The sequence below is a fragment of the Hibiscus syriacus genome, unplaced genomic scaffold (assembly GCF_006381635.1).
Source record: "Hibiscus syriacus cultivar Baekdansim isolate YM2019G1 unplaced genomic scaffold, ASM638163v2 tig00110925_pilon, whole genome shotgun sequence".
Lineage (NCBI taxonomy): Eukaryota > Viridiplantae > Streptophyta > Magnoliopsida > Malvales > Malvaceae > Hibiscus > Hibiscus syriacus.
In genome coordinates, this window is record NW_024062912.1 from 145,445 (window position 1) to 206,392 (window position 60,948).

The 60,948-nt window shown below is 34.1% G+C and overlaps 4 protein-coding genes and 1 pseudogene across 5 annotated transcripts; 2 read left to right on the plus strand and 3 right to left on the minus strand.

The window, feature by feature from the left end:
* Positions 1-6,831: 6,831 nt before the first annotated feature.
* On the minus strand, positions 6,832-7,593 carry LOC120146406. Its single transcript, XM_039159976.1, has one exon. It carries the CDS (start codon positions 7,591-7,593, stop codon positions 6,931-6,933), a length of 663 nt encoding a protein of 220 aa, XP_039015907.1. The 3' UTR covers positions 6,832-6,930.
* A 14,208-nt stretch (positions 7,594-21,801) lies between these two features.
* Positions 21,802-22,227, plus strand: LOC120146408 (SNF1-related protein kinase regulatory subunit beta-2-like). The gene is made up of 2 exons (XM_039159977.1): positions 21,802-21,840; positions 21,904-22,227. Exons 1-2 carry the CDS (start codon positions 21,802-21,804, stop codon positions 22,225-22,227), a joined length of 363 nt encoding a protein of 120 aa, XP_039015908.1.
* Positions 22,228-22,299: 72 nt separating this feature from the next.
* LOC120146397 lies at positions 22,300-34,680 on the minus strand. 2 transcript variants are annotated; one of them, XM_039159971.1, is made up of 5 exons: positions 34,676-34,680; positions 32,599-32,603; positions 22,934-23,098; positions 22,748-22,817; positions 22,300-22,645 (listed from the first exon to the last, which is right to left on the minus strand). In XM_039159971.1, the coding sequence occupies exons 3-5, from the start codon at positions 23,076-23,078 to the stop codon at positions 22,501-22,503; spliced, it is 360 nt and encodes a 119-aa protein (XP_039015902.1). In that variant the 5' UTR covers positions 23,079-23,098; positions 32,599-32,603; positions 34,676-34,680; the 3' UTR covers positions 22,300-22,500. The 2 variants fall into 2 exon arrangements, with proteins under 2 accessions (XP_039015902.1, XP_039015901.1); XM_039159970.1 differs by lacking the exons at positions 32,599-32,603; positions 34,676-34,680 and having other exon boundaries at positions 22,934-23,132.
* On the plus strand, positions 25,962-38,281 carry LOC120146409 (annotated as a pseudogene).
* Positions 38,282-47,256: 8,975 nt separating this feature from the next.
* Positions 47,257-47,820, minus strand: LOC120146410. The gene is made up of 2 exons (XM_039159978.1): positions 47,532-47,820; positions 47,257-47,450 (listed from the first exon to the last, which is right to left on the minus strand). Exons 1-2 carry the CDS (start codon positions 47,818-47,820, stop codon positions 47,257-47,259), a joined length of 483 nt encoding a protein of 160 aa, XP_039015909.1.
* Between the last annotated feature and the right edge of the window lie 13,128 nt (positions 47,821-60,948).

A 60,948-nucleotide genomic window follows, 5' to 3' on the forward strand; every position in this document is an offset into this window, starting at 1 on the left:
AAAGAATTGATTGATCTTTTTCAACAATTGAATGGACCATGATTATTTCAGTTAAAGAAATGGTTGTGTGAGTTTGTGCAAGATCAAATGTCAGTGAGTACCTATTATACTCAATTAAAAATCATTTGGGATGAATTGTTTTCGCTCAAACAGTTTGCATTGTCTTCATTGATCTTGTGGAAGTCTACAACGCATGATTAATGAACAACAACAAAAGCATGTCATTTAGTTTTTAATGGGTTTAAATGAGTATTTTTTCTCATGTAAAAGGGCAGATATTTTGATTAATCCTCTAACACATGTTTCCAAGGTGTTTTCTTTGATTTTTCAAGAAGAAAATCAAAGAAATGTGCAGACTCTCATCCCATTTCTGAACCTACTTTTGCTATCAAGATTCAATCTGGTAATCGCAAGAACATGCCTTTGTGCAGTTATGTAACATTCTTGGTCATACAAATGATAAATGTTACAAATTGCATGGTTATCCACCGGGTTATAATTCTAAAAATTCATCTTTGAGCTCTTCAACTGCTCGTAGTAAAGGTTCTCAAGTGGCTCACACAAATTCGATGGTTTATCTACAAGATTCTTCTTCAATTAGTGATGTTTTCACTCATCAGCAATGCCAACAGTTAATTGTTTTGATTATATCTCAGCCTCAAAATGCTTCATCTTTGGACGTTCCTTCCACGTCTATAAATATTGTCATGCAAGGTAAGCTTTTATCGCATATGAACAATTTATCTCTTGGAAAGTCAGATTATTGGATTATGGATTTTGGAGCTTCACATCATGTCTGTTATTACGGATCTCTTTTCGAATATTTATTTCCTATCACAAGTTATTTAGTTACCTTGCCTGATAAGTCTACAATTCCTATCATATTTGCGAGAACAGTTAGATTTTCTCCATATTTTGTTTTGCATGGTGTATTGTTTGTACCATATTTTCGATTCAATCTACTATTAGTCAGTGTCTTGATCAGTTATTCTGATTTCAGTGTGTTGTTTTGTAAAACAAATTGTTTGATCCAAGGCCTTCATCGAGTGATTGGGAAGGGTGGGTTGTTTCAAGGCCTCTACTTGATGCAAATGTCTTCTTGTGCATCTAGTTTTCCTTGTAATACTATTTTTAATGATTCGTTCATTTCTTGGCATAATAAACTAGGCCATCCTAGTTCTCATGTTTTGCATCTTCTTAAAGATGTTTTATCTCTAAAAACTGTAAATACAAGAGATCCTTGTCAAATTTGCCCATTGACTAAGCAACAAAGATTATATTTTCCTATTTCATGTTCTCATGCTAAGCAACCTTTTGAACTAATTCATTGTGACATATAGGGACCTTATAAGCATAAAAAACATTCGAATTAGACTTCGTTTCTTACTTTGGTCAATGATTTTTCGATATCTACTTGGGTTTATTTGTTACAACACAAATATGATGTTTGTTCAATAATACATGGGTTTATTTCTATGGAAAAATGACAGTTTGGTTTTGATGTTAAGCGTTTCAGATCTGATAATGCACTCGAGCTGAAATTTACTAAGTTGTTTGCTAGTTTGGGAATGTTGCATCAATTCTCTTGTGTACAAACACCTCAACAGAATTATGTGGTTGAAAGGAAACGCCAACATTTGTTGTCTGTTGCTAGAGCTTTATATGTTTAGTCAAAAGTGCCAATTAAGTTATGAGTGATTGTTTTTTAACTGCTGCATACTTAATTAATCGACTGCCTTCGCATGTTCTCGAAAATAAGTCTCCTTACGAGCTTTTATACGATTATTTACAGGATTATGGCCATTTGAAAACTTTTGGATGCCTCTGTTTCATCTCCACTTTGAAATTATAGGTAGATAAATTCTCTCCTCGTGATTTACCTGTTGTGTTTCTTGGATATCCTCCTGGTGTAAAGGGTATTGGGTTTATGTGGTACAAACTCAGAAGTTTATAGTTTCTCGCAACGTGGTATTTCATGAGAACATTTTTCTATTTCAAAGTATTCAATTGCCTAATCATTCTATTAATGTTTTCCAGGATTTTTGTTAACCACATGTTGTGCGAGATTCGGTTGATTACTCATAGGTTTTCGAAACTCAGCCTACATAGACTAATACTGACATTCTTGTGGAGGAACACAATGGTTCGTCTAATGTTGATGATGTTTCTGGCGAAGCAAGTATTGCAGCGAAAATAATTCCTGATGAGGTTCTACATCCCATTCGACGATCTTCTCGTATTTCTTACAAACCATCATATCTTCAATGTTATTATTGTAATAATGATTCATCTCAATGTCATTATCCTATTGAAGATTATTTGTCTTCTTCGAGGTTGTCTTCTGAGTACAGTGGTTTCATTGCTAACATTTTTTCTTAATGTGAGCCATCATTTTATCACTAGGCTATCAAGTCTTCTGTTTGGAGAGATGTTATGGATGATGAACTTCGAGCTATGGAGTCTCTTGACACTTGGTCTATCGCTCCTTTACCTGAAGGAAATAACCTTATCGATTGTAAGTGGGTGTATCGAATTAAGCGTAAGGCTGATGGGTTGGTTGATCGTTATAAGGCTCGGGTAGTCGCTAAGGGTTTTATACAGGTTAAATGGATTAATTACATGGATACGTTTTTGCCTGTTTCTAAAATGACTTCTTTAAGGCTATTGCTTGCTCTTACGGCAATACGAGGGTGGCATTTGCTTAAATTAAATGTCAACAATGCTTTTTTAAATGGGGTTCTCGATGAGGAAGTTTACATGAAATTGCCTCTTGGGTATATGCCTGATCTCAAGGGTGACAACATGGTTTGTAAGCTTTGAAAGTCTATCTACGGGCTCAAACAGGCTTCCCGACAGTGGTTCAATGTTTTTCGAGTCTCGTTCTCAAGCTTGGTTTTCAACAATCACCTGTTGAACATTCGTTGTTTACTAAAGGATCTGATGATGTTTTTGTTGCTCTCTTGGTTTATGTGGATGACATTGTAATTGTTGTTGCAGATTTGCAGTTGCTCCATAGAATTCAAAGTCTTCTACAACAACATTTTAAGCTAAAGGAGTTGGGTATTTTGCGTTATTTTCTTGGATTTGAGGTAGCTCGAAATGCATCTGGAATTTCTTTATCTTAACGAAAGTATGTTTTGCAGTTGCTCGAGGATACAAGATGTTTGGGTGTGAAATCGGTTGATTTTCCCATGGTTCATTCCTTGAAGTTGAGTGCTGATGAAGGAGAACCATTGTTTGATCCTTAAGAATATCGTCGATCTATAGGTCAACTTCTTTACCTAACTAACACTAGGCCCAACATTGTTCGTACGTGCATTTGCTAAGTCAATTCGTCTCTTCTCCTCGTCTACCTCACATGACAGCTTTAAAACATCTTCTTGTTTATATCAAACAATCGTCTGGGCTTGGATTGCTTTTTCCAGTTCACTCTAGTGTTCAGTTGAGTGTTTTTGTTGATTCAGATTATGGTTCTTGCCCGAATACTCGACGTTCTACATCAGGGTTTTGGTTTTTTGGTGATAGCCTTGTCTCTTAGAAATCGAAAAAGCAAGTCATTGTTAGTCGATCTTCCTATGAAACAGAATATCGAGCTATGACAGTAGCCACCTATGAGTTGGTTTGGCTTACTTCCTTGCTATCCTCTTTTGAAATCTTCATCGATTATGTTCGTCTGTATTGTGATAACAGAACTGTGATTAATTTGGCAGCCAACCAAGTGTTTCACGAACGAACTAAACACATTGAAGTTGATTGTCACTTTCTACGCGACATGGTCAAGATTGGTTTTTTAAAGCTTTTCCATGTTCGTTCTTTAGATCAACTAGTTGACGTGTTTACAAAGACTCTTCGGGCTCCCATGCATCGTGATTTTATTGCCAAGCTGGGCCTTCTTAACATCCATGTAGTCTCATCTTGAAGGAGGGGTATTAGGATGTATTATTTGTTAATATGTTAAGTCAACCATTTGTTAGTTTAGGTTAACTGTTAGTTAGTTAGTTAGTTCATAGTTGTTATATATAAACAGCTTGGTGTATCATTCTTTCTCAATAAATGAAAGACAATCATTCTGTTCTTTCATTGCTTTCTTGATTCTTATAAAGAGTGAGGTTTGGATATTTTTGCAATATACGTTGTTGGCTTATCACTGCCAACTAATTAATGGCTGGGATTGGAGCCACATGTATAAGTGGGTCCCTTATACTCATTTCAACGGCTCTCATTCTATTCCGCTCTTTCTAATTTAGTTTATTTTTCCATACACGTAGATAAACTGTAGAATCCACTGACGTCGTTTTGTAATGCATGGGCCTCAGGTCACTTTGAACATTCTTTTCTCCTTTAATTTGATTAGTTTAATTGGAGATTAATACGAGTGGGTTATGGTGTGGGATCCACACGTGTCGGCAGGAATTTTGCCACGTTGGAACGCACACACAAACAGAGGTCCACCGACACTTTTCCCCGGTTTGGTTATTGCTTTCAGCTGCCTCTTTCAGCGCTTAACTATGTTAGATCCTTTTCCTGATTCCGAGGTTTACTTCTTTGGACAGACAGTAGTAATTCAATGAAGTTTTTTTTTTATTCTGACTAATTTAAATTTGAGGGTTTCGTTGTTATAAATTTTTTTTTAAAATTAAATTGTCTATTGATGCTTTTTTCATTCAGTAGTTTTTATAAATGGAAAAATTAACTGTGATTTAACATGAAATCTCATAGTCGATTCTATTTAGAAAACAAGTCGAACTCACATATGCATGCTAAGTTAGATTTTACATTAAACCTATGTAACCAATATTGCATAAATGATAAAAGTTTTTTTTATGAAATTAAAGATTGTCATATATATATATATATATATATATATATATATATATATATATAATATTAGTTTGATGAATCGAAATATTAAGAGAGATTTTTTGAGATTTAAAAAAAAAAAAAAACTATACATTTGTAAATATACACGTGTACTATTTTGAGCGTTGACAAGATTATTTAACTATTGTGATAAATTAGATACTTAAATTGATAACGTCAGAAAAATTAAGTACTTTTATTTAATATTTATTTTTTGGGTATAGTAACATTTAATACTTAAATTATCAGTTTTAGTCTATTTTAGTTCTTAAACTTTCAATTATTTTAAAATCATACCTAAAGTTTAGTTTTCATTTCATTTTACTATCTCTATGTTAAAAACTTAATGTGTTTAGTACTTTAACTATCAGTTTTGATCCGTTTTAGTACCTAAACTTTCAATATTTTTAAAACTTAACGTTAAATTTTGAATGGGTACTAAAATGAAACAAAAACTTAAGTTTTTAACAACAGAGTACTAAAATAAAATAAAAGTTAAATTTTTTAATGGCTGGTACTAAAATGAAGCAAAAAATAAATTTTAGGTGCAATTTTGAAAAATTAAAAATTTACGTACTAAATCATATTAAAACTGATAATTTAGATACTAAACACGTAATTTACCCTTCTATTTTAATTACCTTCTAAATATTCAGCATGCATCCACAGAAATGGATCCGATTATCCTACCCAATCCATAAACCATATCACCCAAATTTTATAAAAACCAAATCAAATAACCCAGATCAATTATTTTGGTTTCTTAAAACAAGTTTGGTCAGTTGGATTAATTGTATTTCAAAATTCAATCAATTTATTCAATTCAATTATTGTTTATTTTATTAATTATAATGTCATTATATAATAAATATTAAAATAAAATTGATAAAATTTTGAAATTGGAAAACTCAATTGAGTTTTTTTTATAGACAATATTAATTCTTTTGAACGAGCATGGAGACTAAAATATACTATAAATCTATATTAATAAATTATAATTTTCTACAGTACTCTTTTAAAATATATTATTTTCAAAACAAGTTTCAACCCAACAATGAATTTCTTATTCATCTTAACATATAAGATGCATGATGCAAAATGGCCTATATATCATTCCATCGTCTCCGTCATGATTAGGGATATAAATGAGACGAGACAGATCATGAGTAGATCGACTTGGTCAAAACTCAATAAATATTCGGCACGAATGGATTTGACTCGAGCTAGAGCTCGACTCGAGTTATTAATGATCAAAACTGAGCTCCTTGATACTCGACTCGAAAAGCTCACGAGTAACTTGAAAATATAATATATTAAGATTTTATTTTTTTAAATAAATTATTAATAATATCAACATTTATTTGTTTATTTTTTTAAAAAAAATATAGTATAAGGTTTTTATGTATTCAATGTTCATATTCGAGTTTCAGTTTGAGGCTTCAATATAGTTAAGTTTAAGAAAAAAAATTCAGTTCGAGCTTTTGCAAGCTTTTACGAGCTTTAATTCATGGTTTCGAGTTCGATTCGAGCTTGAAAATTTTAGACTCACGAGTTTTCAAATCGAATCAAGTTCAGCAATACTCAAACTCGACTCAACTTGTTTTGAGCCCTAATCATGATTGCTTTATTATTTTCCCCATTTTACTCTCGCTTTATTTTCTTTTTCAAACATGTAATAATAATTGTCAGCAAATGCTCAGATACCCACAGATTGATAGTTACATTAATATATTCAAAATTAATAATAGAAACATATATGTACAAAAAATATTAATAAGACCAACTTATGAAAAAATGAATTCTACTAGATAAATAATAGAATGATTTAGAATAATATATTACTTTGATTACTTTAGTGAGATTAACAGAAAATGAAAAGGATGATGCAGTAGGAAGGAGGGTATCCAAAGTTTAGGATGATATTACTGCACATGAAATGGTAGCGTAAAATATTGCAGCGATATTAGATTTCTAAACTCGTAAAACAAAGTTACACCAAATCCAGATGGATCAAAAAAGAAAAGAAGTAGGAACATTTGGAGATAGAAATGTAAAATATTATCATCTTAATTAAGCTTCAATCTCAAACCTTGAGCACTTGATGGATCCCATGGATATGTCGATCTCTATCAGGTTTTCCTCTTCATTCATGTCGTTCAACTCTGCTAGAAGCTCCATTAAGCTCCGTTGCTGGAAAATGGGTTCCGGAAATTTCTGATGCATAGTATTGTAATTATTTGGCTCATCTTCTTTGTGCTTAACGTAATGTCCTCCAGGAAGTGAGATTTCAATGAGACTATCCTCGTCGGATATCGATCCTTCGTCCGACCAATCCGGCGTTCGATCCATGTTGCTCCGAAATGGCCACTCCACTTCGGAATCTTCAGTGGTTGATAACTGATAATCAAAACATTCGTTTTCAGAAAAGACATCCGGTGATTTGACTATGTAGTCATGGATCTGATTATCATAGGAACCGCTTTCCTTATTAATTTCAGTTTCAGGCTGTTGTCTTGATGCCGAAGTATCTTCCATTTGAGGCGAGCTTTGCTCCACAGATTCATGAATATTATCCTCTTCGACTGATTCCACCGCCAACTTCGGCTTGTTCTTGGATAATAGGAGAAGACAGTTGAGAAGATCAAGACAGTAAATGTGAAGAAAATGGATAAGAACCCAAAGATCGAAAAACAAGCAAATGTTACCACTGGGCCAACAACAACAACAATCCATGACAGTGGGGTTTTGAGGAGAAACAAATAAGTACTCATTTGATCATTTTCCAACTCCATGGACTAGGAAAAAAAACAAAGGTTGATGAACTTGTAATTTGTAAACTTAGCTCCAGATTTTCAGAATAAAGGGCATGTGCAGATGAAAGAAGAGAGTTTGGTCGGCGTATGAATAAGAAGATAAAAACACATAACCAAAAGAAGAAAAAGGTTTCATAGATCAAAAACAATTATACCCAAAAAAAAGGAGTTTTTGTAGGACATAATGTATGTATGATTCACTGTTCATATAAACAGTAATACCCAACTAGTTTGCTTGTAATCTGCTCAAGGAAGGGAGGAGGAAGTGGTTTTCCAAAGAGAAAGCATGCAAGTTGAATATAAAGAAACAAAGTTTAATGTTTTTGGATTACGAAAATGGACTGTGCAAGATAAGACTAAATTTCTGGGTTGTTTCTCTCACACACTGTTCACTGTTCAGTCATCGACAATTGCTCATTGATTATCTTGGAAACCACAAAACCCTAAGTTTCCCCTGTATTGATAATTTGATTTTACAGTCTCAAAGCTTGGAAACGAGAGAAGCCATGTGCAGACATCTGAGCGCACTTCCCCTCCAATCTCAGGGGGTTAAGAAAACAAAGAAACCCTAAACAAAGAGATGATTATTATATTGCTTCTCAGCGGCCAACCCCAGGCAGCCCCCAAGAGACAAGAACCCTATTATTTCCAAAACCAGAAGCTTCACCAAAACCATACAAGTACACCACTCTTTGACCCACCATTAAATATACATTCTCACCTTTCTTCTTCTTTCCATTTCTAAACCACAATCCCATTTAGAAACGGAGCTTTTCTTCAGAATGCTTTATTCTTCCTTTGAAACTTCAACAGAATCAAGCTTTGACATCAGAACATTACAGTTCACATTGCAAATTACTAAAGAATACAAACTAATCCTATGAATCTATTTAGTAATTAATAGAGAATTAATTTTATCTGCAAGACTGCAGCTAAATGTTCCTCAAAAGGCTAGAGAGATGCGGGGAGAAAAGTTAAATATCCACTGTATATATGATGCTTCAACAGTTCAAAGTACTTCAAATATAATCTGATCAATTATAAACGAATGAGTTTGAGTCAAATCAAATGAATTCCCTATATTCCGTACTGAAAGTTTTGTTTTTGATTTTCTTTTATATTATCAGTACTATATATGGAAAATGTGTCTACGAGTTGAGAAGAGTTTGGTTTAAGCCTGTATTTGCCTATGGAAAATGTGTCTACGCACCCTACCAACAGGCAACAGCCTAGCAGGGTTAGCTTCATCCGAAACGGCACTGTATATTATAAAATTTGGGCAGATTATGCGTCTCAGTTGAATTCAAATCCATTTTTTCTCCTTTATTCATAGTGCGTCGTCTCATGTGATATGCCCTACTCTTCTTCAAATCATGATGATGCTGGTGTGAATTAGGAGCTTTACGCTTATTTTTTTCTCTGCCATCATGGCCGGTCGGTATCAGTAATCAATATAATTAACGCTTTTCACTTTCTAAAGCTAGCTACGAAATTTAAGTTTATCAAAGCATCACCTCGTCAATTTAAGCAATATTCGTCTAAATTCAACTTTTAGGTAATGCTTTAATTTGTTGTTATGTTTTTTTCTTCTTCAAAATTTATTTATAGTTTTTAAGTAATAATAAGGTTTTGTTTTATTGGACAACGAAAAAATATAACAAAATTATAAGAGTAGAAAATAGGAACCTTACAGTGCATGTTCCTGTTTGTTCGTTTAATTTTAACTAAGCAAACGGTCGAACACGAACGACTAAAATAACAAAATTTCTTATCCATTTTATTTGTTAAGGAATGTAACTTGTTCGTTTTCGTTTGTTAAAATGATAAACGAACATAAACGAATGAACTTAAAATGTAACTTTCTTTAAAATCAAACAAAATTTATTAAAAGAATATAAATAAAGGAACATAAATATAAATTTAATTAAACGAATGGATTACAGAACTTCCATAACCTAAAAGGACGAAGGAGTATTTTGTTCGTGTTCATTCATTTAATTACGTGAACATAAATCTTGTTCACAGTCGTATGTTTAATTAATAAACGAACATAAATGAATTTCTCACCGAACGATTCACGAACAGTTCTACAACCCTACCTGTAAGCTAACAACGCTACAGTTTGAACGATGCCTTCTCGAAGACGTCATGTAATTCTGACGTCTTCCAAAAGTCGTCAAATAATTCAGGCGTCTTCCATAGTGTATTGTAACAATGACTTCAGATGAAGAAATAATTTTTTTCAACCCATTATACGAGAAAATCATTTTTTAAACTATATTATGTAAAAGAATTTGCAAATTAATAATTTAAGTTTAAAGTTTTATTCAAAATTTAGGAGGACTTTGATAAAAAAAATATTCAAATTGAAATATGAATTGAAAAATATTAAGATTATTATCCTATATTATATTATCTCCAACATTGAAGTCTCTACATAAGTTTAGATTAATAAGATTTTTTATGTTTTTTATAAATTTTAAATCTAATCATAATCCTTAGAAAGGGGAAAGAAAGACTTTAGAGGAATGAAGATAAATACTTTTAATAGGTTTAGAATTCATGACCTAATAAAATATAAGTGAAAAAAGGAAAAAAAAATTGATCCACCGAATAAACGTACTTACTCAAAAAAAATTATGTTAATTTTATTGTATGGAATGCACAGCATATATGTGAATATTAAATAAGTAATTAATAAAGAAAGAAGAAATTGGAAGGTCAAACTAGACAGAGTAAAAGGACGAAAAATAGGTAGCAGATGCCACTTGTCGGCCAGCTGTGCTACTAAAGCAGTGCCGCATGAAACCCTAACCACACTACCTTTTGCTCAACATTTTGACTACAGTACATTGGTTTGGTAATTAAAATTTTTGGAGCAGCATTTGTCTTGAGAAATGGATCGAGACCAACAAATCCGATCTCCAACCTTAGGGAATGTTTTAGCCCTAACCACACTCGTGGCGGGGACCATATCTTCACCTTCTTCCTCGTTTCATTGTTCTTTGCAAATCTCTTGGACCCGCTTTATCTTTTTGTCTTGAATCCTGTGCTCAGAGCTTCATACTTAACCAAAAAAAAAACTCTCATTACCGTTGACTTTTTCTGGCTTTTTTTGCATAGTTGTTTAAATATTTCAAAAGGTTAAAATGTTTATGATGAGAGACCGATTTAGAAATTTAAGTTTGAGATGATAAATTTGAATTTATAAAATTTTAAGGAGTATAAACAAATTTTCAATAGAAAATACGTAAAAATATTTAAAATATATAATAATTTTAAATTTTTAGGGAGACGACCGCCTCTACTCACTCCATCTAAGTCCATCCCTATTTATAATCTCATATATGACTTTGATCACCATGAACAGACCATGAGTGAAGTTAGGTTTATGATCCAACTTCATTTCCGGTCTATGGTTTATGTCAGGGGCAGACCTCCATGGAGCCCGTGGTATCCTGGGCAACCCCTCATCCAGGGGTAGATCTCCATGGTGTCCGGGGTATCCCAAGCAACCCCTCTACAAGTGCCACCCTTAATCCAAGTGTCACTCCTCAAAAGTGCTACCCCTCAAAAGTGTCACCCCTGAGGCTCTTGCAACCCCTGACGAAGGCTCTTGAGTCTGCCTCTTTATGTAAGGTGTAAAATGTAAAATATAAGGAGTTGTCTCGTTCACATTATCATATCATGCATTAAGTTATACATACAAGGCAAAGTATTATGCTCGTTGCATATCTTGTCCAAGGCAAAGTTATAGAATAGATCATATTTATTATAAATAATATGAGTTTATATTTAATGTAAGATATCTACCATCGAATCACTTGATATCATTTTATTAACTAGTAAATATAAAATCTTAAGCATAGTTTTTTATTCAAAAATCTGAAACTTAAAAATAAAATATAAATGATTTTATTTATTGATCACTGACTTAATCACACAAGTTTACCACTACTCCACTCACGGGATTTTTTACTTGAAACCGGAGAATCGAAGGATCATTCTGATATTACTTGTCACGATATTATTATCTCCTTCCCAAAAGGCATGTCTAATATGATAGGTAACGCCATCGCTTGTAAAACTTAGAAACTCCAAAAAAATTAAATATAATCACCCTCAATACTTACATAAAAATACATATATAACACCGTCAAAAATCATATAACAATGACTATACATACATAAAAATGCATCTAACAGTGAGATACATTGACAAACTTTATAACAACTGAACATCATCTTATCTTTAGTGATTACGAGTGTCTATCAACAAAACAAAACCATCTTGAGAGTCTAGAATAAAAGTATGTTAACAAGATAATCAAATAAACGTCAATTGTAAAAATAAGATCAAATCTAACCTTAAAAAAAAGAAAATATATATTACAATAGCAGACAAAACTAAATCATTTTTGTATAGAAGGGAGAAAAATAAAATAAAAATAAAAATATAATATAATATAATTAAGATGTAGGAAATAAATAAAAACACGACAAAAAGAACCTAATCTAAAGAAAGAGAGGGAATAAAAAACCCAGCAATTATCGACGAGTCTAGTGTTAAAGTTACAATCGATGAGGGAAAAGATATTAAAAGATCAAGAAGGAACTAACAACCAGTTGATCTAGTGGGATGAAACACTAGATTATTTAAGTAATGTTAGGGATTCGAATCCTGACGTTTGCTAATAGAACAAACTGGGTTGGGAGAATCGCCTTCGCCTTTACAGTACTTAATCTAGATTACTCGGTTAATAGATCGAATACCAGTGATTAATTCAAAAAAATCAAGAAGGAAGCCGTGCGAGAGAAATAAAAAGGAGAGGAACAACTAATATGTTTTTTCTCAAGAGTTTATAAACTAATAAAAGTTTTATACATATTAAGCTTTGAATGAAAATAACTGAAATTATTAATGATCTCTCAAATATTTTGAAATATATTTTTAGTGAAAATTTGTTTTAGAATCTATGGTATTTATTATTTTACCGTGTTTTAAAACTCGTCACATAATAACTATAAATTTTAATAAAATATATTTTTTTATTAAAATTAATCATAATACTTTATTTCCACATGTTGGATTGACGTCTTATTTGCTTAATTAATTATTTCAAGTGCATCATTTTTCCGATTTTGCCGAAGTTGCATGTGGATGGACTGATCTTTTACGTGGCACAAAGTCCAAAATATATGAGGGTGGTGATAGAAAAAAATCATTAGTAGCGTTCTGTTTACGAAATGTAAGATTACCAATGAAAATATGATTATCAGAATGTAATATTATTTAACACATTATTGAGAATATTGCATTGTTGTGTTTAGTTCTTTTAGCAGAAATATAATATTACAGTATTTAGTTAAATAAATAAAAGATTATTGGAATGTATATTTTATCAAATTAACCTTATTATATATTTGTTTTTTAACAAGTTTAATTTTACAATAATTTTACTATAATTAAATTATATATATATTTTAAAAATTTTAAATTCATAAAATTTATATAATTTTTTTTTACAAAATTAAAAAGATAAATAGTTTTAATAAAAGGGTAAAATTTTATTTTAATCCCTGAACTTCATATAAAATTCTAATTATAGACTTTTTTTGTAAATCTAAAATAGTTTAAGGATAAATTTGTAATTTAACTTTCGTAAAATTTTTTTTATTCAACAACAGAAGAATGATATTTTTGAAAAAACAATTAAAGGCATTTTAGTCCAAAACGCCGAAAATGTAACAATACCTAAGAAAAAGAGGATTGTGAATCTTTGCAATCCAAACGGGGAATTACATTCCATTCTCCTAGTAATCTCACGTAACCTCCTGATCCAAACGTCCCCATAGTATTAAAAAGATGGTGAAATAACCAAGTCCACCAACTGGAAATCAAAGATGACGCTTTATGTTACAAAGAACCAGGCACAGAATTCCTTTTGAAAGCAGAAAGGTTTGTTTTCACCACTGATGGTAAACCCCCTCTTCTTCCTGACAATGATTTACGATAAGATGAATGAAATTCCTTTCTGCTCAATCTTCACCTTTGATTTCCATACCAATCTTTAGAGACAAATTCCTTCCATTCCGGAATTGAGGAAGTTCTGCATATCATAATGTTCAAAATTCAACAGGAAGGATTTATGTAGGAAAAAGAAAACATATTCAGTCCAACACCCTAACAAACTATACAGACCATTGACTACCTCCTCCTAATAAGCTTTATCTGAACAAAATCGTTAATACAATCAATAATCCTCTCCTCGTTCCTATGTAAGTTCCTAAAAGTCCTTCTATTTCTTTCCTCCCAAAGAAAATATATACAAACATTCCAAGAGATCTTAAATAAGAAAGTTGAAAGAGACCTACCCCTCCAACGGGATAAATCCATCGAATTTCCTCCTCCCAACCAACGCTAGCACGATGAACCCCATTCCAAGCTAGAACTGCCATCCAAACCTTAGCCGAAAAGGAGCAATCAAAAAATAAGTGGTACCTAGCTTCCCCTTCCTCCCCACATAGCACGCATTTATCCTCAAGAACCAACCCCATACGGTACAACATGCCTCGGCAAACCAGGAAACAATGGAACGCCGAGGCATATGCAATGGGAACCAAATCAACTTCTGCCAGGGAACTTTATCATTCTTCTCGCTTATCTCATTCCAAATTCACCTCGTCCGAATAGCCTCCGAACACCCATTTTGAAATAAAGGTCCCACCACCTCCCTAAGAGAGAGAATCTTCTTTAAACTCCAACTCACCTCAATATTCGGATCAAAACTCCAAAAATCTCTTCCGCTAAGAACGTAAGTTCTCACCCAAGGCAACCACTTTTTCCTATGCTTGTGTGTTGTTATCGCAGAGATTGGTTCATGAAAACCGACCAATGCTGCATGTGGTAGATTCTCAGCTCACTTATTCATGTCAAGTAGAAATTAAATATACAACTTAAATTAGAACAATTGATGGGGTTTCTTGTAGTTGATTAAAACCAAAGATAAATTAGTGGCAGAGGTGAATATTGGATAGTTTATCTATTCAGGTCGCAGAAGATGATTCCTTGAAGGTATCAACCGTATAGAAGGATACAGCGCGTCCAGGGAACAGTTGGGTTTCGGTGGACAAAGGTCAAAACAACATTCTTTTGAATCTCCATCATTACTTGCCACTTGGCTGGTCCATGACCATGACTTCACCATGGGATCTTTCTTCCAAACTCATTGGAGAATATACATATAATTCACCTCTCATTTTCACTTGTGTCTACTTTCTTTCCCTTTTCCATTTTTTCAACTCACACCAGCATATATGGAGAGAGATGACGTGGACAAGTAGCACTTTCCCATTAAAATTTTCATTACATAAATATAAAGTTGCAGAAATTATGGTGCTTTCCCTTGACTTGTTACATAAATATAAAACTTTCCCTATGTTGAAAATTGGCACATCAAATTGCATCTATTGTCAACATTATGGGTGGCAATTTGGTGGCATTAATGGGGTGGTAAAATTGGTCAAATTTGACCACCAAATTGTTGAAAATTTTAGATGGTAAAACTATGCAATTAGTCATTGTAATTTAGGGTATTTACAAATTAGTCCTTAAAGCTTCAACTATAAATACCCTAGCTCATTTAGCTTCAAAACCATCCCAAAGCATTCTAGCTTTCTTCTAATACTAGAGAGAATTTAGAGAGTTTCTTGAGAGTTGTTTTCTCCTTTTTATCAAGAGAGAATTATCATTGTTTTCTCCTTGGTAGATCGAGAGAGGTTGTAATTCCTATTTTCTCATAGTGAAATGCTTCTACCGTTGCCCGTGGTTTTTACCCTATATTATTTAGGGGTTTTCCACGTAAATTTTGTGTCTCTTTTTATCTTCATTTTTATTTTCTCAAATTATCAGTTGCGATTTTGCTCTATCCAATAGCCGTCTTCCGCAACAATTGGTATCAGAGCTAGACTAGAGTGTGTAATATCTGTTTATTGTCTTTGTGGTTGCCACCAAAAGGTGGATCCTCCAACATAAGAAAATAAGAAGTTATTACCCATTCTTTGAAGGTTCCAGAGAACTATTCACGATAGTGAAATAGTGGGAGCTATCTGTAAAAGAAGCTATGGCAACGAAATTTGATATTGAAAAATTCAATGGGAGAAATTTCTCATTGTGGAAATTGAAGATGAAGGCCATCCTAAGGAAAGACGGGTGTCTAGCGGCTATCAATGAAAGGCCGGTGGATTTCGCAGATGACATCAAATGGAACGAGATGAACGGGAATGCTATGGCAAACTTTCATCTAGCATTAGCAGATGAAGTATTGTCAAGCATCGAGGAGAAGAAGATAGCTAAGTAGATATGGGATCATCTTACCAAATTGTACGAGGCCACATCGATGCACAATAAAATTTTCCTTAAGAGGAAATTGTACACTCTCCGTATGTCAGAATCTACTTCAGTGACGGAGCACTTAAATACACTGAACACCTTATTTTCTCAGCTTACATCTTTAAGCTGTAAAATATGAGAACAAGAACATGATGAACTTCTACTTCAAAGTCTACCGGATTCATATGATCAACTCATCATCAACTTGACAAACAGTAATGTCACCAGTCTAGTCTTCGATGATGTTGCAACTGCTGTTCTACAAGAAGAAAATCGGCGCAAGAACAAGGAAGACAGACAAGTAAATCTGCAACAAGCAGAAGCGTTGACAACGATGACAACGATGAGAGGGAGATCAACAGAACGTGGCCAAAGCAACAGTCACAAACATGGTAGATCGAAGTCGAGAAGCAAGAAGAATTTAAAGTGTTACAACTGTGGAAAGAAGGGTCACTTGAAGAAGGATTGTTGGAGTCTAAATAAAAACTCCAATCCACAAGGCAATACCGCAAACACTTCAGATGATGGAGATGCTCTATGCTGTGAAGCGTCAACCACCGTGGAAGGAAGAAAACGATTTGCAGATATATGGCTCATTGATTCGGGAGCAACATATCACATGACCTCAAGAAGAGAATGGTTCCATCATTATGAACCTGTCTTAGGAGGATCTGTGTATAGTTGCAATGATCATGCCTTAGAGATCGTTGGCGTGGGAACCATCAAATTGAAGATGTATGATGGAACAATTAAAGTTGTTCGAGATGTGCGGCACGTGAAAGGTCCGAAGAAAAATTTATTATCCTACGGATTGTTGGATAATAATGCTAGCAAGATTGAAACACGGAAAGGAATCATGAAGGTGTTTCGTGGAGCGCTTGTGGTGCTGAAAGGTGAAAAGATAGCTGCAAACTTGTACATGCTGAAGGGAGAGACATTGCTAGAAGCAGAAGCATCTGTTGCCTCATGTAGTTCATATTCTGCAATACTATGGCATAAGAAACTTGGACAAATGTCAGAACAAGGAATGAAAGTCCTTATGGAGCAAAAAGCTACTTCCAGGCTTAACAAAGGTATCACTTACTTTATGTGAGCATTGCATAACAAGTAAGCAGCACCGGTTGAAATTCAACACATCAAATTCTAGAGGCAAAAGTGTTCTAGAATTGGTTCACTCTGACGTATGGCAAGCACCAGTTACATCCCTAGGCGGAGCAAAATATTTTGTCTCATTTATTGATGACTACTCCAGGAGATGTTGGGTGTACCCTATTAAGAAGAAGTCCGATGTGTTTTCAACTTTCAAAAACTTCAAAGCACGGGTGGAACTTGATTCTGGAAATAAAATCAAGTGTTTCAGAACAGATAATGGAGGAGAATACACAAGTGAAGAATTTGATGACTTTTGTAGGAAAGAAGGCATCAAAAGACAGTTCACAGTGGCGAACACTCCTCAACAAAATGGAGTGGCAGAGCGGATGAACAGAACCTTGTTAGAAAGAACAAGAGCAATGTTGAGGGATGCATGCCTAGAAAAATCATTATGGGCAGAAGCAGTCAATACCGCCTGTTATTTGGTGAATCGAGCTCCATCAACTGCAATAGAGCTGAAGACACCAATGGAGATGTGGACTGCTAAACCAGTTGATTATTCAAACCTCCATGTATTTGGAAGTATTGTGTACGTGATGTACAACGCCCAAGAAATTTCAAAGCGGGATCCAAAATCCAGGAAATGCAAATTCTTGGGGGGTATGCTGATGGAGTAAAGGGGTATCGCTTGTGGGATCCTACTGCCCGCAAAGTGATCATTAGTAGGGATGTTATCTTTGTAGAAGATAAGTTACAAAGAAAAGAAGATTATGATAGCGCTGAAAAGTCAGAGACTACACAGATACATGTGGAAAATGAGGTTGAACAAGGAGATTCTTCTGAAGCAGAACCAGCACATGATGAACAAGAACCAGGGAGTTCTGAAGCTCCAATAACTCGTCAATCAGATCGTGTGAGAAGATGTCCCAATTGGCACTCAGATTATGTTATAGAAGGTAATATTGCATACTGCCTTTTAACAGAGGACGGTGAGCCATCAGCATACCAGGAGGCAATACACAGCTCAGATGTTTCACTGTGGATGATGGCGATGCAAGAAGAAATCGAAGCCCTTCATAAAAATAATACATGGGACCTTGTGCCACTACCACAAGGAAGGAAGCTAATTGGTAACAAATGGGTTTTCAAAATCAAGCGAAATGGTGACGATCAAGTGGAGAGATATCGTGCAAGACTGGTGGTCAAAGGATATGCTCAAAAAGAAGGTATTGATTTCAATGAAATATTTTATCCTGTGGTTCGACTAACAACAGTTCGAGTAGTTTTGGCAATGTGTGCTACATTAGACTTACATCTAGAGCAGCTAGATGTTAAAACAACTTTTCTTCATGGAAATCTTGAAGAAGAAATTTATATGCTCCAGCCTGAAGGTTTTGAAGAAAAAGAAAAGAAGAACTTGGTTTGCAGGTTGAACAAATCTCTGTACGGTCTAAAGCAGGCGCCGAGGTGTTGGTATAAGAGATTTGATTCCTTCATTATGTGCCTTGGATACAACATACTTAATGCAGACCCTTGTGCTTATTTCAAGAGGTCTGGTGATAACGATTTTGTTATATTGCTGTTGTATGTGGATGACATGTTAATTGCAGGACCCAACAAAAATCATATTGAAGAATTGAAGGCACAACTGGCTAGGGAATTTGAAATGAAGGACTTGGGATCAGCAAACAAGATTCTAGGGATGCAAATTCACCGAGACAGAAGTAATAGGAAGATTTGGCTTTCACAAAAGAATTACTTGAAGAAAATCTTGTCACGATTTAGCATGCAAGATTGTAAGCCAATTTCTACCCCTCTTCCTATTAACTTCAAATTATCCTCCAGTATGAGTCCTAGCAGTGAAGAAGAGAGGATGGAGATGTCTCGAGTACCGTATGCATCAGCAGTGGGAAGTTTAATGTTCGCTATGATATGCACAAGACCAGACATTGCACAAGCAGTGGGAGTGGTTAGTCGGTACATGGCGAATCCAGGCAAAGAGCATTGGAATATAGTAAAGAGGATCCTAAGATACATCAAAGGGACCTCAAATATTGCATTATGTTACGGAGGGTCAAACTTACTAATCAATGGGTATGTAGATTTTGACTATGCAGGGGATTTGGATAAAAGCAAATCTACTACAGGATATGTGTTCAAAGTTGCTGGTGGAGCTGTAAGCTGGGTTTCAAAATTGCAGTCAGTTGTGGCTACATCCACAACAGAGGCATAATATGTAGCAGCTACATAAGCCAGTAAATAAGCAATTTGGTTGAAGATGCTATTGGAGGAGCTTGGGCACAATCAAGAGTATGTCTATCTGTTTTGTGACAGTCAAACCGCCTTGCATCTAGCAAGGAATCCAACATTTCATTCAAGGACTAAGCACATACGAGTTCAGTACCATTTCATTTGTGAAAAGGTGGAAGAAGGAATGGTAGATATACAGAAGATCCATACCAAAGACAACATAGCAGATTTCATGACGAAGGCAATCAATGCTGATAAATTTACCTGGTGTCGATCCTCCTGTGGCCTGTCGGAAACGTAAGCAACATGAAAGGTACAAGGTAGAAAGAATGGTGTGAAGATATGATTGTTCCAATCAAATCTTCAAGTGGGAGTTTGTTGAAAATTGGCACACCAAATTGCATCAATTGTCAACATTATGGGTGGCAATTTGATGGCATTAATGGGGTGGCAAAATTGGTCAAATTTGGCCACCAAATTGTTGAACATTTTGGATGGTAAAACTATGCAATTAGTCATTGTAATTTAGGGTTTTTACAAATTAGTCCTTAAAGCTTCAACTATAAATACCCTAGCTCATTTAGCTTCAAAACCATCCCAAAGCATTCTAGCTTTCTTCCAATACTAGAGAGAATTTAGAGAGTTTCTTGAGAGTTGTTTTCTCCTTTTTATCAAGAGAGAATTATCATTGTTTTCTCCTTGGTAGATCGAGAGAGGTTGTAATTCCTATTTTCTCATAGTGAAATTCTTCTACCGTTGCCCGTGGTTTTTACCCTATATTATTTAGGGGTTTTCCACGTAAATTTTGTGTCTCTTTTTATCTTCATTTTTTTTTTCTCAAATTATCAGTTGCGATTTTGCTCTATCCGATAGCCGTCTTCCGCAACACCCTCCACAGGTTAGTCGTTGGTGAGGTTGAAGGGTGGAATAACCTGGCGAGATGGACTTGATTTTAATGGCTTTTACATATATGATATACTTTGTTCAAGTAGAGTTAATTTTGTGTTTATAGTCTGCTTATCATGTTGCAATTAGTCCCCCCCCCCCGGGTTTTTGTTGCGTAATTCTTAAAATATTCACCTTTGCTCATCATTTCCTCACATTGTGTTTCATTTCACAAATTATTTTACATGTTCTGTATCACAGTTTTTTGCTGAAGTACTTTGTTCATAGGGTGTAGAGTTTTGTTCATAATATGGAATGTATGCATAACTGAGAAATCAAATAACATCTGATTTGAATTTGTACATTTAGATCCCTATGTTTCCCTGGCTAAGATCCGCTGAAATGATCCAAGCTGGAAATGATGAACTACTGCAAAACACTATGCGCGATGAGGATCTCCATAGCGAAAATAACTTGCCATGGGAGTACAACGATTCAGGCAGACCTTTGAATTTACAGCCTACAGGTATTATAAAGTTTTTTTGTACAAAGAATCACAGCCTTTTCAACTTTGCTCCAAAAAGCTCCTTGAAAATTTGTGCTGCTTTTGTAAACAGACTCAAACCAAGTCATATGCAACACTTTACTCTTCATTTTCTGAACACGTAATCCAAATAAATGAATGTTAGTAATTTGATTTTCTTACCAGCCTACAATCCATTCAATATAGTACTAGGTAAAGTAATTCAGCATTGTTATTACTACTCTGCTATAGTTGTAGGGATCTTATATTTACAGCCTATTCTATGGTCTGCATTTCTACATTCTCATTTGCTTCAATGGAATAAGCTTGAATGTCCTTGTGAACTATTTTGATCTTTGAAGAGTTGCAGTTGTAAATGAAGTATAGAGAATGTTGATTGTACATGTTTCATTGTCAAAATGATGTTCTGAAGGAAACAGGCTTCTGCATATTGTGAACTATTTTGGACACTGGATATCAAATATTGAAATTGCTTGAATATCAGTCCAACATTTGAGAAAAAAAAGGGGCTTGTATATCTAAGGAGACACACATGGAGATACATGCAATGGAAAATCCAATCGTGTTTCACTTTTCTCCAGATCTCTGAGGCTTCCTTTCCCAGACCCGGTCAAATGATGCAAATCAGAAATGTTCCACCCGCACGAAAATCAACCGACTACAAGGATTTCAACCCAAGAGGAGAAGAGAGCTGTGATGGTAACATGGTGTTTTGGTGACAAGCAAGTAGCTATTACCCGATCGTGGAACGACTGGAAGACCATGTACCGGAGTCTCCGTTGTGCTGTCTATGTTTAAAGTTTCATTCTTTTGTTTGAGCAGTTTTCTTTAAATCTAAATTGCAGTAACCTTCAATTATTCTCCTTTTAGAGAACCCTTGCACTCTTTGGATGAAGATTTCATGATCATGATGGTTCTTCCATGTGGTGTTTACCACTACCACTTTGTTGTTGATGAGCTGAGATATGCCCCTGCCCCCTAACTCTAAGGGACCTAATGATGCAGTACTTTATTCATTGTTCGAGTACCAACATTAAAAATGAGAGTCTCTTAATGTGTTATAACAGGAGTTTGTTCCAGAAGCTCCCGAAAGCCTCTCAAAGTTTGAACCTCCTCCTTCCCCGATATCAAGCTACGACAGTCAACCACTAAACGACAAATATTTCAACAAGCCTCCCCCTGAACTGCCTCCACAGCTACCGACAAAGATATCAGATGAACGATCATTTGTTAGTAGGAAGCCAAAGTCCTCACAAAGGCCTTCTCATACCTTGATGAACCATCTTTACAAGCAAGACGGTGATGATGGTCAGTCTTCAGCACTTCGCTCAACACAAGATTTCTTAAAAAAATATGTAACTGTAGTGCTATACAAATCTGTGCATAGGTAAATGAACCATATGTATCTTTTATGAAACTTCAGTACTGCTTATCATCTCTGTTTGATATTGTTGACATAATGAAAAAGAAAAGATCTAGCCTTGGAAAAAGTTCGGTAATTTGCCACAAACTGATAACAAAACCTTTTTCCTCGGAAAAGATTTGGTTTTGCAGCTCTTTAGAATGAGAAATTTACAACATAAATACTCGGAAGAAGAGTATGGTAACATGAACAAGTGCTTACAAGGCTGAATTAAAGAACGTCGAAAATCCGCGCCTGAAGATCACCGAACAGGTACCTTAATCCAGCCATTAGCAAAGGCAATGGCTAAGATTACAAAGGGTGTTGACATTCCAAATATGATAATGTAAGGAAGAGGAGTCTTCATGGGATTCTCTCCTTCCCTTTCTCCTGCAGTTTGCCAGTACCTGCACTCATTTTAAAACACCTCGGTTATTGAATCACTTGGAACTTGAATTGTCAAATCATGTTAAACTAAGTTCATAAAATGGGTGAAGAACACTACTCACTGCTCTGGTTCTTCTTCTCTTGTGATAAATTTCTTCTTTCCTTTTGGCTTGAGTTCTCCTTCTCCTTCCCCTAACAAATCAAACCACTTTCTTCATTATTGCAGTTAAAAGAAACCCAAACTCTAAAAACTGTTCAACATACAAATCATCCAAACAAAAGAAGATTCAAAGGAAAATGTAAATTACCTGAGTTTGCATGAATTTTGAATCGATGGAGCCTGGTGGTATTGGAAGTGAGAGCACAAGGGAAAGCTGATGGGGATGATGAACACTTGGGTAAGAGAGGAATCTGAGTAGTAAGAGAGGAAGAGATAGACACTTTGGCTGCCATTTTTTGTGAACAAATTTCAGCTATCTGTGCTTGAGTATCACATATATCTCAATGGTTTTGGATATGGATGTGTTGGCAGCTGATATTTGGATTTGCTAAGCTCAGATACTAACCTTATCTTCCTCAAGCCATGACTCCTGCAAACGTGGCCCAATGTTATATACAATTTCGAATAATTTTCTGCTCTAAATTTTGACATATTTTTTAAGCATGTCATATATTCAAAAAAGTAAGGGTAAATTATTTGAATGACCATCCAATTATTTATATTGTATTATTTAGGTCACTAATCATTAAAATTTAACATAGAGTGGTGTGGCAATCAATATAAATTTGTATAATTACACATTTGATTCTCAATACTTGTATATTCTATTAATTTAGTCCTAATTTAAATTTAATTTTATAAATTAACCCTTCAACCTAGAGGTGATACGTGCCAATACATGGTCATGGCACATGTCTTTAAAATTATTTGAATGACCATCCAATTATTTATATTGTATTATTTAAGTCACTAGTCGTTAAAATTTAACATAGGGTGGTGTGGCAATCAACATAAATTTGTATAATTACACATTTGATTCTCAATACTTGTATATTCTATTAATTTAATCCTAATTTAAATTTAATTTTATAAATTAACCCTTAAATCTAGAGGTGATACGTGACAATACATGGTCATGACACATGTCTTTAGTGCCACCACCTAATTTGAGGTTGAACTTAAATTTAAGGTGGCTTTAAACTTGGTGTATTATTTAAGTCACTTATCATTAAAATTTAACATAGGGTGGTGTGGCAATCAACATAAATTTGTATAATTACACATTTGATTCTCAATACTTGTATATTCTATTAATTTATTCCTAATTTAAATTTAATTTTATAAATTAACCCTTCAATCTAGAGGTGATACATGCCGATACATGATCATGACACATGTCTTTAAAATTATTTGAATGACTATCCAATTATTTATATTGTATTATTTAAGTCACTTGTCGTTAAAATTTAATATAGGGTGGTGTGGCAATCAACATAAATTTGTATAACTACACATTTGATTCTCAGTACTTGTATATTCTATTAACTTAATCCTAATTTAAATTTAATTTTATAAATTAACCCTTCAATCTAGAGGTGATATGTGACAATACATGGTCATGACACATGTCTTTAGTGTCACCACCTAATTTGAGGTTGAACTTAAATTTAAGGTGGCTTTAAACTTGGTTTTTCAAGGATGGAATTAAGGTGTCTAAACCACTGTACCAAATTCTCCATTGGGTTTGGTAACTACAATAACATTTATTTATCTCATAATATTATTAGTGATATAAAAATAAAGAAATAAAAATATTTAAATGATATTTAACTTTCAATAATCAAAATAATTTTAATATTTTATTTTTTAACACCAAATTTATTATTTTTAAATAAAATTTATGAAAGAAATCATGTAATATAAAAATAAAAATATTTTTATAAATTTTAAAAAATTATAATTTTATATTTTTAAATAATTGAATTTAATGTAAAATTTAGAATTAGAAATAAAACTAATTTTTATTTTTAAAAAATTAAAAATATTTAATAAAAAATTAAAAGAATAATGTTTAAACAATGGAAGAAATCATATAAATTGTAATATATTATTAGAAATTGATACCCATTAATTATAAATTGTCTCTATTATTAGAAATTTAAGAATTCAAAAATATATTTAATTTATAATCATGTGATTTCAAATTTATTAGTATAATTCCAAGAAAATATATTAATTTTTATAAATATATATTTTATATTTTTATAAATAAGATATTTATTTACTTAGAAATATCAAAAAATGACTTCTAGTTGCTTTAGGAAAGTCCCTTTCTTAATATTAAAAAATAAATAAAATATTTCTCTAAAAAATAATAAATATATATAATTTATAAAGGTATGATATTTATTTATTTAAAAATATCAGAAAAGGGACATCTAGTTATTTTAAGACTGTCATTTCTTAATATTAAAAAATAAATAAATATTAATAAAACATTAAAATAGAATAAATTAATATATATAATTTATAAAAGTATGATATTTATTTATTTAAAATATCAGAAAATGACAAGACAACCCATTTCTTAATATTTAAAAATAAATAAATATTATTATTTTAATCAAATATACTAAAATAAAATAAATAATAATCAAAGTACTAATTTAAACATATTGAAATTAAAAGGATAATAATACAAATAAAATTAAATTGCAATTAAATAGTCAAAATAAAAGGAATTAAAAGCTATAGGATTAAATTGCAAAATATAAAAATTAATGTAAATAATTTGAAATATCATAAAGTAAGAATATTAACATTGTAATTTAACCATAAATATTAATACGAGATTAAAAATAATAATAATAAAATTAAAAGGACTAATTGTGATATTTATCCTAATATATATATATATATATATATATATATAAACAGTCAAGGATTAAATTGAAATAAAATAAACTTCGAAGATAAAATAAAAAATGCTCAGAATTTTAATTCGGTGACTGATATGGAAATTTACAAAATAGAGGGACTACGCGTGTGGTTTTCCCATGTGGAAATTACATAGAGGCCCTCTAAATTATCATTTCTCTCCATTTGCTTCTCTCTCTTAGAGAGAGAAACTCTAGCTTCTCTCTAGAGCTCCCTCGCCGGAGGGACCCCTGTGACCAACCAGCTACCGTAGCCGTCATTCTCCACCGGACGGTGGTCGAAATTTTACAAAATTACCCCAAAAAATCCTCTTTCATTTCTAAAGCTGATTTCGGCTTCCCCTTGTTCTTAAACCCCCCCAAAATCCGTAGATCTAAGTTTTTACCTTCGATTTTTTGATGGTTTTTTGGCAATTTGGATTCTCTGACGAAGGTAAGCTGCTCGGTATCTTCAATATATTTTATTATTTTTTTCTGTTTTATTGCTCTGCCTCCTTCTTTTTGCTTCATTGATGGGGGCTTTTTATAGGCTTTTTCATACACCCTTTGGATCGGTTAAAGGAGGATAACCCGGTGAATCACCGGCCAAAGGAGGTGATGGAAGATATTGGAACGGGGACGTGGAGGGGCAGTTGTCGTTCTTCTAGAATCTGCCGGAAATGCACGTGGAGGGGTTGCTATTGTTGGTTACTGGAAGCTATTGGAAATGCATGTGGTGGGGTTGCTGTCGTTGGTTGCTAAATAGATGAGGTAAAAATGGTGATTACAGCTGCCCCTCTTTGCACGTTACTGTGGAATAGGAATGGAGCAAAGACAAAAAAACACAATTTTTAGCTTGAATTGTCCAAACTTTTTAGCTATAAGTTCTTCTTATTATGAACTCTTCTACTGGGAATGACGATCCACCTCATTCTGTGATGGATTTGACAAAAGGTTGAACAATGTTGATGTTGATCTATTTCTCTCTGTGATGAGTCGAACAAAATATTGAATAAGTTCTTCAAATTATGAACTTCTTCTTTCTCTTCAGATGAGTTTTTCTTATTACGAACTTCTTCTGGAAATGTTGATGATGCTTTATCTCCTTTTCTAATGTTGATAATGTTTTATCTCCTTCTGCGATAGAGTCGAGTAAAAGGTTGAATAAGTTCTTCATTTTCAGATGAGTTCTTCTCATTATGAACTCTCTCTGGAAATGTTGATGTTGATTTATCTCCTTCTGAGATAGAATCGAGAAAAAGGTTGAATAAGTTCTTCTCAATATGAAATTCTTCTTCCTCTTCAGATGAGTTTTTCTCATTATGAACTTCCTCTTGAAATGCTGATCCTCAAAAGAGGTGTCGTTGATTCAACTTCATATGTGATGAATTAAGGCAAGGTTGAACAAGTTCTTCTCATTAAGAACTTCCTCTTTCTCTTCAGATGAGTTCTTCTCATTATGAACTCTCTAAAAATGTTGATCCTCAAGGGAGGTTCTTCTTTCATTCAACTCCATAGGTGATGAATCAAGCTAAGGTCGAACAAGTTCTTCTCATTATGAACTTCTTCTTCCTCTTTAGATAAATTCTTCTCATTATGAACTTTATCTGGAAATTATGGTGCTGATATATCTCCTTCTGTGATAGAGTCAAGCAAAATGTTGAACAAGTTCTTCTCATTATGAGTTTCTTCTTCTTCTTCAGATGAGTTCTTCTCATTATGAACTTCCTCTGGAAATGTTGATTCTAATTTATCTCATTCTGGGATAGAATCGAGCAAAAGGTTGAACAAGTTCTTCTCATTATGAACTTCTTCTTCCTCTTCAGATGAGTTCTTCTCATTATGAACTTCCTCTGGAAATGTTGATCCATCAAGTGATGGAAATTTCTGTTTCTAATGAAACTGTCTCAAGCGAGACGAATCTTGTTTTAAGAAAAACAATCTCAAGTGAGATAAATTGTTGTTTCGAGTGAAACAGTCTCAAGCGAGACTTTGAAAACTCAAGTGAGATAAATTACTATTTGAAAACATCTTGCATTGAAGGCTTATGGATGACCCGTAGGACTTATAAATTTGGTAAATAGTTTACTAAGTAAGAATCTTTGGAAATCGTTTTCTTACTATTCAACAATTTCATTTTCAGAAAAGATTGAATGAGAAACTTTGGAAATTATTTTCTCATTTTTCGAAATAACTTTTTAATTGGGTAACATGCCCCACTTCAAAATAATGCTTCATTTGTGGATTGCATCCATCTATTCTTCAGATGTTTGCATGATTTCTGTACTTGAGGCTTGAATTCTACCTTACACTTGTAAGGTATTTTCCATCATGAATCTTATTTTTTCATATGAAAACCTGTAAAACTTCATGTTTGAATGCAATCAAATGTATCAATGTAATGCATTTTCTATTATGCAAATGATGTTCTTATGAATGCATGAATGTGGAATCCTTCATTTTTTGACTTCAAAGTGGCGAACTCGATCTTCCTTTACTTAGCCAAAATGTCATTTCAGGTTGGCATTTCTGATGAACTATCTGATCCACTTGCATCTTTGTGTCTTCTTTATTTCATTAAAGTCTCAGAAGAAATGTTTCATTAATGGAACTCTTGCCTTAATTAGAATTATGACCCTGATGTCCCATTTTTGTCTTTAATAACATCGGTTTTCTTCATCTAAACTTGCGTAGAAATCCAATAAAGTTTTCATATTTGAAAACAGAATCTATCATCTTTGAAGAGAGAATCTATCATCATCTTTGAAGAATGTAGATATGATATGCTAAACTCAACAGATTAATTAGAAGATCAGCATCTGTTCTGATTTGACTATTGAAACACATCATAAGGAGGATTTATCCTAATTCCTTTCATGTCTCCACATCTAATTGGATCTCGAACAAAGCCATTCAGACCATATCATGTCGAGATGTTTAACAACAACCTATTGTTCAATCTTAGTTGGCTTCACTAGTTTCTTGTTGTTAAAATTTTAGCTTCTCTTCTGTGGAAAGAAATCTTCATCATATCTCACTTCTAACCTTGGGGTTGAAGAAGACAAACTTCATCTTGGGTCCATAAATGGAAATACCATATGATTGCAACATTTGGTTCATAACCATAATAATTGGTTCGTAAAACATTTGACAACACATTCATTATTTCCTATGGTTTCTGCACAGATGTTTGTAAAGCATTTGACAGCACATTCATCTTTTCCTATGGCTTCTGCCCAGATTTCTCCTCAATGAAGCTCTTTTCATAGTGTTCAAAGTTTTTGTATGATGTTACAAGACCACTTGAGCAAAAGTCAATGGGAATACAAGTGAGATGCATGTTTTCTTCCATAATGAGTGTTGTAGGAAGTACAAACACATCCGCTATAGGAGCCATGTACAGAAAGAGATCCATAGAATTCTTGTTATTGTAGATGAAACGCACATGATAAACCAAATAGATGAACACTCAATTCACCCTGGCTGGCAATGATAACCCCAATAACAATGGGAATAAGAGTAATATACGTAAGCCGAGCCTCTCTCTTTAATGTCATCAAGTAGGCGAAAATTGTTGTGAAAAACAACCCCAAGAGTATGATTGAAACTAACCGCCATGAACCTGAAAGAAATATTTCTAATCATCACCGACACATAAAAGTCCAAATTCAAAGCCGAGATCTTGAGGAACTGAACCCTGGATCAAATGGTCTGTATGGGGACCATCTTTATCAATGCAACTGTGATGTAGCTTAATAAAGAACACATTGTCATGTGACACATGGTTAAGAAGATTAGGTATTTGAAACCATACTTGCTGAGTAAATATTTGTTCCACAACCTGATCCTAATGTAATTGCCTTATGAACGAAGCAATTATGTATAGTCAGCTCTACTGTCACTGTTTCACCATTTTCATTCTTCATGCCTTTCTATCTTATTGGAAATATTTTCTCAAAGCAATGATCTTTCCATAAGATGATATGGGCCTTCAGCATGCCCCAATATTTGCTGATATGAACGTTCAAAATACATTAACATTCTTGATTCTGATTGAAATGGGCTTTTAGCATGCCCCAACATTTGCTTCTTGTTGATGTGAGATTTCAAAAATGCCCCATATGGATCATTTCTGTGTGAAATAGGCTTTCAAGATGCCCCAATATTTTATTTCTGGTTTACTCTCAACGTCTGTTTAACTTGAATATCATGATCCCCACGAGGTCCAATTTTGACAATGCGCTGTTGTGGGTATTTGTGGCTTTATTCGTGCCCCAAATATGTTTATCTTGAATACTCTCATTCTGGTGTCACTAAACAGTAATTGTCAAGTAACTTGAGGAATTCTCTTCATGTTATCACAAACTTAAGAAGTAATCAATCATTCTGAAGGAAACGTCTAAGATATGTGCATCTTATGAATGAGGTGACCATTTTCTGGATCTGGAGGGATCTAGTCGGAAAGAGTGGTATAAATCGCTTGGTAATTTATTCTATGCTAACACAATGACTTATCATCTTTCTTTCTTAAGAGACATGTTCCCCAGGGGTATCAATGTCCTGTCTCTTTTCTCTGGGATCTGTAGTGCAGAGATTACCTTTTACCGACTCAGCATACCTTTGAAAGCATATGTGCAAGAACTGAATGGTGATCGGTTGGAGCAATTAATGAGTAGATTTGGCATATTCATCCTTGTTGTCGGTGGCATCCCGTGTAATAACCTTACTGGAAGAAATAAACATCATTGGGATGGATTCGAGGATTTTTGTTGGTGTCTTTTCTTGCAACGACTGCTACAGTGAGTGTATCTTCTGTTTCTCCAAGATACGTACTGCCATATCCCACTCTTCCCGAACCATGGAAAGGTTTAGTCGATATGGGCTTTCAGCATGTCCCTTTAGAACAAGGTAATCATTCTTGATGAGTTGCTTATAATTTCATAGGAGAAAGCATTACAAGTTCAATTCTTCAGACTTTCTGGCTTCTTGAACCACTTGCTTTCAAGAGATGTGAAATGCTTCATCAAACTGGCATCGCTTTTTCTACAATAGAGGTAAAATAAACAACAATTTGCTTCAAGGACCTTCCTCATTTGAGACTGTCCTATTTGAAAATGTTTTTTTCTCCTTTCTTTATCAAAGAATAAAAGAATTTTGTAAATTATTGCTCCTTACAAGTTCACAATAGAATCAAATCATAAAACATGAGTTTAATGAATATCAAATAAATCAACTACACTTGTAAATAAAAAAAAACATAGTCCTATGACAAGTGTCAAAATTATTGACTGATTTAAGGTGTAGGTTAATTCTGGTAAAGTAAGGTTTTTTAGGTTGGTCCAGCATATATGTCTTTTGAACCTTCCACTAACTTGAAGAAATGGTTATTATACTCATCTCATAAAGATACTTATTGATTCCAGACTCTCAATAACGTCTTTGGGATGTGTGGTGCTTCATTAAGAGCTTAAGATCGTCTCTTATGTCGTTGTTGCACCATTCAATATTCGAGCTGGCTTTTTAGGTTTTTAACTCGAACCTCCTTTGGTTTCAAGATGTTATTCAAAATTTACATCTTGAACCCCCCTTTTATCATTTTTTATATCATGCATTAAAGGTTTTTGCAAATAAAAATCAATCCTGAGAAGCGGAATGAAATCTGAAGATAGTCTCTTTCACACAAAAATCCATGTATGATTAGAATGAACTTTTCAGGCACGTAACATAGGCCAGGGTTCAGAGTTATGAAAGAAAGGGATAAAAGGCCCAAACAAGTGTTTAAGGGTAATTGAACCAAGGATCAATTCATTCTGATGCCTTCAATCTTGCCTTGTTTGACTTGGATCTTCTTTGCTGGGGATTTTTCCATAAGATCCATTCATCTCCAGCATTTCTTGCGCTTCTTGTTGAATATGAATCTTTGAACTAATTGCACTTGATCAACCTTGTAGCTTGAGGCTCAATGAGTCACCCATCTTGATTCAATTTTCTTTTTTTCTTTTTTTTTTTTTTGTTTTTTTTTGTTTTTTTTCTGATGAATGAGTATATGACTCCAATTGCTTTGAGAACCTCCTTTTCCTCTTGCATTTCAGAAATTCTTTCGTTATTCTTGACTGGATTGATCTTCAAGTACTTTGTATTTGACCTACTTTGTAGTTCAAAACTCTCTTCATTTCATGAAGATTTGCCTTCATAATTGACAATCTTTATTCATGTGAGCAGATATCCTTCTTCTTGCCCCCCAATGTGGAGGGTGATCCTTGGTTAAGGTTGAATTAAAAGAAAAATATTATAGGCTCAAAAGGGGACAACAAGGGATATATATATATATATATACATATATTTGAAAGGATAAATGAAACAATTTCGTTCGTCATCTCATACACAGAAGCCTTTGTAAAAAGAGGTATCCCCATGGGGATGAATATTCAAGATTAATCTTTATTTACATGAAAACAATGTAATTAATGCATGATATAATTATTCAATCTCTTTTTTTTTTGTCTTTCTTGCTTTGAGTATGTCCCAATCACTCAAAATTAGCTTTGATAAGTTGGTCCATGATGCCTCATCTCGTCTCTTCTTGCAGGAAGATTCACCGATAATTTGAAAGTTTGGTTCTTTTGAGGTCTTTTGGTTTATGATGATTTTGTATTTGGAAGGACAAATATGTGACTTTTGAAGTCGTGTATATGGTGGAATGTTATAAATCAATCAACTCTACCCAAGAAGGTAAACATATGGATTTAGTGTCTCAAAAACAGGTAGAGACATTACTTTAGAATCTCAGATAAATGTATGGTCAAGATTTGGTTTTAGTAAGGGTCAAGTAATTGGCATTGGATGGGATATGAAATGTGTAATTTTACCACTTGCCAAAGATCTATAATTCTTGAAAAATAATATTTAATCTACTTGATATTCAAAAATTTCAAGATTAAAATTTAATTCCTTGCTCATAACCATAAAAGCAACAAAAATTTATTTATTACAACAAGACAGAGAAAGGAACAAAAACATGTTCAAACAAGATGCTGCTACAGTGGTAGATAACAACTTCCGCTTGTTTATTTTATCTTGCTCTATCATTCCTTGAATGTTGGGTGTGTACTTAGCCCAAGATTTCCATCCTTATTTGCCCCTCATTTCTTGTTTATTTTTTGTGTCAAGACTCCCTTGTCAACGAGCGTCTCTATTTCTTTTAGCAGTGACCAATAATTCCCTGTTGAATACCCCAATATCCCCAAGTGAAAATTGCATAAGCTATTTTGATCATAGAAATGGGCATAAGGCTTTGGTGACACTTTCACCAATCTTGGTGTAATGTATTGACCTTTAACCAAATGAGGGTACAGATCTGAGATAGATTCTTGAAACACCTTAAGAGATTTTCACTTTCCTTGATCGTTCTGAACGACTAAATGCTCTCATGTGATTGAGGGGGTTCAATTGGACCAGGTCATTTATTTTCATTGCGTCAGATGTACTACTAGCATTCATCCTACCATCCAAACCTATTACAACAGGATCTTCTAAGGATTTCTCTCCATGGATCATATCATTCATCATGTCCATTAACGTGGTCATTTGTTCTTTTGAATCAGCCTGTAACTTTTTTGCAAGATCAGTAATTTCTTGTTAAGTCTTGATAAGTTGCTCTTGAAGTTTCTCAATTCTACAAACCCTTGCTAAAATTTCATTCATGGCTCTTATCCTTCTTTAGGAAGACCAAGTTAGCTCCAATTTGATTTCAGAAATTCTTTCATGGAATCGTCCACGAATTATTCCCTTGTTTTCATGATTTAAATGCATGTAAAATAGTTTAAAACAAAATGTAATTATGCAAAGATGAAAATGCAAAAAAATGAAAATGTAAATACAAACGTAAAAAATGCAAAGATTCAAAATGCAAATACAAATGTAAATATGAAAATGTAACATGAAAATGCAAAAAAAAATGTATACATATAAAAATACAAATTGTGCAATACAAAAGCAAACATAAAAGTACAAATGCTAAATGAAAATACAAATGCTAAATGAAAATACAAATGCTAAATGAAAATGCAAAGATGCAAAATGTAAATGCATGTATGAAAAGGTGTTACTCAAGAGTGATCATCTTAAAATAGATTTCATTGAACACAAAAGTTCCGGTGCATCAAACAAAACTTTTACATGTAGGGGACAACTTTCAGTCCTAACTTCAACAAAACTTTTACATATAGGGGATAACTTTCTCTCCTAACTTCTCTAAATCCAAGTTAGTTTCCATTCATGCTTAACAGCTGAATTATCAGTCTGCTTTAATTCCTTGTCAAGTCAGCTAAGTCTATCAGCTTATAGGCCATATTGATTATCTGGACTGCAACTTCTTCCATGACATTCTCTTTTTCTTTCATCTTCTGTGTCAACCTTCGGAGTTGTAGGCAATGTTGCTCATTATCCCTTGTAATGGAATCTTTATGGTTACGGATTTATTTGATAAGATGTTCATGTATGTCGCAACTCTTTTTCAGTTTGGTGACCCCTGTTATCCACTCTTCTGGGGTGTTTCCTATGCCATCATTTCGAAAAGCTTGACTGATCTTTTAGAAATCTTCATGCATGGTTTCCATTTTTGTGCTCAATTTCTTGTTTTGATCCTTCAAATAACATGCTTGAGCTTAATAAAAACCTCATTTATTCTGAGTGCCCCGACTGATACTCTTATCGTAGAATGCTTTTGGTATCAATCGAACAGGATATTTGTGGAATACTTTTGGTATCAATATAACATGATCTTTGTGTGCATAGCTCCCTTCTATCCTCGGAGTTTCCTCATGATGTCTTTCCTTGGCTGCGTCATATTTTGTTTTGATTATAAAACTTTTTGTCCATTTATGAAAACTTTCCAATTTGATGAACAGTCTTTCAAGTCAACACCTTTTGGTTATGCCATGATCATGCAATGCAAACAAAAGTAATCAATATAAACAAGTTAGAGAAAAATAACATGTATCTACAAAATAGATAACAATAAGAATAAACAAAATGGTTAGTACTAACTAATGGAAAGAAAAAAATTCTATCTATCAAGGTATAAATCCTAACCTCATGCTTTCTAGTTCCATGCTTTGTTTGGAAAAATTAACCTAACTGCATGATTTCTAGTTCACATGCATTTATTTAGAAAAAAAATGAAATCAAATAAATCAAAAGTTAGAACTTATTTCTCCTTTGTGTACACCTACGGACAGGGTTTGAGTATTGTCTTAGATCAGGAGAATTTTTAGGGTTTATTATATGTAGGGTTTCAGTTCTAAGAGTAAAGGTACTTAAATTGTCGTTGTTGGGCCCCCCTTGGGCTGCCAAACCCTTAATCCTAGTCCATCACAGACTTAAGCGAACGAGTTCAATTCGAGGGGACACATTTCCCTATACCTGACACGGAGAATAAATTCTCACGAAGACATAGAGCCTATTAACCCTAAAAGCTACTTGCTAAGTCTGACACGGAGAATAAATTCTCACGAAGACGTCGCTTTCACTCCCACTTGAAAGGGAAAGAGAGCTCAAGTATAGAGTTTATGTTTATGCAATGCAGTGCTGTGTGTGAGAAGAAATTCTCAAACCTTTGACAATCAAAATGAAATCAATTATCTGAAAAGAAAATAAAATAAAAATATTCAATATATAGGGATATATAAAAATAATAAATAATAAAGTTTTGAAAGAAAAGAATTACAAATTAAATAAATATGAATTCTCAATTTCTAATTAATAGAGACAATTTATAATTGATTTAGGTTTGACCAAATCCCCAGCGGAGTCGCCAAGCTATCGTAACCGGTTTTCGCCCAGGTATGAATTTTTACTTGGCGGGAAAAATAAAATGAATAATAAATGATTTTGATTAAAAAAAATGTTTTGGGAGTCGCCATTGACCTTTTTGGGTTAGGTAGGTCAAATACCTAAAAACAATCTTTTAAAATAATTTTTAAGAAAATATAATTTAAAAGATAAATTGATCTGCGTATAAGTAAAATTTTTTAGTAAAAAAGGATTCGTGGTCGGTTACGTTTAGGGAAGGATTAGCACCCCTATAACGCCCAAAATTGGTACCCATTAATTATAAATTGTCTCTATTACTGGAAATTTAAGAATTCAAAAATATATTTAATTCATAATCCCGTGATTTCAAATTTATTAGTATAATTCCAAGAAAATATATTAATTTTTATAAATATATATTTTATATTTTTATAAATAAGATATTTATTTACTTAGAAATATCAGAAAAATACTTCTAGTTACTTTAAGACATCCCCTTTCTTAACATTAAAAAATAAATAAATATTAATAAAACATTTCTCTAAAAATAATAAATATATATAATTTATAAAAGTAGGATATTTATTTATTTAAAAATATCAAACAAATGACATCTATTTACTTTAAGAATGCCCTTTCTTAATATTTAAAAATAAATAAATATTAATAAAATATTAAAATAAAATAAATTAATATATATAATTTATAAAAGTAGGATATTTATTTATTTAAAATATCAAAATATGACTTCTAGTTGCTTTAAGACAACCCTTTTCTTAATATTTAAAAATAAATAAATATTATTATTTAATCAAATATACTAAAATAAAATAAATAATAATCAAAGTACTAATTTAAACATATTGAAATTAAAAGGACAATAATACAAATAAACTTAAATTGCAATTAAATAGTCAAAATAAATGGAATTAAAAGCTATATGATTAAATTGCAAAATATAAAAATTAATGTAAATAATTTGAAATATCATAAAGTAAGAATATTAACATTGTAATTTAACCATAAATATTAATACGGGATTAAAAAAATAATAATAAATTAAAAGGACTAATTGTGATATTTATCCTAATATATATATATAAACAGGAAATGATTAAATTGAAATAAAATAAACTTCGAAGATAAAATTAAAAATGCTCAGAATTTTAATTCGGTGACTGATATGGAAATTTACAAAATAGAGGGACTGCACATGTGGTTTTCCCATGTGGAAATTACATAGAGGCCCTCACCAAAACTATGTCGTTTTGTAAGGGTATAAATATGCCTAAATTATCATTTCTCTCCATTTGGTTCTCTCTCTTAGAGAGAGAAGCTAGACTTGAGCTCCCTCGTCGGAGGGATACCGGTGACCGGCCAGCCACCGTCGCTGTCGTTCTCCACCGTCGCTGGCAACCGTAAACGGTGGCCAAAATTTTACAAAATTACCCAAAAAAATCATCTTTCATTTCTAAAGTCGATTCCAGCTTCCCCTTGTTCTAAAAACCCCCAAAAATCCATAGATCTAAGTTTTTACCTTCGGTTTTTCGATGGTTTTCCGGCGATTTGGATGCTCCGACGAAGGTAAACTGCTCGGTATCTTCAATCTATTTTATTATTTTTTTTTCTGTTTTATTGCTCTGCCTCCTTTTTGCTTCATTGATGGGGGCTTTTTATAGGTTTTTTCATACACTATTTGGATCAGTTAAAGGAGGATAACTCGGTGAGTCACCGACCAAAGGAGGTGATGGAAGATACTTGTACAGGGACGTGGAGGGGCAGCTGTCGTTCTTCTATAATCTGCCGGAAATGCACGTGAAGGGGCTGCTATTGTTGGTTGTTGGAAGCTACTGGAAATGCACGTGGAGGGCTTCTGTCGTTGGTTGCTAAATAGGGGAGGTAAAAATGGTGATTACACCTTCATAAATAGAATGCATTTTCAATTCGATTGGAGGAACGAAACCGGTTGCACCCTAGGAATATAGATCTATATTCAATCTTAGCCAAAGATCATATAACCATTGTTTTATACATTCATAATCGGCCTCAATATCTTGAAGTAGTTGTTAAGAGCTTGTCCAAGGTTGTGGGGATAAGTGAAACTTTATTAATAGTTAGTCATGATGGGTACTTTGAAGAAATGAATAAGATTGTGGAGGGGATCAAGTTTTGCCAAGTGAAGCAGATCTTTGCTCCTTATTCGCCCCATGTATTTAGCGGCAGTTTTCACGGTGTATCACCGAATGACTGCAAAGAAAAAGATTATGCAGGGGAAAGACATTGTATTGGGGATCCAGATCAGTATGGAAACCACCGGTCTCCAAAGATAGTTTCTTTGAAGCATCACTGGTGGTGGATGATGAACATCGTGTGGGATAGATTGAAGGAGACCAGAGGGCGTGATGGATATATTCTTTTTATTGAGGATGACCACTTTATTTTCCCCAATACATATCGCAACCTGCAGCTTCCTGTATCACTGAAGCCTGACAAATGCCCAGATTGCTATGCTGCTAATCTGGCACCTTGTGATGTGAATTTAAGAGGAGAATGATGGGATAGTTTGATTGTAGAGAGAATGGGAAATGTGGGCTATGCCTTCAACCGAACTGTTTGGAGAAAAATCCATATGAAAGCTAAAGAGTGCAGTCCAGTGTACACCTTACGAGGTCCAAGGACTAGTGCATTTCACTTTGGGAATTGTGGTCTTCATCAGGGCCAAGGGAACAATAATGCCTACATTGATAATGGATCAGTGAACATTCAAGTAGAAGACATTGATAAGGTTGCTAATATCATAATCAGAATGGGATGTAGAAGTATATGAGAACCAACAGGGGTACAAAGCTAGGTTTAAGGGTTGAGGCGGCTGGGGGGATAACAGAGATCATCAATTGTGCTTGAATTTTGCTCAAATGTACCACTAGCTAGTATAACACTTCTCATTCAGCTGTCATGAGTTGAGACTTCAGCATCTTATTTTTCATACTGTTGTAACAGGTGAGAGCTGGATTATTTTTTTTCTTCAATAGTTAGAGGAAAAACATGTATAGGAAGTTGTTATAATTTTGTACCATTGATAACTTTTTTTTATTATTTCTCCAATTTTGCTTCTAAGAAACCATATTTTTATGCTGGGATTTAGTAGATAGCTTTCTGGCAACTTTGAACAATATTTTATGCTGACATTAGTTGATCCCTTTTGAGCTTAGATTGCTTTGTAAATTGTAAGTTAGTCGACATGCAGAATTTCTGGCTACTTCTATGTTATTTTGTTGTTACCTTTGTCTGGATGAGTCTGCATGGCACCTGATTTTTGTGCATGCTCAAAGAAAAAAAAAATGATGTATTTACATTTTCCCATAGACTGTAAACTGTTGGAAGAAAAGTTAAAGGGGTGGGCACCGCCTGTGTGAAGAAAGAGGCTGCAAATTCATAGAAAGGGGCTGCCGAAAGTGCAAATTAAATGCACAAAAAATTTTCAATTTTCGGTGTAGTTATATTTGAAAGTGAGAAGGATATATCTCTAAATTAGTCATTGAACTTTAGGATATTTTCAAAGATTAGTCCCTAAGCTTCAACTATAAATACCCTAGCTCACTTTGCTTCAAAATCATCCCAAAATCTTCCAGTTCTCTCTCAAGTGTGTTTTGTAAACGCATGTAATTTTTTCTCTTTAGTAAAAGATCTGCAGCAGTCCGGAGACGTAAGCACAATTGGCTGAACTCCGTTATCAATTTTTTGGGTATTATTTTTCCGCTTTTATTTCGTATTCTCACTAATCTGGCTATAGGGAAATTACTTGTTACTCGTTTATTTCCCAACAACTGGTAATCAGAGCTTTTGGTTGTGAATTTTGTCAATTTTTTGCAAGGTTACTTATTCATTACTGTTCACGTGAATAGTAAATTTCGTCGGCGATACGAATTTGTCGATGGAGGTGTTCTAATACACAGTGGTTCACAAGAATTGTCAGAAACGATCCAAACGAATCCAGATTCGAGTGGGAGTGATGGTTGCAGACGAAGGGAAGGTAAAAATTGAAAAGTTCGATGTTGCGGACTTTGGCTTTTGGAAAATGCAGATTGAATATTTTTTGTACTAGAAAAATCTATATCAACCCCTCTCAGGAAAGCAACCACAGGGTATGAAAAATGAAGACTGGGCTCTTCTCGATAGACAAGCCCTCAGAGTCATCCGACTGACGTTGTCCCGAAATGTTGCTTTCAATATAGCAAAGGAAAAGACCACGGCGGGTCTTATGGCGGCTCTCTCCAGTATGTATGAGAAGCCATCGGCCTTAAACAAAGTTCACTTGATGAGGTGATTATTCAATTTACGGATGACGAAAGGGGCATCGGTGGCTCAACACCTAAATGAACTCAACATAATCACAACCCAGTTGAGTTCCGTGGAAATTGAATTCGATGATGAAGTTTGAGCTTTAATTCTCTTATCATCTCTACCAGACAGTTGGAATGCTACTGTTACAGCAGTTAGCAGCTCGTCAGGAAATAGTAAATTGAAATTCGACGATGTTCGGGATCTGGTACTGAGCGAAGAAATTTGACGGAGAGAATCGAGTGAAGCATCAACCTCCTCAGCCTTGCACACGGAGTCCAGAGGGAGAACTTCAGAAAGAAATTTAAATCGTGGCAGATCGAAATCCAGACGGGGAAAATCAAGAACGGGAAAGAAAGATTTTACCTGTTATAATTGTGGCAAGAAGGGTCACTTTAAAAGGGATTGTCGAGCACTGAAGAAAGATACCGGCGCACAGGAATCTGCAAACATGACAGAGGAGACAAGTGATGCCATGATTCTAATCGTCAACAGTCCGATTGAATCATGGATCTTGGATTCAGGGGCATCTTTTCACTCCACCCCATACCTAGAAATCATGGAGAACTATGTCAGTGGTGATTTTGGGAAGGTTCATCTAGCTGATGATGAAACATTGAAGATCGTCGGAAAAGGAGACATCCGACTAAAGCTGCCAAACCAGACCACCTGGAAGCTGACAGGAGTGAGATATATTCTTGGCCTCAAAAGAAATCTGATTTCTATAGGACAGCTTGATGGAGAAGGTTATAGTACAACCTTTTCAGGCTGTGAATGGAAGATTACCAAAGGAGCACTCGTCATTGCTCGTGGTAAGAAGACTGATACTCTCTATGTAACTTCAAATTTAGAGAATATCATTGCAACCATAGATGCTGATGGAAAATCAAACCTATGGCACCAAAGGCTTGGTCATATGAGCGAGAAAGGGATGAAGACACTTTTATCAAAAGGGAAGCTGTCGGATCTAAAGAATGTAGATGTCAGACTATGCGAGGATTACATCTTTGGCAAACAAAAGAAAGTCAGCTTTGCAAAGAATGGTAAGACACCCAAGCCTGAAAAGTTAGAGTTGGTTCATACTGATGTATAGGGACCATCTCCAGTTCCATCTCTTGCAGACTCATTATATTATATCACCTTCATCGATGATTCTACAAGGAATGTGTGGGTTTATTTTCTGAAGAAGAAATCAGAAGTCTTTGATATCTTCAGAAAATGGAAGGCCATGGTGGAAAATGAGACTGGTTTGAAAGTCAAGCGGTTGAGGTCTGACAATGGAGGAGAGTACAAAAATAGAAGATTCAGATATTTCTGCGCAAACAATGGGATCAAGATGGAGACAACAGTTCCCATGACACCACAGCATAATGGCGTAGCAGAGCGTATGAACAGAACTCTGAATGAACGTGCCAGAAGCATGAGGATACATGCCGGATTGCCCAAATTTCTATGGGCTGAAGCTATCAACACTGCAGCTTACTTGATCAACCGTGGGCCCTCAATTCCTTTGGATGGCAGAATACCAGAGGAAGTTTGGAGCAAGAAAGAAATAAACCTTTCACACTTAAGAGTGTTTGGTTGTATTTCTTATGTACACATAAGCTCTGCTGAAAGAAGTAAACTTGATGCCAAGTCCAACAAATGTGTCTTTGTTGGTTATGGTGGTGATGAGTTCGGCTACCGGTTTTGGGACTATGAAAATCGGAAGATCATCAGAAGCAGAGATGTCATTTTCAATGAGAATGTGATGTACAAAGACAGGTCAACTGTAGAATCAAGCAGTTCAAATACCAAAGTTGAAACAAAGGAATTTGTTGAGTTCGAGGAGATTTCTGGAAATGATGTTCAGATCAGTCCTGAAGCAGCTCAAGAAAAACCAGGCACACCGGAACTAAGACGCTCCTCCAGAATTTCTAAACCAACCCAACGGTATTCTCCTTCTTTGCACTACTTGTTGTTGACTGACAATGGTGAACCAGAGTGCTATGATGAAGCAATGCAAGTGGAGGATTCAATCAAGTGGGAGTCTTCCATGAAAGATGAGATGTACTTACTTATGTCAAATCAGACGTAGAAATTAGCTGAATTACCACTAAGAAAGAAAGCGCTCCACAACAACTGGATTTACAGGATCAAGGAAGAGCACGATGGGAGCAAACACTACAAAGCGAGATTGATTGTCAAAGGTTTTCAATAAAAAGAAGTTATTGACTACAATGAAATTTTCTCTCCAGTCGTGAAACTGTCTACAATCAGACTGGTATTGAAAATTGTAGCTGCAGAGAATTTACATCTTGAGCAGTTAGATGTAAAGACAGCTTTCCTTCATGGTGATTTGAAGGAAGAAATCTATATGAGGCAGCCAGAAGGGTTCATAGAGGTAGGAAAGAAAAACCTGGTATGCAGGTTGAAGAAGAGCTTGTATGGTTTAAAACAAGCTCCTAGACAATGGTACAAGAAGTTTGATATCTTCATGAGTAGCAATGGGTTTACCAGATGTCAAGCAGACCATTGTTGCTACATCAAGAGGTTCGACAACAGCTTCATTATTTTATTATTGTACGTTGATGACATGCTCGTTGCAGACTCAGACATGCAAGAGATTATACACTTGAAGCAAGAATTGTCGAAGCAGTTTGCTATGAAAGATATGGGCGTTGCAAAGCAGATTCTTGGGATGAGGATCAAGAGAGACACAAAGTCGGGGACTTTGATGTTATCACAAGCTGAGTACATCAACAAAGTACTCTCCAGGTTCAACATGCAAGATGCTAAACCAGTAAGTACACCTTTAGGTGTTCATTTCAGACTCTCCAAAGAACAGTCACCAAAGACGGAGGAAGAATGTGCAAACATGGTGAAAGTGTCGTATGCCTCAGCAATTGGAAGTATGATGTATGCCATGGTTTGTACTAGACCAGATATTGCTTATGCAGTGGGAGTTGTTAGCAGGTACATGAATAATCCGGGCAAAGTACATTGGGAAGCAGTCAAATGGATACTCAGATATCTGCGGGGTACTACAAACAAAGCACTTTGTTTCAAAGGTGGAGATACGATACTGACACGCTATGTAGATGCTGACTTAGCCGGGAATGTTGACATCAGAAGAAGCACTACAGGGTATGTATATACTCTAGGAGGAACCGCAGTGAGTTGGGTTTCTCAACTACAGAAGATAGTTGCTCTCTCCACAACTGAAGCAGAATATGTCTCTGTTACAAAAGCCAGCAAGGAGATGGTTTGGCTCCAAAGTTTCTTGGAAGAGTTAGGCAAGAAACAAGAAAACAATGTCTTATATTGCGACAGTCAAAGTGCTATTCATCTAGCGAAGAATCCATCTTTTCATTCCAGAACGAAGCATATACAATTGAGATATCATTTTATCCGGTTGGAAGATGTGATTTTGAAACTTGAAAAGATTAGTAGAGCTCAAAATCCGGCAGACATGTTGACAAAGACGGTGACTACGGACAAACTGAAGTTGTGTTCAGCTTCAGTTGGCATGCTAGAATAATAAGACCAGAAATGCTGCTGCATTGATCAATGTGTGAAGACAAATTAAAATCAGTCTTCAAGTGGGAGATTGTTGGAAGAAAAGTCAAAGGGGTGGGCACCGCCTGTGTGAAGAAAGAGGCTGTAAAGTCATAGAAAGGGGGCTGCCGAAAGTGCAAATTAAATGCACAGAAAATTTTCAATTTTCGGTGCAGCTATATTTGAAAGTGAGAAGGGTATATCTCAAAATTAGTCATTGAACTTTAGGGTATTTTCAAAGATTAGTCTCTAAGCTTCAACTATAAATACCCTAGCTCACTTAGCTTCAAAATCATCCCAAAATCTTCCAGTTCTCTCTCAAGTGTGTTTTGTAAACACCTGTAATTTTTTCTCTTTAGTAAAAGATCTGCAGCAGTCCGGAGACGTAAGCACAATTGGCTGAACTCCGTTATCAATTTTTCGGGTATTATTTTTCCGCTTTTATTTCGTATTCTCACTAATATGGCTATAGGGAAATTACTTGTTACTCGTTTATTTCCCAACATAAACTGTTGCATTGCCCTTCGATATAGATCAATCAATATCTTTTTGTCATACATACCAATATAAACCAATTTCTTAATAAAACATAATTGATGATTAACGTATGTTTTCCATAAGCCGATGATCTTTTCGTCGATGATTTAGTCACCTAAGGTACATATTGGTGATTGACAGGATATATGACTTCCTTGTAGATATGATATTACAATGATGAAATGAGGTAATTGGAATTGACTCAATCTAATGTGATCAATGGAATTGACTGGAAAAATTACTTGCTTCAAAGAACTTCAGATGATGTCTTTCTGAAAATTTACGGCTTTTGTCAACCCCAAAAACCCTTATAATGTTGATGAATTTCTGCATTTTAATGTTCAAGCCGTTTTAGTTTCTGTGCCGTGCACCTTGTTTTGCATCTCTGATCTATAAAATAGGCTATTGAACTTTTTTGAGTTGATGACAAAGAAATGACTTGCAAGAATGAATCAGCTGAATTTAGATCTGGTAGCCCCTTTTCTTTGCTGTATTTGAAATTACAGTGGACGGAATCACTTGCTCGATTCTATTATCATTTTTTCTTACTGTAGATTTACCTGGAAATCAGTCTGCAAAAACAGTTTGTGGTGTCATTTTTGACTGAATATTGCAGTTTTTTTGTCGGTTCTGGTGAGAATTGGATGGTGTAGGATAATAATGAAAGAGAAGATCACTAAGGTGGTATTTATTTTTGCAGAGGTAAAATGTCTGTAGTCTGCAGACTATATCTGCAGGCATATACAGCAGAAGAGATGGACCAAAAGTCTGCAGTCTGAAAAAAAGAAGATTGTTTGTTTTTATGTCTGCAGACTGCTAGAATGAACTGAAATATAAATAAACTGATTTTTCAAACTTAAAAGAGTTTTGTAATACTGAGATTTAAATAATTTTAGTTTTACAATACTTAAATTTAAATAATCCATACAACTATATATAAATTATTTAAAATAAATCAATCCATACAACTACAATAATAAATCAATACATACTAATAAATTATTTAAAATAAATCAATTCATACAACTACAATAATAAAGCAATCCATATTTTAAAATAAATCAATTCATACTAATAAATTATTTAAAATAAATCAATCCATATTTTAAAATAAATCAATCCATACTAATAAATTATTTAAAATAAATTATTTTAAAATAAATCAATCTATATTTTATAATAATTTATTTTATAATAAATTATTTTAAAATAAATTATTTTAAAATAAATAACCTTATTAAATTATTTAAAATTATTTTAATAAATAACCATATTTTATAATTGTTCTTGAAGAGGTTTGAAGATCTTTGAAGACATAAAACCATGTCTGCACCAAGAAGAGCTCGCACAAACGTTCTGTCTTCTAAAAAACAAACGGTCTGCGAAGCCTAATGTCTGCGCGGCGCTGACATAAGAGGTTTGAATATGTGAAACAATGAAAACAAACACAAGCTAAGATATCGTGATTCAAGCTAAGATATCGTGATTCATGTTAAACTTATTCCAATTCAATGAGCATTCTCAACATTATGTTTTGAAGAGGATTCGAACCTCCACACTCTTTAACACAAGATTTTGAATTTCACATGTCAACCAGTTCACTACCAAGACATCTTGAAAGTGAATCGTATTATATGAATATGATATCTATTCAGTGTAATGCATGGAATATATGACAAAGGTGAAGTGTTGAAGTATTTTTATTGATTGGTCATATCATATAGGCCCGAGTCGGACATCTAATTGCTTCAATTTGAAGTATCCGAAGGATGTCTTATATATATTAAGATTATATCAAACTTATTCTTTTCTCGATCAATAGAAAGAAAAAAAAGAGGTGAATAGGATCTCAAATAACGAGAGATATGTAAAATGACAGCTCATTATACCCATGATCTTATATGTTACGGAATTTGAAGGAATAAGAAGTAATAGACAAAATGTCAATATAAAAAAAAGATACAAGAGAAATTTAATATAGTTTGAATTTATTTGTCTCTACGGAGGAGAGAAACAATAATTCACCACAAATATATAGAAAATAAAGGGCACAAAAACATGAAATTTTTAATTGTTCAATCTAATTACTGATGATAAGGAGTTTAGTCATAAGCATGCTAAATGCTGTCATAAAGATTGTTAACACTGTCTACAATATGCCTATCCGACACAATAAAACATAAATAAAAGAGTATGATCCTCTATAGCATGCTGGTGTTGGATGCATAGGTTCATCTGACGTGCACTTTGGTTCATGGTAACATAGGTTGTCTGAAGTGAGTAGTCAAATGAACCATTTGGTTTCACATCGTCTACGTTTGGTAACGAGAGAGGACCAAATCTAGTCGTGGGGTCTTAAGATTGGAGCAGGTCAAGCCCGGCAAAGCTCCTGTCTGCCACTCTCCTTACTGTTAATTTACCATGTTTGCAACTGTTGGGGTTCAAAGGAACCCAAGCCAATTGAGAGTCAGTACTGGCTGGTGTCATTGTTCACATTTGTTCTTCTAATTAATGTGCATGTGCATGTGCAAAAGGCAAAAAAGGCTTGTCTTTTTCTTTCTTGAAAAATAGATGCCCTGTTATCCTGCAGCTCTACCTTAGAAACCATATAGGCAGGGACCGACAAAAAATTTTATACTAGGGACGAATATATAGAATTCTAGTAGACGAACTTATAAAGTTTAAGGGGCAAAAATAGTTCATTGGAAAATAAAAAAATAAAACTAAATTATATAAGAATTTAAAATTTCAGATGTCGGTATTATGAAGGAGAAAAACTGTTTGAGAGGGGAAAAAGGTTGAATGGTCTCTTTTGTTCCATTTTCAGATGCAACAATGCTGGGCAGCTCATTGTGAACTGTGAAATAAAGCATTAATCCTCTATGAGATTTGGAGGAATATCAGAATATGAGCAAGAAGACAAATACTTTTTATGGTTAAGATAGGTTCAAATAATCTCTCAAGGTATTATGAATCTTCTAATCTACCTGGAGCTTGTCCTTGTTTGTGGAATAATCTCTTGGAAAGTGATTATAACAGGAAAAAAATTCAAACTTTGAACTTTCATGGAAGTGATTGCTGACAAAAATTTGGTCACTGTTTTAAAGTTGATTAACTTGATTTTGTCCTCTTTGGATGACTTGAAGTCAATGGAGCAATTGCTTGGTCGCTTCCTTTGAATTTAAAGTAACAACATTTAATTTACTAAAACTTAATTATATGATTATTATCAAATGCCATTACTTTGTTATTTGCATCAGAAATCACTTCAAAACAAGATTTAATTTACAGAAATCAACAGTTTCAAACTAAAACTCAGAAATCAAATTTCTGGGGGAAAGGAAAAACAGAGGAACCGAATTATAGTCCAAGTTAGGGGAGACGAGCAAAAGAAAGAAAAATAAGTTACAGAAATCTCTAACTATAAGTTGAGTTGATGCCTCGTAGAGTCTTTATGTTGTGTCAGATTCTACTTTTTGAACCATAATCAGTTGCGAGCTTCAAACTGAATCCCTTGTTTCATTCTCCTAATAAAATCTTCACATTTCTTGTTTAGCTCTTCATTACTCAAAAACCCAAGTGTTTCATCTTCATCTTCTTCGAGTGAAACAATCTCATTCCATCTTTCTTCTTCGCCTTCATCTTCTACAACCAAGGGCAGTTCTTCTCTCTGATCAACTTCTGCAGTAACTTTGGCTTTCAAAATACACACTTTTGGCTCTGATGATTCAACCTCTAATTCTCTTCGAGTACTTCACTCACCGATCCTCGCCACCTTGTCAACATCAGACTCCACCCCAAAACTACCAATCAAACCGGAGCCGGTGGCAATGAAAAAAATAAGTCCATTGCAAAGCACAAACATGTAAGTCTTGTCGACACTAAAACTGAAGAGCTGTAAACTATATGCCAAAGTTTGGAAGTTGCATAACGAAGGGTAAGATAATATTGCAGAAAGAAGTGAAAAAGGGAGCAGAATTTTGGTGACAAGCTTCTGGCTGATCAATTGAATTGGTCTTTGAAATCTTTGGCTTTTGTTCATAACCTCCATTGCTTATTTCTTACCAATTCAACTATGAGAAAATATTTGAAGAGCTTTATATAAAAAGATAGAATGAGAGGTAGCTTTTGGATATTAGATTATCACAATGGCTCGAGGGAGATGATGCAATAGCTTTATATAAAAATAGGATTTTTAAAAAATAAAATAAATTTATACAGAACATAGTAAGAGAAGGGAGGGGGGGACCTAATTTCTGGAAATTACTCAACGAAATTATGTAGATGGTTGGGAACTATTTTATCCCGGACATGAAATTTTACTTGGCGGGAAAATAATATGCATAAAAAATGATTTTGATTTTAAAAAAAAATGTTTTGGGAGTCGCCATCGGTCTTTTGGGTCAGGTAGGTCGAATACCTAAAAATTATCTTTTAAAAGAGTTTTTAAGAAAACATCAGTTAAAAGATAAACTGGTTTGCGTTTTAACCAAAAATTCGTTCATTTTAATAATAAAAAGGGATTTGTGGTCGATTACGTTTGGGGAAGGATTAACACCCCACAACGCCCAAAATTGGTACTAATTAATTATAAATTGTCTTTATTATTAAAAATTTAAAATTTAAATATATTTAATTTATAATCTTGTTATTTCAAATTTATTATTATAATTTTAAGAAAATCTATTAATTTTTATATATATAAATAAGATATTTATTTAGAAATATTAGAAAAGGACTTCTAGGTGCTTTAAGACAACTCTTTTCTTAATATTAAAATATAAATAAATATTAATAAAATATTTATTAAAAAATAGATTAATATATATAATTTATAAAAGTAAAATATTTATTTATTTAAAAATATCAGAAAATAGACATCCAGTTGCTTTAATATCGCCCTTTCTTAATATTGAAAAATAAATATATATTAAACTATGATTATTTTTCTTAAAAGTAATTTATAAAATTAAATTTATAAATAGGATTTTAATAGAAAATAGAATAAATAAATATATATATATATATATATATATATATATATATGACTTAAGATAATAATAAAAAAATAATAATGAAAATAATAATTTAAACTCATATAAAAAATAATAATAAAACAAAACAAAATAATAATAATCAAAATAAAAGAAATTAAAAGCAATAATATTAAAATGAAAAATATATTAAATGAAAAATATCAAACTGTTAGGGATTAAAATATAAAATATATAAATTAATGGCCCTTATTCAAAGTGTTATAAAAATATAATTACTAATAGTGTAATTAATCTTTAATTATTAAATAATGATTAAAATAAAATTTATCAAAATTAAAGGCTCTAACTCAAATAAATAAATAAATCTAAGTGCTAATAAAGTAATTCAGCCTTATTTAATTAATTCGGGTTAAAATATAAATTATAAAAATTATAAGGGACTAATATAGTATTTACCCTAAATATTTATAAATAAGGTAGTGACTAAATTATAAATAAAGAAAAATTAAAAGACAAAATTAAAACGTGTAAAAAATTTAACTTAGTGACTAAAATGGAATTTTATAAAATATAAATGGTTACGGAAAGGATTTACCAATATAAAATTACAGACAGGACCCTCCCCAAAATGACGTCGTTTGGGGAGGGTATTTAAACCCAAAAATCGGCCTCCCTGGGCCAATTTCTTCCATTGCTAGAGAGAAAACTAGCCACCGCCTGGTAGTTATTTTTCGGCACCGACACTCTTTTCCGATAGTATTTCCTAGATCTAAGGAAAATATCTTCGGTATTTTAATGGTTCGACGACGGTTTGGAGGATTCCGATGGTTGAGGTAAGTTCCTTCTCTTTCTTCTCTTTTTCTTTTCGGTTTGATGTTGTGGGCTCTGTTTATTTACTGTTGGTTGCTCTCGTCTCTGTTGTTTTTTTTGCTTGTTTGGTGGATGTTGTCCTTCTTTCGTTTCACAAGTGTGGTGGATTTTATAGCCACCACCAAGGATGCTCTCATACCGGTCCCAGAGATGAGTTGTGGTGACTCACCGAAGAATGGGACGCGTGGACGGCTGGAATGACTCTTCTGGGAGCTTTGACGGGCGTCGTGGCAGCAATGTTGGAGGCGGCGACTGCTTAGTAGCAGAGAAATCGACGACATGGCCCTAGGGTGATGATACCCTAGGGTTCCCTGCTGGACTCGTCTGGGCCGTTGGATCACTCCAGATCCAACGGTTGATATTGGCTGGCAGTTGGGATGAGATGGAAACCTTAATATGGTTTTAGGGTTTAGCTAGGCCATCTGGGCCGGTTCTGATTGGGCCTGGGCATGTAAACGGGCTCCGGGTTTTGGGCCTGCTCTTTTATTTAATAATAATATATATATAATATAATAATAATAATAATAATAATAATAACATGAAAATAAAAAATTAATGTCTACAGCTGCCTCTCTTTGCTCATTATTGTGTTAACAAGAATAGAGGAAAGACGAAAAAGACAATAATTTTTCATTTGACTTTTTTCGAGTAGGATGGAAGTGTTGAAAACATCATGCACTGAAGGGCTTACAGATGACCCGAAGGTTTTGAAAACATCATGCACTGAAGGACTTACAGATGACCCGAAGGTTTTGAAAACATCATGCACTTAAGGGCTTACAGATGACTCGAAGGTTTTGAAAACATTATGCACTGAAGGACTTACAGATGACCCGAAGGTTTTGAAAATATCATGCACTGAAGGGCTTACATATGACCCGAAGGTTTTGAAAACATCATGCACTGAAGGACTTACAGATGACTCAAAGGCTTTAAAACATCAAAAAGCTCCCGAAGGCTTTTTGAAAATATCCTGCACTGCAGGTCTTATGGATGACCCGAAGGTTTTGAAAGCATCATGCACTGAAGGTCTTACAAATGACCCGAAGGCTTTGAAACATTAAAAAGCTTCCGAAGGCTTTTTAAAAACATCTTGCACTGCATGTCTTATAGATGACCCGAAGTTTTGAAAGCATCATGCACTGAAGGGCTTACAGATGACCCGAAGGCTTTGAAACATCAAAAAGCTCCCAAAGGCTTTTTAAAAACATCCTACACTGCAGGTCTTATGGATGACCCGAAGATTTTGAAAATATCATGCACTGAAGGTCTTACAGATATGGGAAATAATTTACTAAGTAAGAAACTATGGAAATCATTTTTTTAATATTCAAAAATTTCATTTTTATAAAAGATTAAATGAGAAACTTTGAAAATCATTTTCTCATTTTTTGAAATAACTTGGTTGATTGGGTAACATGCCCCAAAATAATACTTCTTTTGTGGATCGCGACCATCTATTCTTCAGATGTTTGCCTTTCCTGATGTGATTTGAATTCTACATTCCCTTTGTAAGGTATTTTTCATCATGAATCTTCTTTTTTATACGAAGATCTGTAAAACTTCATGTTTGAATGCAATCAGATGTATCAATGTAATGCATTGTTTATTGTGCAAATGATGTTCTTATAAATGCATGAATATTGATGCAATCTTCATTTGACTTCAAAGTGATGAACTTGGTCTTCCTTCACTTGATCATTTATTTCCAGGGTTACCTTCGGATACTAGTGTAGCAACTTATGTTATCTTTCTCAAGAATCATCTGATCAACTTGTATCTTTGTATCTTTTTTGCTTCATTTAAGTCTTAGAAGAAATGTTTCATTTATGGAACTCTTGCCGTAATCAGAATTATGACCTTGATGCCCCATTTTATTGTGGATAAAACTGACTTTCTTTGTCTGGATTTATGTAGAAATCCAATAAAGCTTATCTCTAAAGAAATCTATCATCTTTGAAGAGAAAATATATCATCTTTGAAGAATGTAGATGTAGATATGCCTGACTCAGCAGAGATTAATTAGGAGATCAGCGTCTGTTCTGATTTGACTCTGGAAATACATCATAAGGAGGATTTATCCTAATTCCATTCATGTCTCCACATCTAATTGGATCTCAAACAAGGCAACTTGGACCATATCATGTCGAGATGGTCAACAACAACCTGTCGTTCAACTTTAGTTGGATCCACTAGTTTTTTGTTGTTAAAATTTCTGCTCCCTTTCTCATGGAAAGAAATATTCATCATATCTAACTTCTAACCTTGGGGTCGAAGAAGACATACTTTATCTTGAATAAAAAATGGAAACCATATGATCACAACATTGGTTCAGCATCATAATAACTGGTTCATAAAACATTTGACAACAAATTCATCATCTCATGTGGTTTCTGCCCAGATGTTCGTAAAGCATTTAACAACACATTCATCATTTCCTGTAACTTCTGCACAGATGTTTTGGTCAGGGAAGCTCTTTCATATTGTTCAGAACTTTTGTATGACGTTACAAGACCACTTGAGAACAAAACTTAATGGGAATACAAGTGAGATGTTGGCGTGTTTCATGACCAAAATATTTGTCAAATTCACAAAATATGTTAATGCGGAATTGAATAAGAGATACCAACTGATCTTGATATCATCTTGAGCAAGGCAAATGTGATACTGATCACGTTTTATTCCGTAATGAGCATTGTAGGAAGTAGAAAGACATCAACTATAGGAGCCCTGTACAGAAGGAGGTCCATGGAATTCTTATTGTTGTAGATAAAACGCACATGATAAACCAAATATATGAAAACTCAATTCATCCTGACTGGTAATGATAACCCCAGTGAAAAACAAAAATTGATGTGAAAAACAACTTCGTAACCTCAACAGTATGGTTAAAACTAACTGCCAGGAATCTCAAAGAAATATTTCCAATAATCACCTACACAGAGAATACAAAATTCAAAGCCGAGATTTTGAGGAACTGAACCCTGGATCGAATGGTCTGCCTGGGGACCATCTTTATTTATGCAACCGTGATGTAGCTTAACAAAGAACATGTTGTCATGTGACACATGGTTAAGAAGATTAGGTATTTGAAACCATACTTGCTGAGTATATATTTGTTCAACAACATGACCCTAATGCAACTACTTAATAAATTAAGCAATTATGTATAGTCAGCTCGATCGTCACTGCTTCACCATTTTCATTCTTCATCTTTTTCTGTCTTATTGGAAATATTATCTCAAGTCAATGATCTTTTTGTATAAGATGATATGGGTCTTTAGCATACCCTACCATTTGCTGATACAAGCGTTCAAAATGCGTCAACATTCTTTATTCTTATTGAAAGGGGCTTTCAACATGCTCCAGCATTGGCTAATACAAATGTTCAAAATATATCAATATTCCTGATTATGATTGAAATGGGCTTTCAGTATGCTCCATCATTTGCTTCTTGTTAATCTATGCCTTTAAAATGTCCCACATGGATCTGTCTAAAGTAATCTTTAAAATGCTCCAACATTTACTGATACAGATGTTAAAAGTGTACTCAACATTACTTCTTGCGGATATGAGCTTCCAAGAATGCCCAAATATTCATTACTATGAGCCTTCAAAATGCCCCACCATTCTATTTCTGGTTGAAATGGGCTTTCAAGATGTCTCGCATGGATCTGTCTAAATTGGACCTTCAAAATGCCCCCAACCTTATAAACTATAAGGCTTACTTTCAATGTTTGTTTGATTTCAATATCATGATCCCCATGAGGTCCAATTTTGACAATGTAATGTTGTGGGTACTTACAGCTTTATCCGTGCCTCAAATTTGTTTATCTTGAATGCTCTCATTCTGGTGTTACAAAATAACAGTGTTGTCAAGTAATTTGAGGAATTCTCTTCATGTTGTCACAAACTTAAGAAGTACTCAATCATTCTGACGGAAATGTCTGAGATATGTGCCTCTTCTGAATGAGGTGACCATTTTTAGATCTAGAGGGATCTAGTCGGACAGAGTGGTATAAATCGCTTGGTAATTCATTCCAGGTTGACACAGTGAACCTTATTTTTAGTGAATGCTATTTCTAGAATATACTTTTCTCTGATTATAAAGCGATCTTTCAGGATGATTTCATGGATATTGATAGTTCTTCTGATACCGAGAAAATCCTGAATTCTATTTTTTTGAGGAGAATAAACTGTTATACTTGACAAAAATGGGGTACTCAGAGGCTGAGGCTTCAATAGCCATGGAGAGATGTGGTACGGATTCATCAATTCCATAGTTGACAGATTTTATATGTACTGCTCAAATGGCTAAGGCTGCTGACGCACTTCTTCCGGTAGAAGATAAGAAGCCATTATGCAATGACCCCAATTACAAGAAAAGGTGAAACTCGGGCTATGATTTTTTTGGAAAAAGAAGAAGCAGAGGAAGCTTGAAAAGAAGCTTTTTAATGAAGACGGTCATGTAGTTCATCTTCTAAATCCAATGATTGGTTTTGGGGTTCTTACCGAACCAGATCAAATAACTCAAAGAACACTTCCAGAAGATGCTATTGGGTCTCTTTATTTCTACTACGAGAACGTGAAACTTGCTCCAGTTGGTGTTTGGACCGAAATGACACGGTACTTATACGATGTAGAGCCAGAATTTGTAGATTCGGAAAAGGGGCTATATTCATAATCTGCCAATTGAGAACAGATTTCCTCTTATTCTGCTTCCTTCATGCACCATACATAATGCTTTTCAAAAAAATGGTGGCCTTCTTGGGATCCAAGAACAAAGTTGAATTGTTTACAAACATGTACAGGAAGTGCCAAATTGACGGAAAGGATCCGTAAAGTTCTTGAAGCTTATGACTATGAGCCACCTTCGAGTGTCCAGAAGTATGCTCTTGATGAGTGTCGAAAATGGACTCTGATATGAGTTGGAATGAACAAAATTGTTCTACTTGAACCTGATAAGGTGGAAATGCTTCTAGGTTTCCCTAAAAACCATACATGAGGAGGAGGATCTTCTAGAGACATATTCCCCGGTGGTATCAATATCCTATCTCTTTTCTCTCGGATCAGTGATGCAGAGGTTGCCTTCTACTGTCTTAGTATACCTTTAAAAACCAATGCGCAAGAACTGAATGGTGATCGGTTGGAGCAATTGATGAATAAATTTGTCGAATTTGACCTTATTGTTGGTGGCATCCAGTGTAACAACCTTACCGGAAGAAATAAACATCATCAGGATGAACTAGAAGATTTTTGTTGGTGCATTTCCTTGCAATGGCTGCTACATTGACTACCTCTTCTACTACTTCAAGATACACACTGTCATATCCCACTCTTCCCGAAACATGGAAAGGTTTAGTTGATATCAAAACTTGGTTATCTCTATTTTTGGAATCCTGTAACTAAGGTTATCCTATATGAAAGATCTATAAGTATAGAATCTATTCCAATGTCTTATTCTGTGACATAAGTCCTCAAATTCAAGTTCAATAATCTTCTGAATGACATAATGGATATAATCCTAACAAAGAAAATGATCGACATGGAAGAGGCATTAATGATGTATCAAGATCTGAACTAGTATCATGGTATAACCAGAGTGCAAGTGGTGGCTTGGTCATTCCCATAATACACCTTAATGGGACTTAAAGCTCTGTGATGTAATCTTCTAGAGAACATGGATTGATGGCTTGGGAAAATAATTTGTCTGGTGATGCTTATCTCCCTCAGCATGAGATAAGTGATAATCTTTCTTGATGGATTGCTAATGATGTCATAGGAGAGCGTCATAAGTTCAATTCTCCAAACTTTCTAGCTTCTTGGACCACTTACTTTCAAGAAAGTGAAATGCTTCATCATTCTGGCCTCGTTCATTCTTTTTCTTCAATAGAGGTAGAATAAGCAACAACTTGCTTCAAGGACTTTCCTCATTTGAGATTGTCCTGTTTGAAAATGTTTTTCCTCCTTTCTTTATTGAAGAATGAAATAATTTTGTAAAGTGTTGCCTATCACAGATTCATAATAGAATCAAATCATAAGCATGAATTTAATGAATATCAAATAAATCAATTACACTTTTAAATCAAAAAATCATAGTCCTAAGGCAAGTTTCAAAATTATTGACTGATTTAGGGCTTAGGTTGATTCTGGTAAAGTAAGGTCTGTCAGGTTGATCCAGCATATATGTCTTCTTTGAGCTTCCACTATCTTGAAGGAATGGTTGTTATGCTCATCTCATAGAGATACTTATTGGTTCCAGAATCTCAGGAACGTCTTTGGGATGTGTGGTGCTTCATCAAGAGCTTAGGATCGCCTCTTATGTCGTTGTTGCACCATTCGATATTCGAGCCGCCATTTCAGGTTTTCGACTTGAATCCTCCTTTGGTTCCAAGATATTATTTAAAAATTTACATCTTGAACCCCCATTTTATCATTTTTCATATCATGCATTAAAGATTTAAAAAACAATTTTTGCAAATAAAAATCAATCCTGAGAGGCGGAATGAAATCTGAAGATAATCTCTTTCACATAAAAAATCCATGTATGATTAGAATGGACTTTTCAGGTACGTAATGTAGGCCAAGGCTCATGGTTACGAAAGAAAGGGATACAAAGGTCAAATAAATGTTTAAGGGTAATTGAACCAAGGATCAATTCATTCTGATGCCTTCAATATTGCCTTGGTTGACTTGGATATGCTTTGCTGCTTGTCATTCTTCTTTTGGATCCCTATAGGCTGTCAATTATATGGGTTCATTTCCATTTTTTTCACATCTTGCTCTTCTTGTTGAATATGAATTTTTGAACTGATTGCACTTGATCAACCTTGTAGCTTGAGGCTCAATAAGTCATCCATCTTGATTCAATTTTTCCTCTTTTTCCTTTTTTCCTTTATTTATTATTTTTTTATGGATGAGTATAGGACTTCAATTGCTTTAAGCACCTCATTTTACTCTTGCATTTTGGAAATTCTTTCGTTATTCTTGAATGGATTGATCTTCAAGTACTTTGCATTTGATCTACCTTGTAGTTCAAAACTCTCTTCATTTCATGAAGATTTGCCTTTGTAATTGACAATCTTTATTTATGTGAGCAGATATCCTTATTCTTGCCCCCTCAATGTGGAGGGTGATACTTGGTTAAGGTTGAATTAGAGGAAAAATCATCCAGGCTCAAAAGGGGACGACAAGGGATATATATATATATATATATATACATATATTTAAAAGGATAAATGAAAAAATGTCGTTCGTCATCTCATATACAGAAACTTTTGTAAAAAGAGGTATCCCCAAGGGGATGAATATTCAAGATTAATCTTTATTTATATGAAAACAATGTAATTAATGCATGATATATTTATCTAAATCAATCTTTTTTCTTTCTTCTTTGAGTATGCCTCAATCACTCGAAATTATCTTCGATAAGTTGATCCATGATGCCTCATCTAATCTCTTCTTGCAGGAAGATTCACGGATAATTTGAAAGTTTGGTTCTTTTGAGGTCTTTTGGTTATGATTGTTTTGTATTTGGAAGGACAAATGTGGTGGATTGTTATAAACCAATCAACAATCAACTCTACCCAAGAAGGTAAACATCTGGATTTGATGTCTCAAAAACAGGTAGAGACATGACTTCATAGTTTCAGATAAATGTATGGTCAAGATTTGGTTTTAGCAAAGGTCAAGTAATTGGCGTTGGATGGGATACGGAAGATATAATTTTACAACTTGCCAAAGATCTATAATTCTTGAAAAAGAATATTTAATCTACTTGATACTAAAAAATCTCAAAAATTTCAATATTAAAATTTAATTCGTTGCTCATAACCATAAAAGCAGCACAAATTTATTTATCACAAAAAGCGGAGAAATGAACAAAAACAAATTCAAACAAGATGCTGAAAATAGAAAGTACTACAATGGTAGATAACACTTCCACTTGTTTATGCATCATTACTCCTCTAATGTTGGGTGTGTAATAGGATCAGGGTCATTGTCCTCATTTGCCCCTCATTTCTTATGTCAAGACCCCCTTGTCAACAAGTGTCTCTATTTCTTATGTCAGAGTTGTGTTTTAAAAAGTCAATGTAATATCTCTGACTCATATCCGGGTCGGGTATGGGTAGGGGGTGTTACATGATGGCACTTTCGTTGGTCTTGGTGTGATGTATCGACCTTTAACCAAATGAGGGTATAAGTTTGAAATGGAAGTTTAGAACACTTCCAATGTTTTTCTTGATCGCATGACTTTCTTTGGTCGATCCGAACAACTACTTGCTCTTTTTCTTTTGTAGTGGTGGGGATTCTGGATGCGACATTCATTCACATCATCTACTTTCGCTTTTTGATCTATTGGGCTTTTAAATGTGACTTTTGAGTTTCCTTTGTTGATTACATTTTCAATTAATTCTCCATTTCACAAGATTCTCAAATTCTTTCGTAGGATTTGCCAACATTAACTAGAAAAAAGGAGCGGGAAGGGAATCCCGAAACATATGTGATATCTCTTTTTCTAACATGGGAGGTTGAACTTGTGCTGCCACTCTTCTCCATCTTAAATCATACTTCTTAAACCCTTCATTGGCTTTCATTTTTACTCCTTGAAGATCCATACGTGTTGGAGCTAAGCCTTTAACATACCGATATTGTCCCAAAAATGCATCAGCTAGATCAACCCATCTCTTGATATGTTCTTGGGTCAACTGATTATACCATACTACTGCTGGGCCAACAAGGCTATCATGGAAAGAGTGAATTAACGGATTATCATAATTTAAATATCTTTCCATTTTTCTGCAAAACATTCTCAGGTGAATTAGGAGACAACTGGTGCCATCATATTTCTCAAAATCAGGCATTTTGAATTCATGGGGAATAACCAAATCTGGAACCAAACTGAGCTCTCTTGCTTTTAGTTCTTTGTGGGAGGCATTAACACCTGTTATATTTCTGATTGCTTCATCCATCCTTTTGAATCTCTCCTCATATTGTGAATAATTAATGAGGCTATTCTTTGAGCTCAAGTGGGATGCCCCAGGGTATGTTATCATTCTCAACTCTTCAATCTGATAGCATGGTTGCTCTTTATCAATTATCTTTTCTTTATCAGATGACATCCTCTGAATAATTTGATTTGATCCATCTGGTACTGAATCTGATACTTATTTCCTTGTATCTTGAGGTAACCCTGTCAATTGTTCTGGCCACTGATCTTGTAGTCTTTTATAAGATTGCTACATTGTTTTCATGATGATGTACAGTAATATGAATGGTCTCGATTTTACTGTTACAGAACCCTTCATGAATTATTTATATGTTTTTATAATTAATGTATAAAATAATACTTAAATAAATAAAAAATGCGAAAATGTATAAATGCAAAAATAAGAATGCAAACCGTGCAATGAAAAGATGTAAACATAAAAGTATGAATACAAAATGAAAATGCAAAGATGTAAAATGCAAATACATGTATGAAAAGGTGTTACTCAAGAGTGATCATCTTATAACAGATTTCATTGAACATAAAAGTTTCCGTGCATCAAACAAAACTTTTACATGTAGGGGATAGATTTCACTCATAACTTCTCTATTTCCCTTAAAAGCCAAATTAACTTCCACTCATGTTCAGGTGTGGAGTTATTAATATGCCTTAATTCTCTCGTGAAGCCAGCTAACTCCACCAGCTTATGAGCTACATTGTTTGCTTGAGCAGCAGCTTCCTTCATGATATTGTCTTTTTCCTTCATATTTTGTGTCAACTCTCGAAGTTTTAGACAATGTTGTTCATTTTCTCTTGTGAGAAAATCTTTATGTTCAAGAAGTTCTTGTACAAGATATCCATAATCATCTAAACATTTCTTCAATGTCTTGTTCTTGGCCATAGTGGTTTTTAATTCAGTATTGATCTCAAGCTGATGAATCTGATATGATGCTTCCATGTTGGTTATAGCACTATTCAACCTTTGATTTTCGACTTGACATCTTTTCAATTCACTGACAGATGTATTGCGTTTTTCTTCTGCAATTTGTAAATCACGAGAAAACTTTTTGGTTTGTCCTTCATTTATGTTGTAGTTCTTTTTCAGTTTGGTGACCCCTGTTATCCATTCTTCTTGGGTATTTCCTATGCCAGCATTTTGAAATGTTTGACTGGCCTTCTAAAAATCTTTATGCATGGTTTTCATTTTGGTGCTCAATTTATAGTTTTCAATCTTTAAATGACATATTTGAGCCTCAGACCTCAACAAATCTTCTTCCTTGTGGGCGCCCCTACTGATATTCTTACCTTTAACCACTTTTGGTATTAATCTAGCAGGACCTTCAGTTACCAAACTAGGTCGATCATTTATCATAAATTCTAAGGTTCAATGATCCAAAAGACTTTGGACTCGACGTTTGAAGGCAAGACAATTCTCGATGGTATGTCCTTGAGCTCCGGCATGATATTCACAATAAACGTTAATGTCATACCAATTCGGATACGGAGGTTGGAACGATTTTATGTAGTACGAAGCCACTTCTCGTGCTTCAAGTAGCTTCTCATATAACTCTTTATATGATATAGTGATAGCATCAAAATGAGAACTGCATTTTGTCTTGGATTGAACCTGAGTTTTAGACGTTGGGAACAGACTAAACTTCGACGATTTCAGATTACATGATTTCTTCTCATCTCTGGGAGCTTTTATAGTGGTTACCATTTCTTTGGTATCTCCGGACAATTTGTGAATACGAATGATGGATGTCTGTAATTTCTCAAATTGATTAGGATCAGAAGTTCCTTGTATATCTGAAATTGCATGGTTATGTTCATTGACCTCTCTCTCTTTTTGTGCAGGGGTCTCTTTTCCTTTGGCCAAAACAGATATTCTAACCATCATCTTGGAAATTTGCTCTCTTGTTTCTCGTATCTCCTTTTGTTCTTCAACAGGCATACGATCTTTGGGTGCATAGCTCTCATTTATCCTCGGAGTTCCCTCGGGATGCCATTCTATGGTTGCGTCATATTTTGCTTGATCATAAAACTTTTTGTCCATTTATGATTTCTTTCCAATTTGATGAACAGTCTTTCAAGTCAACACCTTTTGGATTATGCTATGATCATGCAATGCAAACAAAAGAAAGCAATATAAACAAGTTAGAGCAAAACAAAATGTATGAAAAATAAAAATGAGAAAGGAAAAAATAAATTGGTTAGTACTAAGAAAAGATTCCATCTATCAAGGTATAAATCCTAACCTCATGCTTTCTAGTTTCATTCTTTGTTTGGAAAAATTAACCTAACCGCATGATTACAAGTTCGC

Excerpts from the sequence above, each read along its gene's own strand:
- LOC120146408 (XM_039159977.1), top strand. The coding sequence starts at position 21,802 with ATGCCCCTGCCCCCTAACTCTAAGGGACCTAATGATGCA. Across the intron at positions 21,841-21,903 it reads CTAAGGGACCTAATGATGCA|GAGTTTGTTCCAGAAGCTCC; the intron begins GTACTTTATTCA and ends GTGTTATAACAG.
- LOC120146410 (XM_039159978.1), bottom strand. The coding sequence starts at position 47,820 with ATGGAGGTTATGAACAAAAGCCAAAGATTTCAAAGACCAATTCAATTG. Across the intron at positions 47,451-47,531 it reads TGACAAGGTGGCGAGGATCG|AAGTTGATCAGAGAGAAGAA; the intron begins GTGAGTGAAGTA and ends AAGTTACTGCAG.
- LOC120146397 (XM_039159971.1), bottom strand. The coding sequence starts at position 23,078 with ATGGCAGCCAAAGTGTCTATCTCTTCCTCTCTTACTACTCAGATTCCT. Across the intron at positions 22,818-22,933 it reads CAAAATTCATGCAAACTCAG|GGGAAGGAGAAGGAGAACTC; the intron begins GTAATTTACATT and ends TTGATTTGTTAG. Across the intron at positions 22,646-22,747 it reads AGAGAAGAAGAACCAGAGCA|GTACTGGCAAACTGCAGGAG; the intron begins GTGAGTAGTGTT and ends AAATGAGTGCAG.
- LOC120146406 (XM_039159976.1), bottom strand. The coding sequence starts at position 7,593 with ATGGATTGTTGTTGTTGTTGGCCCAGTGGTAACATTTGCTTGTTTTTC.